We start from the raw sequence: 72,089 nt of genomic DNA, 5'->3' as shown, positions 1-72,089 counted from the left end.
CGCCAATCGTGGTGGTTTCTAAATCAAACGGGAGTCTGTGATTGTGTGGTGATTTTAAAGCCACTGTCAGCGCTCAGAGCCTCATTGACACTTATCCTCTTCCCCGTCCTGAGGAGTTATTTACCAAGCTCGCTGGGGGCCAGTTCTTTTCCAAACTTGACTTATCGGAGGCGTACCATCAGTTGCTGTTGGATGCTTCTTCCAAGGAATTTCTCGTCATCAACACTCCTTGTGGGTTGTAGCAGTACCAGCGGTTACCATTTGGCGTCGCTAGCGCGCCGGCCATTTTTCAGCGGTTTTCGGAGCAGCTCACGGCTTCCGTTCCCAACTGCATAAACTATCTGGATGACATTGTTGTCACGGGGGCCTCCACTGAGGAGCACCTTCGCAATTTGCGTTCACTGTTGCGGGTTTTGCGTTTGGCTGGGTTGAGGTGCAATCTGGACAAGTCACAGTTCTTCCAACCCTCCATTGTGTGTCTTGGTTTCCACTTGTCCTGTGAGGGTATACGTCCTCTACGTCAGCACGTTGCGGCCATTAACGCTCTACCCCGGCCGTCTACGGTCAAAGAACTTCAGGCGTTTCAAGGCAAGATTGCTTATTATCACAAATTCATTCCATCCGCGGCGGCAGTAGCTCATCCTCTGCATCAGCTGTTACGACAAAACGTCCCTTTCTGTTGGTCCGACGAGTGTGAGCAGGCTTTTGTCCGCCTGAAGGCTCAATTGCAGTCGGCGCCTTGTCTTGCCACATTCCGTCTGGGCCAGCACTTGGTTCTGGCGACTGACGCGTCACAGTATGGCCTAGGGGCTGTTCTCGCCCATCGGTATGAGGATGGGTCGGAACGACCCATCGCCTATGCTTCCAAGACCCTCAACGATGCGCAACGGCGTTACTCTCAAATCAAAAACGAAGCGCTCACTATCATTTATGCTCTGAAAATGTTCAGCATTTTTTTTATGGTTCTAAGTTTCACCTCATCACGGACCACAAGCCGCTGGTCTCTCTGTTAAGCCCATTGGCGTCGCTTCCGGGTAAGGCAGCTCACCGCCTGCAACGTTGGGCCTTATACTTGTCTCGTTTTCACTATGAGATTCACTACCGCCCCACGGCCCAGCACGCCAACGCTGACGCATTGTCACGATTGCCGATGGGCCCTGACCCGGTTTTCGATCGCGATGAACTACTCTGTTTCCACATTGATGAGGAAGAACGTCTTGCGGTCGAGGGTTTTACACTTACAGGTTCGCAGGTCGCGTCGGCTACTGCGCAGGACCCGGTCCTGCGTCAGGTGATCGGTGTTGTTCAACGGGGTTGGCCGGACAGGACCCAGGGCCGGGCATCGGATCCCCTTCGCAACTAACATGCCTTGCGCCTTCGTCTGTCTGTTCGTGATGGTGTTATTCTTCTGGCCACGGATGGCGCATCTCCCCGGGTAGTGGTGCCAGCCTCTCTTCGCAAGGATGTTCTCAAACTGTTGCACGAAGGCCATTGGGGGATTTCTCGGACTAAGTCCCTGGCCCGCAGGCACGTTTATTGGCCCGGTATTGATTTGGACTTCGCCCACATGGTTGCTGCGTGTGGTCAGTGTGCTCAACAACTGGCTGCACATCGTCCAATGCCCTCTCAGTGGCCTGATCCGGCGCAGCCACGGGAGCGGGTGCACGCTGACTTTGCCGGCCCCTTCCTCGGTACTTATTGGCTAGGTGATTGACGCTTTCTCTAAGTTTCCGTTTCTTGTTCGATGTCCGTCGCCCACCACTGCGGCGACGACGCTGGCTTTGTCCAAAATCTTTGCGCTAGAAAGTCTTCCATCCACGATCGTCACGGACAAAGGCTCTCAGTTCTCTTCGCAGGCCTTCCGTGATTTTTGTACTGGACAAGGGATTCATCACGTTACAGCACCGCCCTTCCATCCGCAATCGAATGGGGAGGTCGAGCGCCTTGTCCGCACTTTCAAAAGCCAGATGAAAAAAATCCTTAGTGATTTTTCCACTGACGACGCTCTGCCGCAATTTCTGAGTTCTTAACGCTTCACGCCTCTGGGTGATCGCAGCCCTGCTGAACTCTTGCATGGCCGCCAACCGCGCACTCTACTGCACCTGCTTCACCCTGTCAGGCCTTGTGCTGTGTCCCCTAGTGCGGGAAAATACTCGGTGGGCGCCGACGTGTGGGCACGAGGGTACGGATCTCACCCTAAATGGATTCCAGGGGTGGTCAAGGCTCTTCGCGGCCGCCGGCTTTGTGAAATACGTACGGACGACGGCACGGTTGTTCGCTATTACGACCAGATGCGCCCACGAGTGGTGGCCACGCCGGTGCCACCGCCCCTTCCTTCGCCTCCACCAGCCCGAGAAGCCAGTCCTGTCGCTGCTGCCGATCTACCGTACGTGTTGATGCAGCCGACGTCGCTACCGCTTCCGAGTACGCCGGAAACGGCCCCAGTCGCGACGCCGCCTTCTCCGGGACCCATCTCGCTGGAGCACACCCCCAGGTCCACGACACCTATGGATGCTGCTCCGGAGTTTTCACCGATCATCTCGTCCAGGAGGCACGTTCCACGCACGAGCTTCCGTCCTGGACATTTTCGACCACACTCTCGTGTCTCACCGCGGGATCTTCTCGGGGCCTCACAAGAGGCCACGAATGTCTCCGCACTGTCCGTGTCTCCAAGGAAGTGAGTGTTTTTTTTTTCAAGGGTGGGGAAAGTGTTGTGAGAGTGCCACGAGATTTAACAGTGCCGCCACGACAGTACGCGCAAACGACAATAGAGGCGCTCCGCAACTCGGCTGAGCGCGGGAGCGCCACCTAGCTACGAACGGCGCCGGCCGCATGTCACGGCACAGCAGTCGAATGAGACATACTGAGTTGTTATCATGTAACCAGCTATTGTTTCTAAGTGAGTGTGTTTGAATATCCACGCAATTATTGGTGATTAAAGGTTATAACAGGTGTACTGTCCAGTTTGTAAGATATTGAATGCCTTGGCCAGGCTGCTATTGGGAGCATTAGTTTCAGCATCTTATTCGTGAGGTCAGGGTTACCTGCCTTCCTTGCATTGAGGTGGTTGGAGTCGTCACTCTTTCTGCAGTGATTTCTTCAGTGTGGCAGTTTTTGTCATGACTCGCCATGAATATTTGTAGCTGTCCGACTGCTTCTGGAACGTGGTCTGGGTTGGTAGGTTCATGGATCTGGATGAAGTCATTGGTGAAGACTTCTACTAGAGTATCTGCCTTAGCGTCTGCGTCAATTTTGCATTTTTTTTCAGTAGGTGAGGAGTACAGTAGGCTCTTGCAGCTCACATGCCCACCTGCGGACTACCTGATGCCCACAGACTCTGTATGAGTGAAGGCAACCTTCCTGTAGCATACGCGACCATGCTGTCGGGTGTCCAGGTGGCTAACCCATATTTCGAATTCGTGCCTATAGTAACTGCACTTATCTCAGAGTGAGCTAACAGGTGCCCATGTAGCACCAGGAATCTCCAGCAGGAGGACTGCGCAGACTAAACTGCGGAAGTTAAGAAGAGAGAAACAGAATTAACTGTAGAGGATATGCAGATACAGTATGTGATGAAAAGTATCCGGACACCCCCAAACGTTTTTCATCTTAGGTGCACTGTGCTGCCACCTACTGCCAGGTACTCCATATCAGCGTCCTCAGTAGTCATTAGACATCGTCAGAGAGCAGAATAGGGCTCTCCACACAACTCAAGGACTTCGAACATAGTCAGGTGATTGGGTGTCACTTGCGTCATACGTCTGTATGCGAGATTTCCACGCTCCTAAACATCACTAGGTCCACTGTTTTCGATGTGATTGTGAAGTGGAAACGTGGAGGGACGTGTACAGTGCAAAAACGTAGAGGCTGACCTCGTCTGTTGACTGTCAGAGACTGCCGACAGCTGAAGAGAGTCGTAATGTGTAATAGGCAGACATCTATCCAGAACATCACACTGGAATTCCAAACTGCATCAGGATCCACTGCAAGTACTACGACAGTTTGGTGAGAGGTGAGTGAACTTGGATTTCATGGTCGAGCGACTGCTCGTAAGCCACACATCACGCCGGTAAATGCCAAACGATGCATCACTTGGTGTAAGGAGCGTAAACATTGGACGATCGAACAGTGGTAAAACATTGTGTGGAGTGACGAATCATGGTACACACTGTGGCGATTCAATGGCAGGGTGTGGCTATGGCAAATGCCCGGTGAACGTCATCTGACAGCGTGTGTAGTGCCAATAGTGAAACTCAGAGGCGGTGGTGTTAGGGTGTGCTACAGTCGCAGGCTCGAATCCTGCCTCGGGCATGGATGTGTGTGATGTCCGTAGGTTAGTTAGGTTTAAGTAGTTCTAAGTTCTAGGGGACTGATGACCAGGTTAGTTAAGTTTAAGTAGTTCTAAGTTCTAGGGGACTGATGACCACAGATGTTAAGTCCCATAGTGCTCGGAGCCATTTGAACCATTTTTTGTTAGGGTGTGGTCGTGTTTTCAGTGGAGGAAGCTTCCAGCTTTTGTTGTTTTGCGTGGCACTATCACAGCACAACCCTACATTGATGTTTTATGCACCTTCTTGCTTCCCACTGTTGGAGAGCCATTTGGGGATGGCGATTGCATCTTTCAACACGATGGAGCACCTGTTCACAATTCACGGCCTGTGGCGGAGTGGTTACGCGACAATAACATCCCTGTAATGGACTGACCTGCACAGAGTCCTGACCTGAATCCTGTGGAACACATTTGGGATGTTTTGGAATGCCGAGTTCGTGCCAGGCCTCACCAACCGGCGTCAATACCACTCCTCAGTGCAGCACTCCGTGAAGAATGGGCTGCCATTCCCCAAGAAACCTCCCAGCACCTGATTGAACGTATACCATCAAGGCTAAGGGTGGGCCAACACCATATCGAATTCCAGCATTACCGATAGAGGGCGCCACGAACTTGTAAGTCATTTTCAGCCAGGTGTCCGGATACTTTTGATCGCATAGTGTATGTAAATACTGTAAAGTAAGAAGCAAGGGGGAATTACCGCTGTATAATTAGCTGGTACTTCTTTCTGAAGCCCTTATCTAATACAACATACTATCTGCTCACCATTTGGTCTGACTTCTAATGGTTTGGTGGTGTTTGAGACTCCAGATGAGAAATAGGCAGAGTAGATGCCATTTTTATTGATGACACGGGTGTTGGAAGTCGTTTCAAATCACAAAGGTTTAAACTGCATTTAAATTTCAGCTACACTTATGAAATACTTGGTCATAGACTTAACAAGAGACGTTGAACCAGCAACATATTAAACATGTTGGCGTTTGTCACACACTTTTAATTTTGTATGAAACACGTTAGAAAAGCTACATTAATAAACAGAACTTTGTCTAACCTCATGTTATTGCGGAATTTTCACACTTCTGGTGACACTGTCGTAACACGAGGTGCACCTGAAAAGTTCGCTGAATGGTCTCTGAAAATAAAGGAAACAAAAGTTGCTAGCAAAGTTCCTTTACTGGCCTGCAGAGCAATCACCATTAAATACAAGAAACTTCTGACACTGGTTGTAAAACTATTCGAACCTATCAACAAGTGCTTCTTGTGGAATCTGTACGTACAGTGGTCTCACGTTGTTGGTTATTTACGAAGTTTGCGAATATTTGTGAATAAAGTACACACAGCAAAAAATGTTTTGCATCTCCTTATTTCCGAGAGTTCGGGAACCTGTACAGAAAATTGGAATAGGGATCAACATAAACATCATTTCCGCCCTTTTTATTGCTCATGCAAACCACAAATTGCATGTTGTATCACCAACATAGCGAGACCTTCAGAGGTGGTGGTACAGATTGCTGTACACACTGGTACCTCTAATACGCCCTCTTGCATTGATGCATATCTGTATTCGTCGTGGCATACTGTCCACAAGTTCATCAAGGCACTGGTGGTCCAGATTGACAAACTCCGCAATGGAGATTCGGCCTAGATCCCTCAGAGTGGTCGTCCGTAAACAGCCCTTTTCAATCTATCCCAGGCATGTTTGATAGGGTCCATGTCTAGAGAACATGCTGGCCACTCTAATCGACCGATGGTGTTATCCTGAAGGAAGTCGTTCACAAGATGCCCACGATGGGGGCGCGAATTGTCGCCCACGAACACGAATGCCTCGCCAGTATGCTACCAATATGCTTGCACTATCGGTTGGACGATGGCATTCACGTATCGTACAGCTGTTACAGCGCCTTCTCTGACTACCAGCGGCGTATGTCGGCAGCACATAATTCCACCCCGAAACAGCAGGGAACCTCCGCCTTGCTGCACTCACTGGACAGTGTGTCTAAGGCGTTCAGCCTGACAGGGATTCCTCCAAACACGTCTCCGACGATTGTCTGGTTGAAGGCATATGCGACACTCGTCGGTGAATAATGGTCCATTCAGCATGTTGTTGGGCCCATCTGTACCACCCTGCATATTGTCGTGGTTGTAAAGATGGACCTTGCCACAGACGTCCGTGGTGAAGTTACCCATCGTGCAGCCTATTGTGCACAGTTTGTCGTCACAGTACGTCCTGTCTACTCAAAAAGCATTATTCGACATGGTGGCGTCGCGCCAGGGTTCGCCCGAGCCAAAATTCATAGATAGCGGTCATCCATTGCAGTAGTAGCCCTTGGGCGGGCTGAGCGAGATATGTCATCGACAGTTCCAGTCACTCTTTAGCTTCTCCATGTCCAAACACAATCGGTTTAGTTCTCTCCGAGACACCCGGACACTTTCCTTGTTGAGAGCCCTTCCTGGCCCAAAGTAACAATGCGGACGCGATCAAACCGCGGTACTGACCGTCTATGCACAGTTGAACTACAGACGACATGAGCCATGTACCTCCTTCCTGGTGGAATGACTGGAACTGATCGGCTGTCCGACCCCCTCCATCTAATACGTGCTGCTCATGCGTGGTTGTTTACATCTTTCGGCGGGTTTAGTGACAGCTCTGAACAGCCAAAGCGACTGTCTCTGTGGCACAGTATTCAGTCATCATCTATCTTCAGGAGTACTGGGAAATGGGGTGATACAGAATTTTTTTTGATGTGTGTGTTTACTGTCTTAGCTTATTTTCAACTCTTCTGTTCTCATTGTTAAAGTTCGTCGCCGGTCATCCAGAAGCATCCGTCACTCTCCCTTGAGGCTGTTTGGGACTGTCCATGTTGGCTTGAATGCGGATTATCCTCAACACCCTCCTTTCCGTCTCTGAAGCGTTTACACACACACACACACGCACACACACACACACACACACACACACACACACATACCGCCGTTTGAGTCTCATACAGATTCCCGTATGGAGAACATAGTAATAGACATCCCTAGGGTTATGAAACAGCTGAATGGGTTGAAAATAAATAAATCGCCAGGTCCTGATGGGATTCAAATTCGGTTTATCGCGAATCTCTTGTCCCGAGCGACTGGAAAAAGCGCAGGTGACGCCTGTGTATAAGAAGGGTAGAAGGACGGATCCTCAAAATTACAGACCAATATCCTTAACATCGGTTTGTTGCAGGATTCTCGAACATATTCTCAGTTCGGATATAATGAATTCCCTTGAGACAGAAGTTGCTGTCCACGCATCAGCACGGGTTTAGAAAGCATCGCTCCTGCGAAACGCAACTCGCCCTTTTTTCACATAATATCTTGCGAACCATGGATGAAGGGTATCAGACGGATGCCATATTTCTCGACTTCCGGAAAACGTTTGACTCCTAACTAAGGTACGAGCATATGGGATTGGTTCCCAAGTATGTCAGTGGCTCGAAGACTTCTTAAGTAATAGAACCCAGTACATTGTCCTCGATGGTGAGTGTTCATCGGAGGTGAGGGTATCATCTGGAGTGCCCCAGGAAAGTGAGGTAGGTCCGCTGTTTTCTGTCTACATAAATGATCTTTTGGACAGGGTGGATAGCAATGTGTGGCTGTTTGCTGATGATGCTGTGGTGTACGGGAAAGTGTCGTCGTTGAGTGACTGTAGGAGGATACGAGATGACTTGGACAGGATTTGTGATTGGTGTAAAGAATGGTAGCTAACTCTAAATATAGATGAATGTAAATTAATGTAGATGAATGGGAAACAGAATCCCGTAATGTTTGAATACTCCATTAGTAGTGTAGTGCGTGTCACAGTCACGTCGATTAAATATTTGAGCGTAACATTGCAGAACGATATGAAGTGGGACAAGCATGTAATGGCAGTTGTGGGGAAGGCGGATAGTCGTCTTCGGTTCATTGGTAGAATTTGGGGAAGATGTGGTTCATCTGTAAAGGAGACCGCTTATAAAACACTAATATGACCTATTCTCGAGTACTGCTCGAGCGTTTGGGATCCCTATCAGGTCGGATTGAGGGAGAACGCAGAAGCAATTCAGAGGCGGGCTGCTAGATTTGTTACTGGTAGATTTGATCATCACGCGAGTGTTACAGAAATGCTTCAGGAACTCGGGTGGGAGTCTCTAGAGGAAAGGAGGCGTTCTTTTCGTGAATCGCTACTGAGGAAATTTAGAGAACCAGCATATGAGGCTGACTGCAGTACAATTTATTGCCTCCAGCTTATATTTCGCGGAAAGACCACAAAGATGAGAGATTTAGGGCTCGTCCAGAGGCATATAGGTAATCATTTTTCCCTCGTTCTGTTTGGGAGTGGAACAGGAAGAGAAGATGCTAGTTGTGGTGCGAGGTACCCTCTGCCACGCACCGTATGGTGGATTGCGGAGTATGCATGTAGATGTAGATATAGACGTACAGTCGTGGACAAAACGAGCGAGACCCCTCGCCTTTTCGTTACGCTGATCCGCACGGCTTTAAAGTCTGCTACACGGCATAACAGACAAGGCGACGAAGTGCTACCAACATAATAGGCACAGGCGTGAAATTGAAAAACTATCCGAAATTTGTCAGACGGTTTTCAATCATGTGTAAGACTATATTAATACTGATTAGTGTGTTAACCACAACACCTAAATATAAGATATAAATGAAAGAATAAACGCTAATTAGCACGAACTGTACTAACAAAAATGAATTTCAGCTTATCGAGATAACATAACTGTTCTAGTAAGACTAAGTACTCCAGATCGTTACGAATTAGCAAATTATTATGCGCATTCTTTACCGAAATGATCTGTGTCAACGTTCAGACCAGTCATACTGGTTTACCGTTGCTGACCTACCATGAAAGTGTGCAAATTTAGCAATGCGTGAAGATTCATAACGAAATTCAGTTAAAAATCATTCAGTTATTGACAGAAGCGGAAAAAGTAGGCAGTATGAAATTCTACAAGAGTTTCCCATCGATTCCACAGGGCGCCAGTACAGAATAAAGGTAGCAATAAAACCTATTGGTGGCGGGAGAATTTCTTAAAATTCCTTTACTGATAGTCTATCTGCCTCCATCGAATAGAAAACAAACCAGACCTCCCTTGCAGTAGCAAACACCTTTCACTACGCTAGCAGACAACCCAGGCAAACAGCCCTCTATTATTACCCCAGACATGAGTAAGGCGGCAATTTAGCAATGAAAATGGCAAAATGATCTGCATTTTCTGTTGGATGAAGTTTTCTGGACTCAAAAACATGAATCGTCTACCTGTATGTCACCGCTTATGTGACAATCATTCGGCGGGATGTTTATCGAAATAACAAAAAATTGTTATTAGCGAGTAAATTTAGTAAGATAATTCTGCACCACCCCAGGAAATAAACGGCGACGCAGCTGCCAAACGTGTTCTAAAATGTTTCGAATTCTCCATTCTGCCGCAGCCAGAAAACGTTTATTAGCCGACGTGTTCCCTAAGGTAGCTAGTAATGGGAATGCTCGCACATTTAAAACGCGGTTGCATTAATATTGGGATCTGAACTACCACGTGTATAGGCATACTGATTTTATTTGCATTCCTTTATACGTGATTTGGATCCTAGGCGTAGCTACGATTAGTATGCTGATGTATCGACTGCAACTGAAACATTTCGAATAAAGAGTAGGGGAAATTATTATGCGGCCCTCATATTCTGTAACTGTGTTAATTATTTTCGTTGTTAGGATTTCGTCACGTAAATCGGTAAAAACTCGTATCACTTTCTTGACCGTCTGTCTGTCTACCTAACCCTTAAAACACGTTTACCTCGAGTAGGGGTGGACATAATAAGTGGAAATGTATCGCACTTTCTGCTGTATACGGTCCCTTGGTGGTGTAAAAAAGTGAGCTATGTCGACGAAATCTAAAGATACGGCCGTTTATGTAAAGAAAATTTACGCGAAAGGTCAAAAGATGGCTCTAAGAACTATGCCAACAAACTGCTTAGGTCATCAGTCCCCTGGATCTAGAACTACTTCAACCTACCTAACCTAACACTGAAACAAGGCCCCCAGAGTAGACAACATTCCATTAGAACTAGTGACAGCCTTGGGAGAGCCAGTCCTGACAAGACTCTACCATCTGGTGAGCAAGATGTATCAAACAGGCGAAATACCCTCAGACTTCAAGAAGAATATTATAATCCCAATCCCAAAGAAAACAGGTGTTGACAGATGTGAAAATTACCGAACTATCAGTTTAATAAGTCACAGCTGCAAAATACTAACGCGAATTCTGTACAGATGAATGGAAAAACTGATAGAAGCCGACCTCGGGGAAGATCAGTTTGGATTCCGTAGGAATGTTGGAACACGTGAGGCAATACTGACCCTACGACTTATCTTAGAAGAAAGATTAAGGAAAGGCAAAAATTCTGAAGGTGGCAGGAGTAAAATACTGGGAAAGAAAGGCTATTTACAATTTGTACAGAAACAAGATGGCAGTTATAAGAGTCGAGGGGTATGAAAGGGAAGCAGTGGTTGGGAAGGGAGTGAGACAGGGTTGTAGCCTGTCCCCAATGCTATTCAATCTGTATATTGAGCAAGCAGTAAAGGAAACAAAAGAAAAGTTCGGAGTAGGTATTAAAATCCTTGGAGCAGAAATAAAAACTTTGAGGTTCACCGATGACATTGTAATTCTGTCAGAGACAGCAAAGGACTTGGAAGAGTGGTTGAATGGAATGGATAGTGTCTTGAAAGGAGGATATATGATGAACATCAACAAAAGCAAAACGAGGATAATGGAATGTAGTCGAATTAAGTCGGATGATGCTGAGGGAATTAGATTGGGAAATGAGGCACTTAGTAAAGGAGTTTTGCTATTTGGGGAGCAAAATAACTGATGATGATCGAAGTAGGGAGGATATAAAGTGTAGACTGGCAATGGCAAGGAAAGCATTTCTGAAGAAGAAAAATTTGTTAACATCGAGTATAGATTTAAATGTCAGGAAGTCGTTTCTGAAAATATTTGTTTGGAGTGTAGCCATGTATGGAAGTGAAACATGGATGATAAATAGCTTAGACAAGAAGAGAATAGAAGCTTTCGAAATGTGGTGCTACAGAAGAATGATGAAGATTAGATGGGTAGATCACATAAGTAATGAGGAGGTATTGAATACAATTGGGGAGGAGTTTGTGGCACAACTTGACTAGAAGAAGGGATCACCAATTTAGTATTTGAGGGCAGCGTGGAGGGTAAAAATCGTAGAGGGAGACCACGAGATGAATACACTAAGCAGATTCAGAAGGATGTAGGCTGCAGTAGGTACTGGGAGATGAAGCAGCTTGCACAGGATAGAGTAGCATGGAGAGCTGCATCAAACCAGTCTGAGGACTGAAGACAACAACAACAAAAACAACAACCTAACAGATATCCATGCCCGGGGAAGTATTCGAACTGACGGTACAAGGAGCTAGTCGGTCCGCGATATGACGCCGTTGAGCGCACGGCTAACCCGCGCCGGCAAGCTGTTAATGTCATCTCGTGTTACTAAAAAGTTACTCACTTCTGGTGAATGATTTTCTGCGCAGTTCATTTAAAAAAGAATAACTAAAATATATTTGATGTTACGGAAGAGGTTGGACGCTTAATTCATTTCCCCTCGTCTTTATTCATGATGTTAGATTCGCAATCTGAGCATACGTACTATCCATAACCACACTTTAGATACAAGTCATAGTCACATATATGCAAATACAACACGTTGGCTTGTACTTGAGGTATTTCGTTTCGCACGAAGTGGTAGCAGAGGATGCTGTTTCTCCAGTGCTAGCTATCTCAGCAATCAGCTGACACGGAGACGGCACGACCGTGGGGTCGGGGATTTGTCTGAAATTTTGTGTGGTGAAAGAGGAGCCCTAACACCTCGCGTGGTTAAAATATTTGGATGCACTACCCGGAAAAACCCGGGAAAAATCGATCGAAAGTTTCTTAGGTGCCTTACGAACATAAAATGTTAGCCCACTGACCAGCCGCCGTGTGGCCTGGATGTTTAGGGCGCGGAGTGTTATGCCAGAGGTCTCGGGTTCGATTCCTCCTCCAGCACAATTTTTTCTGTTCTGTTTCATTTTCTTTGGTTATTCCACCAATTATGCAGAAAGCTTCCCAAACCTACATTATTTTTAACAAATTAGTTACATTATTGAATAAAAAGTATTTTCTTTTTGTCCAACAACACAATTCATGGCAGTGGGTTTTCCATTTTTCATTGTAAAGTAGATGAGGAGTAACATTGGGTTTTTAATCAGAATAACAAAGTCGATTGGGAAACATTCAATTATTTTTATATATATAATAATTATAAACAAGAACCGCAGTGGTAATTATCGTAAAAACAAACAAAGCAATAATTTTTGCAACATCTTGCGCAGCACATAAAAGCGGATTTTTTACAATCACAGGGCGTTTGCAATAAATCTGTACAAAAACATGCCCCATTAACATTTACGAAAATGTTTTGAGTTTCTGATAATTTTGAGGCAAACTGGGCATATTTAATCATGTCTCGGGATACTGGTGACGATAATTGAGGGTGAATTATAGAATGATTATTTTCAATCTTCCCGGGAATTAATTTCACGATTCTCCTGTAACAATGCGCTGTAATTTTGCAAGCAGCAGAAGAAAAAAAGAAGTACCAGAGGAAGAATCGAACCCGAGACCTCTGGCGTAAGGGTCCGAGCTCTAACCATGTAGGATAGACAGCAGTTTGGCAATGGACTAATATTTTATACTCATAAGGCATCTAAGAAACTTTGGATCGGTTTTTGTCGGGATTTTCCAAGTAGTGGGTCCTACTATTTTAACCACGTGAGATGTTAGGGGTCGTGTTTCACCACACAATTTCGGACAAATCCCCGACCCCACGGTCGTGCCATCTCCTTGTGAGTAAACTTGCATATTATGTTGGTAGCACTTCGTCGCCTTCTCTGTTATGCCGTGTAGCACACATTAAAGCTGTGCGGTTCAGCATAACGAAAAGGCGAGGGGTCTCGCTCGTTTTGTCCACGACTGTACATTTTGCTTCCTGCTTCGATACTGCAGCCCTGCATTGGTATTCGATGAATTTCGGTCGCTTCATTCCCTAATTTGAAGCACAACTTCATGTTAATGCGTGGCTCCATTTTGTGATTTTGACCGCGTATGCCTTTGTCGGCTGTGGTGTGCGTATGAGCACGAGCATATTGACAGCTGTGGCCGGTGCACGGCTTTTGCAGTACCTGGAGATGCGCTTCGGCGTGGCGGCCCGGTTGTGCGCCAGCACTGCCTTCTCGCTGCAGATGGTGCTCTACATGGGCATAGTGCTGTACGCGCCCGCGCTCGCCATCCGCGCCACCACAGGACTTGTAGTGTTTCCTTTTCCTTCGGGGTTCTGCCGTGAAAATATAAAATAGAAAATCTGATTGGGTTTTGAATTTTGGTGGTTTCAGTTACGGATAAGGCGGACTTCGTATTATTGATTGAGATCGTGCTGTAATTTGACCGTGCATGGCAGACCGGGTCGGCAACACTACCAAAAAGCGACTGTACGGAAATAACATCAGAAACTAATTGAAATTTACCTTATAATTTTGTTAAATACGCAGTATTAATTACAATATAGTCTTCATGGCTGTCCTCCTAATTTCTCTTGTAGGACGACCCGTCTTTCACTTTTCTCCGTTTGTTGAAAACTTCTTCAAGTTGTCACTGTCATGATCAATTTACAAATTTGGCGATAACCACCTCGAATCACTATTGAAACAACCTCGCTTTGTAATATAATTTTAATTTCCACCCAAAAGTACATTCAGCACATCGATGAAAAATACACGTGTTTCGTATGAAGACAAGAGAGAGATAGTGTCATCAATTAGTTGTTAAAAACAAAAACCTACGCAAAAAGTAAAGAGACGAACAAAATTATTTATAAAAATCGGTCGCTGGTGCAGCGCTCTTGTGCGTGCGCGATCGTACATTATATCTTTGTATTGGCGGAGGCGCGGTAGTCAAAGTACCATTACAATGCCTCCTCTACTGACACGCTCCGCAAGCGAGCGTGGCAGTATAGAAAATTTACATAGAAACATATATATATGAGAAAATAAGAAATTTACATATTACAAAAAATATTTCTGATCACAATGCTCTTTGCTTATCAGTCTTTATATACAGTCTTTTCGGTGTGTATCTTCTTTAGGAGTCGTAACATGAATGTCTTTGAATTGCAGCGTATTATCGCTGCTTAGCACAGCGTTTGAATTCAGTTCACATGATTCGTGTTTACAATGGATTTAATTCGAACAATAACTGTTTATATTATATTGCTCCAATGTCTTTAAACGTAGTATCGGATTCTGAGTGTCTGTGTTTACTGCCTGGATCTCTTGCGTGTGACTTGAAGAAAATCCAAAGTTTGTGCAATGTGTCAACACGAAATTGTGATCTCCAGCAGTCGAATTTTGGTGGCGTCTACCGGGGTATAAATGGTCAATGAGGGCACAGGAAACACCTCACTGCCTACGACAGGTGATGAGCTTGTCTTTTACACCAATCTGAAGACCTGCCGGCTTCCACTACACCATACACTTCAAGACATATTGGCACTACGTAAATATTTCTTGACCAGTGTTCCATCACGTTGGTTTCTTCTTTGGATTTCCAGTTCCATTTATATGAATCATGTGCTATATTCACAAGTCCTTTGCTGTTCATTAACATCTCCTTAAAATACATTTCTTGATATAGTAAGTACATAAATATTTACAATTAATCATTACATGAGATAGTTACATTGTTGTCATATAGTACATATACAGAATTAAATGATAAATATAGAAATTTTTACGTTACATTCAATATCATTGTGCTGATATGTGAATTACATTACATTCAGATTGAAATATACATTTTATTTGTTAGCTCATTCTTTTTTCTTAAAATTCATCTTGCCTCCTGGAATAAAATTTACACATATTTCAAGCTTCAAGACAGCACTCTGTAGGAGGATAGGTTCATGGGATGGTTGCTAACTACTTCATAAATGCTAGTAAAGTCATCTCCTACAGTGGACTACACAAAATGAAATATGATAAATAAAATACATGTTAACTTAATATAATGTAAAAGTTCCTTTACCTAATACCGTATCTAAGTGTGGTGTTTCCACTATTGCTGTTTCTAAGAGTGGTACTCCTATATTACCGTTTCTAAGAGTGATGCCCCTCTAAATATGTTAGGATCCTACAAGTATGTACATCAGTATGGTAAGTGTTCAAGTCAATCATGTTTTTATAAAGTTTGTGTAGTTCATCTCCTTCCTTTCATGAGTATCAAGCAATATAAATAAATGTTTTACTTAATAAATAAATAAATCTTCTTAGATAATTGCTGCTGTGTTCCATGCTGTATATCCATTCTGTATTTACCTTGTGGTACCTGTAAAATTCTATTCATAAATAAATATGTGTGTATGTCTCTCCATACTGTCAGATAATCACGAATTATATAATGTCAAATATTTCATCATCATGTATAAATTTTTCTAAGGGAGGGATGAGAGTATGAGCCACAACCGAGGACTGATGTTTTGTTTACTCCTTTCTATTTAATGGTGCATTAGTTCAGTACAGTAGATGAGCTTTAATTATGTCATTAGATGACTGCTAAATATGTTCTCTTAAATAATTCTTCCAATCTGAAGTGTCAAGCCTACATAACTCCAAAAATTTCATTACAAGTTCCCATTAGTTTAGTGTTAAAGTGTTATAGATTTAAATCTTCTGGTATATTTCCAACAGTGGCTGCTGTAAATAATTCTTTCCACATAAATCTATACTTTCACCTGTAGTTATAAGAATATAGAAGACATCACATATGTTATTATCTCAGGCATACCAATCTTTCAATAAATAATATTCTTTCCACTACTTGCATTCTGTATTCCATGAGTACATGTGATATAGCGTTCAAATCTAGTTTCTCTCCTCTCAACATATTCTCCATTAGGGTCGACAGAAGCGTCCGATCCCACGCGTCGGCTTTAACCCGTGACGTAAGGGTGTTGTCGTGTGTGACGTCATGACGGCACGGAGTTTGGTTTGTGTGGCGTGTTTGTAGATGTCGTCGTGTTGTGGTTTTTTGTGCTCTCTGGTGGTATGTCCAGGGTTTTCGTTTGTGTGGTGTGATGGGCCAGTTTGCTTTTGCTTATTATCCAGAATTGTTAGTGTCGGCTGTGTTTGTAGTGGAATTCGTTTCAGTGAGTTAACGATTTTGTGTGAAGGTTAATTTAGTGTTGTTCGCCGTACGTCGTGTGGTAATTTTAGTAAAATTAATCGGTTGTTGTTTTTGTTCAGGAATGGATATGACGGATAAAATTAAGAGTGCACAGGTCAAGGGAAGTGTTCGATCCCAATGTGTGGCTGTGTATGTTGGTATTGCTATCGGGAGATGTTTCTGAGCTATATAGGCCAAGGGAAGTGTCCGATTCCAGATGATAGTGTTTAGTGGTATTTGGGGAGTTTTGTGATGTCGGCTTTTTTCGTCGTTTTGTGTGGTTTTGTATGGGGGTGGGTGTCTAAATTTGTTTATATTTAGTTTGCCCCCACCCAAAAACGTAACGACTTTAAATGCGCCATATTGGAATCGTGGTTTATGGTCGTTTCCGCCATATTTGTGACGTCATGGGTCAAAGCAGACGGGCGGGATCGGACGCTTCCGTATTTCCCTCCATTAATCATCCATTATTCATTCTTCACGAAATAACATACTTATTCCTCAGCATGTTATATATATATAAAAAGCGCTGGCAGGTCGATAGACACACAAACACACACACACAAAATTCAAGCTTTCGCAACAAACTGTTGCCTCATCAGGAAAGAGGGAAGGAGAGGGAAAGACGAAAGGATGTGGGTTTTTGGGGAGAGGGTAAGGAGTCATGCCAATCCCAGGAGCGGAATGACTTACCTTGGGGGAAAAAGGACGGGTATACACTCGCACACACACACATATCCATCCAGACATATACTGACACAAGCAGACATCTCACAAGCAGACATATTTAAAGACAAAGAGTTTGGGCAGAGATGTCAGTCGAGGCAGAAGTGACGAGGCAAAGATGATGTTGAATGACAGGTGAGGTATGAGTGGCGGCAACTTGAAATTAGCGGAGATTGAGGCCTGGTGGGTAACGGGAAGAGAGGATATACTGAAGAGCAAGTTCCCATTTTGAGGTTTTGGAGGGAGTGGAGCTGGAAGTGGGACATTGAGTAGATGGGAGAGACTGGGTTTGTGTGCAATGTGAGGAGGTTGAGGTTTGCTGGAAAGGTTGTGAAGGGTTAGTGAGTTGCCTTTCCGGAGGTGGGAAACCAGGAGATTGGATAGTTTTTTGAGGTGGAGGGTGGCATGCTGTTCTAATTTGCGGTTGGCCTGTAGGAGGATGCTCTGAACAGCCGGTGTGGATGTGGGAGAGGAAAGATTAAGGACTTTTATTAAGGATAGGAGTTGACGGGTGTGTTCATTGGCTGAGTTGATGTGTAGGTGAAGGATTAGGTGGGTGAGGGCAATGGATTGTTCATTTTGGAACTGGTATAGGGACTGATGGAAAGAGGGGTTGCAGCCAGAGATGGGAACTTTAAGTGTGAGGCCTTTGGGGGTAATGCCAAATGTCAGACAACTTGCTCTTCAGTATATCCTCTCTTCCCGTTACCCACCAGGCCTCAATCTCCGCTAATTTCAAGTTGCCGCCACTCATACCTCACCTGTCATTCAACATCATCTTTGCCTCGTCACTTCTGCCTCGACTGACATCTCTGCCCAAACTCTTTGTCTTTAAATATGTCTGCTTGTGTCAGTATATGTCTGGATGGATATGTGTGTGTGTGCGAGTGTATACCCGTCCTTTTTTCCCCCCAAGGTAAGTCTTTCCGCTCCCGGGATTGGAATGACTCCTTACCCTCTCCCTTAAAACCCACATCCTTTTGTCTTTCCCTCTCCTTCCCCTCTTTCCTGATGAGGCAACAGTTTGTTGTGAAAGCTTGAATTTTGTGTGTATGTTTGTGCTTGTTTGTGTGTCTGTCGACCTGCCAGCACTTTCATTTGGTAAGTCACATCATCTATATATATATATATATATATATATATATATATATATATATATATATATATATTCCTCTTATTCATCATCATTTACTTTTTTACTTTAATAATAATACCCTTTTCTCATCTTATATTCCATTTACCTCTCTCCATATTACTATTTATCCTCTTATTAAACTAAAATTACATTCACTCATCTCATTCAGTCACTCATATCAACATTACTGTTATCACATGCCTCCTAAAGAAAATAATTCTGTTCAGTTCTCTGCCTCCTCTAATGTGTATATGCCTCAATAGCAACTCCTCTTATAACCAAATATCTAATTAGCTATTGGATGGTTCACATTGCTATCTAGACTTACCTGCATTCATTAGATTGTAAGTATCTGTATAACTTAAATGTGGGCTCATCATAACTGTATGTCATATTAATTATCTTCTTCTCGTTAGCTAACATTTTACTGTATGTATTTTTTCAAATGTCTGTGTGGATGTAGACCTCTGGGTTTATGTGTTAATGGATATTCTAATGAATAACAGCCAGGGTGTGGAATACTTGCAATTCGGTATGGTCCAGAGTATAAGATCTGCCATTTCCTGTTTAAATGTTTCAGTTTTGTGGGTTTAGGATTTGTTCTTAGTAAAACTAACTCATCAACTTGAAATGTTTGTGCTTTCCTGACACCTCTGCCATATTTCTGCTTTCTTTCCTTAGCTTTGTCACATAATGTTGTGTAAGCTTGTCTTACCTTTTCTTCTAAACTAACATGATTTGTTGTTGCTGTAAATTTAGGTAGAGGGTCTGTCCATTCATTTCTTTCTGTTTTATCCATAATTAATTCAGTTGGTGTGTATCCTGTAGAAATGTGAGTTAAATTGTTCACTATTTGTTCAAATGGTGCTAGGTATTCTACCCATTTTGTGTGCTTCTCTGGTGTGTGTGTTCTCATAAACTGTCCAAATTCCCTAAATGTTCTTTCTACCGGGTTTCCTGCCACGTGAAATCTTGAAATTGAAATATGTTTAACATTCTGTTCTTCAATAAAAGTCTTCCATTTTAAACTGGTAAAATATGCTGCATTATCCGTGATCATAACTTCAGGTTTTCCTATTCTTACAAAATAATCTGTTAATAGACGTCTGGTAATAGCAGTGGTAGAAACTGAACGTAAAGCATATAATTTTAAATACTTTGTGGAAACATCTAACACAGCAGGGATGTATTTCATTCCTCCACGTGCTTGTGGATAGGGTCCTGCAATATCTAAAGAAATTAGCTGTAATGGCCTCTTAGGTATGATTGGGTGTGATTCATTTGTGCTTGTGCGATTAGAATATTTGGCTTTCTGACATATGATGCATTTCCTAATATTACTCAATACTCTTCGCCTTAAATTTGGAAAATAGCAATATTGTATAATCTTATCTGTACATTTGGTTACACCATAGTGTCCCCAAGTTCTGTGTGTAAATAAAATAAAATCATCGACATGAGCTTCAGGTAAGCAAACACACCAATGCTGTGATTCAGGGTTTCATCGGTGAAATAATACTTCTTTGTGTAATGTGTAATATTTTTCAAGATGTGGGTCTGTTCCTGCACGTAATTTATTCTTTTTCTGGATCCACATGGGATCATTGTCCTGCAATATGGCTAGCTTCCTGCACATGTTTTTGTAGTAAGGTGCAAATGTACTGTCATACATGAGTAAAATTTTGAAATCTGATGTTTGTTCTGTCACATCTGAAAATTCTTGTAGGCCTTGTGGCAAACGAGATAGAGCATCGGCTATAATGTTGGATTCTCCTTTTATATATATAATATCAAAATCATATTCTTGTAGTGATGCACACCAGCGTACAAGACGTGAATGTAATAACTTGCATGATAGCAGGAAAGAAAGAGCTTGATGATCAGTATAAAGCTTAGTACGTTTTCCCCATAGAAAGTAGCCATACTATGACAAGTGTTTCGCACTCGGTCACTGAATAGGACTTTTCGCATTCAGTGAGCGTGCGGCTAGCAAAACTTATAGGTTTGATGACTGTTTGTTCATTTTCTACATGAATTTGGAATAAAAACGCTCCGAGCCCATAGGAACTTGCGTCTGTTACTAGGCAAAAGTCTGACGTCATGTCAGGATGACATAACAACGGTGCATTAACTAAAGCATTCTTAATCGCTTCAAAATCTGTCTGACAGAACTCTGTCCATTTCCAAATATTATTTCTTTTGAGTAAAGATAGAAGATGTGGACTGTTAAGAAGGTGGTAGGGTACAAATTTCCTAAAGAATGAAGATAGACCAAGAAAGGCTTTGAGTTGTTTACGATTCTGTGGGGATGGAAAATTCTTTATTGCATCAATTTTTCTTGAGTCTGGATAAATGCCTTCAGTTGATATGATGTGACCAAGGAATTTGATTTCTCTCCTCCCTAATTTCGTCTTTGATAAATTGATAGTGACACCTGCGTCAGAAAATTTAGTCAGAAGTTGCTTCAAAAGATTAGCAAGTTCTTCCCAAGTAGTGGTGGCAATGACAATGTTGTCAACATAAACTGTGATTTGCGATAACAATCGTGCTCCAAGAACAGCATCTAAGGCTTCAATAAATACTCCAGCACTCACTCGTAGACCAAAGGGTAGAACACAAAATTGATAACTACGTCCCTCACATAGAAATGCAGTGTATTTACGACTGTTTTTATGGAGGTTCACCTGCCAAAACGATGAGCGGAGGTCGATATTGGTTAAATACTGTACATTATGAAATTTTAAAAGTTGTTCTTCCAAATTGATAGGTTGTGTGTTGATTGGGATTATAACTTTGTCAATTTCTCGTGCGTCCAGCACTAACCTTACACTACCATCCTCTTTATTAACTGCTAGGATCGGACTGCAATATGGTGAATGTGACCTTTCAATGATACCCCAAGCTTGCATTTTTTCAATCTCTTTCGAAACTGCGGGTTTCTTTGACCAAGGAATATTATAATATGTTCTACAGTATGTTTTGTGTGGTTTAACATCCATCTCATAAGTATAGCCTCTAATAATTCGAGGTTTCTCCACAAATACCTCAGCAAATTGCTGCAAAACTTCAAGTAATTCAAGTTGTTGTTCCTTTGTCAGATATTCAGATTCTGTGCATTTTTCAGATAAATCATTAGGTAGAATTCCTTAGCTACAGCTTCATTAAAAGTTTAATCACATATGTTTGTTGCTGGTGGATACACAAAATGTAACTGTTCAAACTTACCTTGTTTACTGTTTAAGTTTGTACCCTGTGTTAACTCTATTGTCAGTTGTTGTTGGTTTACGGTTAAATGACATTTCCCTGTTCCTAAATCTATGATTGCTTGATATTCATTCAAAAAGTCAATTCCTAATATGCAATGCATAACTAATTTGTCTACTACCAGAAAATTGTAATTGAGTGGTTTATTTGAAAATGTGAAGTTAATTAGCACTTGAAATTTCACATTCTTCGATTTGTTACCGGTGGCACTTATAATAAGACAATTCTGTACTGGCAATGTTGTATGTTCATTATTTGTTTGAGTTCATTATATAAGGACATTGAAATGACACTTGCTGCTGCCCCTGTATCTAACATTACTTCCACTTCATAACTACCAATCGTAACTCGTGTTATAGCCTGAATAATCTTCTTTGTTTTACTGGTACTATTAAAATCTACATCCTGATATAATTCTTTTTATATTTTCTTACTGTCATCATATCGGAGAAAACAAATCATCGGTTCCGTTGCGCTCTGCACCCTATCAGCACTTAGCTCGGCCGTCGTTCGTTTTCTGGTAAATTCGGTTGTTGCTGCGGGTTGGGTTCATTGCCCAGCTCAATAATATTTACATTTCTGTCGCGCGTCACCCAAGTATCAGCTGTTTGGTTGTTGACATTAACTCGCGTCGCATTGGGAGTTCCGTTAGGTAGGAATTGAGGGTTGCTGTATTGCATGTGTCGTGGCGGTGGTCCATTGTGATTTCCCCATACATTATTTCGTCCATGACTGTAACTGGTATTGTCATTACTGTTATTCCTGCAATACATGTTTGGATGTTGTTGTACGTTGTTTCTCTGAAAATATCCTGGATGGTACCTGTTATCCTCTCTTCCTTGATCTCTATAATTTCAGTTCCTTCTTCTGTTGTTGTTATTTTGAATATAACTGTTATTGTTCTGATTGTAATTACTGTTCGGATAACCATTATAGTAATAATTACTGTTTCCTTGCCAATGCTGCGAGTTGTTTCTCCTAATATTGAATGGATTTGTCCCAGTGTAGTGCGTATTGTTTCTTTGAGTGTTTTGTTGTGGTGTTGGAGGCAGATTCCAATAGCCTCTGACATTTCTGTTGTGCGTACGCGAATTGCTTGGATGGATCAGATTCAATTGATTGAAATTCCTGATCTCATCTCTGTAAACAACATCTATCTCATCAACATAACTGAAAAAATTCTTTATGTCGTCCTCGGACACTCCTACTAATTTATCACGATAAGGAAATGGTAAGTGGCTTTTAAGTGTTCTAATTACGTCTGGTAAATCTGCTGGTTTTGTCCAATATAATGTTTTGTCTAGGTAGCGTTCAAAGTATTGACGTAAAGTCTCTTTCTTTTGGTTGTAAATTTCTGGATTGTACACTTCTCGTTTTAAACTTTGCTGTTCTGTGATCGACCAGAATTCCTCAAGAAATGCTTGTTCAAACTGTTCAAATGTTAAACATTGTCTTTTAATTGCTGCTCCCCACTTAGCTGCTCTTCCACGTAACAAATTTGTAACATATCGAATTTTATTGGCTTCTAACCAATGTCTCGGGAAAATACCATCAAAAGAGCGGATGAAAACAATCGGATGCACTTTGTCTTTCTCATCACATGAAAATGTCGGAAAGTATCCATGTCGTACTAATGTTTCATCAGCTATTCCCGATGGTATTATGGGTCCTGCATTTTGTGTCAAACTGTGCATAGTATGTGGTGATGTCTGATAGCAATTTTGATCTTGGGGTAGCATTGAAAATGGTTCATTGGGATTTGTATCACTCATTGGTAATTCTATTTTCGGCTGTGTGCTGGGTCTAGCATTATTCGGATTCTCATTTGTGTTTTGGTTGCCTGTTATGGGTTTTGGTATCACTGACAAACTTGGTATTACATTTTCTTTAAGTTTACGTACCTCTTTTTGAATATTATCTGTTTCTCCCTTTACTTGTTCCTTTGTCTTATCTAAAATGATCTGTGTCATTGTCTCAAACTTCTCATCTAAATAATCATCACATAATTTGCATTCATGTACAAGTTTCTCTGCTAGAGTTGTGTCATTCTTCAAAGATGCTACATCTGCTCTGTCTTCAAGTTTTTCTAACTTTTCCTGTAAGGATTTCTGCTCCAATGTTACATCATTTAATCTGTCTGAAAGGTCTGTAATCGTCAGGTCTAAGTGTTCTTGGTTTGTTTTTACGGAATTGTGTGACTATCGTAATTCGTCAACTTGGGTACTGGTTTTCTGTTGTTCAAAAACTACTGTTAACAATTTCTCATTACATCATTGTAAGTCAGTTTTTGTCTCGTCACTGAATTCCACAAATACCTTTTCTTGTCTCGTAACCTTGTCTGATAAGTCAGTAAATTTCCTTTCAAGACTACTGGTGGTTTCTGTCAAGTCGGCAATTTGTCTCGATTGTTATTCAAAATTTTGTTTTATGTCCCGTGTCAGTTCATCAAATTTAGTGTCAAATTTCCCAATGTCACGTTTTAAATTGTCATTTTTCTCTTCTAAAGCGTCAAATCTTTTGTCAAATTTTCTGTTTTGGTCACCAACTAACTTCAGAATCTGGTTGAGCATGTCAGAGTCCTGTGTCTTAGTTTCATCATTTTTTCGTGTCTGATTGCTGTCTGGTTCTGAAGTTGACGTTGTCAATGTCGCGTTTTGTCGCGTAGTACTCACTCTCCATTCGCCTGTATATCTGTTTAAATATAGGGGTTGTTGTCTTAATCGATCCGGTAAAATTATGTCTTGAACATCCTCACAATTAAGTTCAATATTCATTTGACTGTCGGACATGTTTTGCAATGTGTCACTTTCACTAAGCTCGTCCGCGGAAACAATTTCTACGCGTCTAGCGTCCATCTTGCGGTTTTCGTAATTAATTGCAAATAAAATTTTCCAATGGCAAAAAAATTAAAATATGATATGTTGAAATCTGAAATTTCTCTTATGGAAATGGATATTTCGATATGATTTTTAATTAGAAATTGAATTATTATTAAACTGGTACTGAAATTTCCCTGTCACAAATAAATGATTGTGAATATGCTCTTCACTTATCATTTGCAATAATAGTAAATCAATTTTAACTACAATTTGAAAAAATAATTGCGAAATAAATGGATCGGAATAAAGGAAGTACAGGTGGCTGCTTGAAACTGGAAAAAATGTAAATTTCTGTACTCACCAATTTTTTTTTTCCCCTTCAGTCTTATGTTGCAAATGTAGCGTCAAATATACAGTTTTCAATCCCAAATTTTTCTTTCGCATCCGTGCAAATTATTATTATTTTTTTTTTCCAAATTAATTTCCTCAGCATGAAAATGAAAATTAACACGAATTAATAACAGGGAAAACAATATTGTTGTAAATTTCATGCACGTAACATTACAATTGAAATGAATTACACTTAGTCCAAATTCATTTTCTGATGCTATGAAGTGGTTAAAATGAGATCAAATGTCCAAAATTTATAATAATTGCACCTGTATCAAATCCGGAGATTGTAAGTCCTGTCACCAGGACGCCAATTGTAGTGTTTCCTTTTTCTCAGGGTTCTGCCGTGAAAAATATAAAATAGAAAATCTGATTGGGTTTTGAATTTTGGTGGCTTCAGTTACGGATAAGGCGGTCTTCGTATTATTGATTGAAATCGTGCTGTAAATTGACCGTGCATGGCAGACCGGGTCGGCAACACTACCAAAAAGCGACTGTACGGAAATAGCATCAGAAACTAATTGAAATTTACCTTATAATATTGTTAGATACGCAGTATTAATTACAATATAGTCTTCATGGCTGTCGTCCTAATTTCTCTTGTAGGACGACCCGTCTTTCACTTTTCTCCGTCTGTTGAAAACTTCTTCAAGTTGTCACTGTCATGATCAATTTACAAATTTGGCGATAACCACCTCGAATCACTATTGAAACAACCTCGCTTTGTAATATAATTTTAATTTCCACCCAAAAGTACATTCAGCACATCGCCGAAAAATACACGTGTTTCGTATGAAGACAAGAGAGAGAGTGTCATCAATTAGTTGTTGAAAACAAAAACCTACGCAAAAAGTAAAAAGACGAACAAAATTATTTATAAAAATCGGTCGCTGGCGCAGCGCTTTTCTGCGTGCGCGATCGTAAATTATATCTTTGTATTGGCAGAGGCGCGGTAGTCAAAGTACCATTACAAGTACTAGAAGTGGCTAAAGAATGTCTTGGAACAGTAGTGTGTAAAAGTAGGATGAAGCAAACAGCTTGGTGGAATGACACAGTCAAGGCAGCCTGTAAAAGGAAAAAGAAGGCGTATCAGAAATGGCTACATACTAGAACTCAAGTAGACAGAGAAAGTTATGTTGAAGAAAGAAACAAAGCCAAACATATAATTGCAGCATCCAAGAAGAAATCTTGGGAAGACTTTGAAAACAGGTTGGAGACTATGGGTCAAGCTGCTGGAAAACCATTCTGGAATGTAATTAGCAGTCTTCGAAAGGGAGGTAAGAAGGAAATGACAAGTATTTTGGACAGGTCAGGAAAACTGCTGGTGAATCCTGTGGATACCTTGGGCAGATGGAGGGAATATTTTGAAGAGTTGCTCAATGTAGGTGAAAATGCGATCAGTAATGTTTGAGATTTCGTGGTAGAATGGGATAGGAATGATGATGGAAATAGGATCACATTTTAGGAAGTGGAGAAAATGGTCAATAGATTGCAGTGCAATAAAGCAGCTGGGGTGGATGAAATTAAGTCAGTGGCTACACAGGATAACTGAAATGGCCTGGGAGTCGGGACAGGTTCCATCAGACTGGACAAAAGCAGTAATCACACCAATCTTCAAACATAGAAACAGAAAAGGTTGTAACAACTACAGAGGTATCTCTTTAATCAGCGTTGTGGGTAAAATCTTCTCAGGTATTGTTGAAAGGAAAGTGCGAGTATTAGTTGAGGACCAATTGGATGAAAATCAGTGTGGGTTTAGGCCTCTTAGAGGTTGTCAGGACCAGATCTTTAGCTTACGGCAAATAATGGAGAAGTGTTATGAGTGGAACAGGGAATTGTATCTGTGCTTTATAGATCTAGAAAAGGCATATGACTGGGTTCCTAGGAGGAAATTATTGTCTGTTCTATGAGATTATGGAATAGGAGGCAAACTTTTGCAAGCAATTAAAGGTCTTTACATGGATAATCAGGCAGCAGTTAGAGTTAACGGTAAATTGAGTTCATGGTTCAGAGTAGTTTCAGGGGTAAGACAAGGTTGCAACCTGTCTCCACTGTTGTTCATATTATTTATGGATCATATGTTGAAAACAATAGACTGGCTGGGTGAGATTAAGATATGTGAACACAAAATAAGCAGTCTCGCATATGCGGATGACTTAGTTGTGATGGCAGATTCGATTGAAAGTTTGCAAAGTAATATTTCAGAGCTAGATCAGAAATGTAAGGACTATGGTATGAAGATTAGCATCTCCAAAACGAAAGTAATGGCAGTGGGAAAGAAATATAAATGGATTGAGTGCCAAATAGGAGGAATAGAGTTAGAACAGGTGGACGGTTTCAAGTACTTAGGATGCATATTCTCACAGGATGGCAACATAGTGAAAGATCTGGAAGCGAGGTGTAGCAAAGCTAATGCAGTGAGCGCTCAGCTACGATCTTCTCTCTTCTGCAAGAAGGAAGTCAGTACCAAGAGTAAGTTATCTGTGCACCGTTCAATCTTCCGACCAACTTTGTTTTATGGAAGCGAAAGCTCGGTGGATTCAGGTTACCTTATCAATAAGGTTGAGGTTACGGATAGGAAAGTAGCTAGGATGGTTGCAGGTACTAGTAGAATTGAACAGTGGCAGGAGGGTGTCCACAATGAGGAAATCAAAGAAAAACTGGGAATGAACTCTATAGATGTAGCAGTCAGGGCGAACAGGCTTAGATGGTGGGGTCGTCTTACACGCATGGGAGAAGCGAGGTTACCCAAGAGACTCATGGATTCAGCAGTAGAGGGTAGGAGGAGTCGGGGCAGACCAAGGAGAAGGTACCTGGATTTGGTTAAGAATGATTTTGAAGTAATAGGTTTAACATCAGAAGTGGCACCAATGTTAGCACTGAATAGGGGCTCATGGAGGAATTTTATAAGGGGGGCTATGCTCCAGACTGAATGCTGAAAGGTATAATCAGTCTTAAATGATGATGATGATTAATTAATCCAATATATTTTCTGTTCCATGTACTATGTATTAAGAGTATGATTGCAAGAGTTGAAGAAGATTAAGCAGTTCACTCATGATGTCTTAGTCATGAACGCTTGATACACTGATGTGATCTATTCGGCCTGTTGTAGGGGCCCAACTGTACCACGCTGCACGGTGTCGTGGTTGCACAGCTGGATCTTGCCACGGACGTCGGGAGGGAAGTTGCAGTCCGTGCAGCCTATTGGGCACAGTTTGAGTCGAGTCATGACATCCTGCGGTTGCACAAAAATCATTATTCAACATCGTGGCATTGCTGACAGAGTTCCTCTGAGCCATAGTCTATAGGTAGCGGTCATCCACTGCAGTAGTAGCCCTTGGACGGCCTGATTGAAGCATGTCATCAACAGTTTCTGTATCTCCTCCATGTCCGAACAACATCGCTTTGGTTCACACTGAGACGCCTGGACACTTCCTTTGTTGAGAGCCTTCCTGGCACAAAGTTACAATGCAGACATGATCAAACTGCAGTATTAACTGTCTAGGCATGGTTGAACTATAGACAACATGAGCCGTGTACCTCCTTCGTGGTGGAATCACTGGAACTGATTGGCTGTCAGTCCCCTCGATCTAATAGGTGCTGCTCATGCATGGTTGTTTACATCTTTGGGCACTTGTAGTGGAGCTCTGAACAGTCAAAGGGACTGTGTCTATGATACAATATTACAATATCCACAGACAATATCTGTCTTCAGGAGTTCTGGGAACCGGGGTGATGCAAAGGTTTTTTTGATGTGTGTATATGATTTAATATACAGTTTGGAAGTTAGGAGATGAGGTACTGGCAGAAGTAAAGCTTTGAGGACGGGGCGTGAGTCGTGCTTGGGTAGCCCAGTTGGTAGAGCTTGGTAGAGCACTTGCCCACGAAAGGCAAAGATCCTGAGTTCGAGTCTCAGTCCGGCATACAGTTTTAATCTGCCAGGAAGTTTCATATCAGCGCACACTCCGCTGCAGAGTGAAAATCTCATTCTGGAAACATATATTACCTGCCATATCATCCTACTACAAATATCTTTAAAAACAGTAGTTTTGAGTGCATTTTTGAATGGATATTTTAAATATGTATTTTTATAATGTATTTTGAAAGATATTTTGATTTTTACAGATTTACTTGTATGTTCCTCTCGTGCTGTCATATCTATGTCATCATTTACTGCTGTACTTTAAACACAGTTTAAACACAAGTTTAAGTACTATAGTAGAGCCACATTAATCTTTAGGCCTGTCAGCCAACTTTAAACATAAATCACCATACTGGAAGGAGAATATGTACTTCATGTGATGTCAGTGTAAGTTTCCTGTATTGCCTCAATTTTTATCTTTTACAGTGTATATTCTGATGATGCTCTTGTTAGTCTGAAGAGTGAAACTAGTCAATACAACAAAAGTGTGATTTGTAGCTGTTTCCAAAAATTTAATTTGGATATTGCATAATTAGAAAATCTGCCCAAATGGAAAGTCAATATGAGGCCTCTGCAGGTGCTGATAACGCTTCTCAGATGATTATGCAGCTTCTCTGTCTCCTTCACAGTGACCACTTAATGTCCTAATCTGTTCATGCCTTTTTAATATTGTACCAGACCTGGTAACAACACAAAACATAAAAAACAGTAATGCACTCTTATGGCCATTCTACCCGTTGCAGGTGTGTGTGTGTGTGTGTGTGTGTGTGTGTGTGTGTGTTTGTGTGTGTGTGTGTGTGTGTGTGCGCATGCTCTGTTACATTAACATCTGATCAGTCTTCAGAGTGCTTCACTTTCTTGGCCAGGCAGTGTATATAATTATTGCTCTTGACTCCAGTAAAACTTACAGCAATATCATAAACTTTCTTTCCAATTTTTCACAGTAAATAGGTATCTAAGTATCTAATTAAATTAGATGCTTTATTTCAGTAACAAATTTGGTTCTTGTTACATAATTTATAAGGTAATTTGAGATAATTTTGTGATAGAGCAAGGAGTACTGGTAGTCTTGTGTGAAGTTTGAAAAGTACTGGAGAGGCACTGGCAATAGTCAGACTGTGAGGACGGGGTGCCAACTGTACCAGGGTAGTTCAGCCAGGAAGAGCATTCCACTGAATGGTGACATTTCAGGTTTGAATCCTGGTCCGAACCAAGTTTTAGTCTGCTAGGAAGTTCCAAATTACAATGCAGTTGTGGTAACTGAACTGAGAGGTATTTGACAAGATATCAGGCAGATGTCGGTCCATCCTGTGTTTACCCGAGTCAGCGCTGTCACGGTCTCCTGTGCCGGATGTAATGCAGCTACCCTCGGAATGACACGAGCACTTCATTTGCGGCTGATGCCGTTGTATGTGGTGGACACAATGAGCGGCATGCCGGGCTTGCCGGGCCTCTTCGTCGCTGGCATCTTCAGTGGTTCCCTGAGCACCGTCTCGTCGGCCGTCAACTCGCTGGCTGCCGTCACATTGGAGGATTACTTTAAGGTGAGGCCTACTGCAGCTGCGATGAGAGGAATATGTGGGCTATGGGTGGATGGGTGTCATATGTCCCTGTATTAAAAACAGCTGATGTATGGTGTTTGTGCACCAATATGTGTGTGTGTGTGTGTTTTTAAATGCATCAACTGGATGGGCCTACTTTCTTATTTGTTTTGAATTGTAGATCATTTTTGTTGTCTGGAGCCTGGTTTGCACAGGAGAAGGTACAGGAGAATGAGCATCTGCCAAGAAATGTTCTGTCTTTTGTAAATGGTACGTAAGTGAACAGCCTTTGATTACATTTGGTTCACAGTTACTTACACTCACACTTGTTCCACTGGTTGAATTGGAGTGAGTGATGGAGTGGTCTGGAAATAAAAAAAACAAGTAATATTGGTGATACAGCACTATATGTATCATATATGCTTCTGGGAGCCAAGTGATCCACACAACAAATGCGAAACAAAAAGAAATATGATAAGTAGATAGTTGCCAAAGAACTTACAGGTCCAGCTGGGGATGTGAGAATGATGATAAATCCATTACATGCTTCTATCAGGTGAGAACGGAGCCAATAAGTACAAGCTTTCTTGTTTCTTCTTGTTAAAAAGGAAAAGCATAACATAATTCTGCAAAAGTAAACAAGTATGAATGTGTGTCTATTGTGCTGACTAAACTAAAAATGTACAAAATATTTTATCATTCTCTCTGCTTAAGAGCATGGTAGCTGTAATTAAATTGATGATGCCTGTCATTTTAGAGGTTTTTAATGTTAGACCTGAATAAATAAAAATCTTTTTCATTGATTATGCAATCTCTCTTCTAACTCATTTGACACGTTTACATACATTTGATGCTTCATTAATCATACTTTCACATTATAATCATTATAAGTAGTAGCACGCATGATAATGGGATGTTCGTGCTAGAACACTTGTCTCATTAAATTTAATTTCATGATTCCCATCTCGAAAAACATGCTCAGCTACGGCCGATTTTTTGATGTGTCCTAAGCGACAGTTTCTTTTATGTTCAGCTAAGCGTGTATTTACACTTCTTTTCGTTGTTCCAATATATACTTGTCCGCAACTGCATGGAATTTTGTATACCCCAGGTGTTGCTAGGGGATGTCGGGCGTCTTTTGCAGTTCTTAAATATTCCTTAATCTTCTTGGTGGGTCTGAAGATTGTTTCGATCCCATACTTGGCCAGAACTTTCCCGACACGGTCCGTAACCTTATTAATAAATGGTAGGAAAACTTTTCCAGTAGGTGACCGTTGTTGCTCTGGACATAGCAGATTTTGTTGGCTCTGGCCACCAAGGTTTTAATGACACCTCTTTTTTGCCTAGGATGATGGCTAGATTCCTTGTGGAGGTATCAATCCGTGTGAGTGTTCTTTCTATATATCTTGTGGCCCAGCGTCCCATCCACCCGTTTAATTACCGACACATCCAGGAAATTGAGTTGACCATTGCTCTTTTTCTCCATCGTAAACTGTATCTTCGGATTAATGCTGTTCAGGTGCACCAAGAAGACACCCAACTCTTCTTCACCATGAGTCCACACTACAAATGTGTCATCAACATAGCGGTACCATTTAGCAGGCTTTTTACTGGCAGTCTGCAGCACTGGCTGTTCGAAGATCTCCATAAATAAATTGGCAACAGCTGGGTTGAGAGGGCTTCCCATAGCCACCCTGTCGATCTGTTCGTAAAACTAGTTATACTGGAAATAAGTTGTCGTCAGGCAGTGTTTAAATAAAGCCACTATGTCAGTCGTAAAAATATCTGCTATATATGAAATAGCTTCGTTTACAGGCACAGTGGTAAACACTACATCGAAGCTCACAAGAATATCACTTGGGCTGATGTTAGTCTCCCTCAGTTTTTCAATAAAATGCGCCGAGTTGTTAATGTAACTGTCCGTTCTGCCGATGTGTGGTTGCAGCAAGCAGGTGAGATATCTGGCCACCTCTTGTGTTGGAGATCCTATGGCACTCACAATTGGTCTCAACGGGACCTGTGGTTTATGCACTTTTGGGAGTCCAAAAAGTCTGGATGGATAAGCTTCGTTTTGCAGAGTTGTTTTCTATCATCCAAAGAAAGAGAACATTGTTTCACCAGTCGATTGGTATTTCTCAATATTTTGGTTGTAGGATCCTTCTGAAGCTTTTTGTACATAGTCGGATCCAAAAGGTCACTAATCTTCTTGTGATAATCTTCGGTGTTCAGCAAAACCGTAGCATTTCCTTTATCAGCTGCAAGTACAATAATGCTCTTACGCGCATTGATCTCCCTCAGTGCCCTCCTTTCCGATTGAGACAAATTACTGGTAGGTGGTTTCGCTTGGCGTAATATTCTGGCTGTTTCAGTCCCGATTTCATCCGCGGAGTGCGATGGTAACAAACGGCTTCCTGCCTCCACATTCGCTATAATGTCCTCCGCAGGAACCTCTTTTCGACAGAACTGAATGCTCCTCTTTTGTTAATTCTCTCCCAGACATGTTAATTACAGTTCGAGAGTTGCCAGCGACTGATGTTTCACCTCTGCCTTTCTGTAGGTCATGGAATTTCCTCTTTTGCCTATTAGTTGCCATTTCTGCACTGAGCTCCACGGTCCTGAATGTTAGACAGTCCACCTTATTCCAGTCATAACACTGCATTATGTTACTGATATAAAAATGGAGATGTAAGAGCTTACCGCTAGTTTCCGCTAGTTCACGCCACGTATGGTGAAGTCGTTCAGATATCGCTAAGACTGCCATCCGTGCCTCTTCACAGAGCAGGCGAGCCACCGACCTCCACACTCTGTTAACTGGCACATACATTAAACGCCTTGTCACCGACTTTAGATTCCACCACCCTTCGACCACTGTCCGTAGATGCTAATGATGGTAGTACGCCAAAATCCAATGATCTGTGCAGTTTCCACAGCGCTCGTATCCACTTGTTCTCACATCAGATACCTACAGTGCACCAGGCTGCACTGAAGCTGGCAATAGGCAGCGGCCTCTCAATTTTGGCCTATCGGTGTAAACACGGATTACTGTCACGATACCGTGAGCAGACTGCCGAGAGACCACCGCCGGAACATTGCGGAGACAGGTATCGGTTCCCGTGTTAGTGCAGGGGCTCTGCGTATGTGGTCGCTAGCCAGCTGTGCGATTACCGTTCGTGACGAAACAGTGACGCAGTTTTGCGGTGTTCGGCAGCCACTGTGCGTGCGGTACCAGGGCCACCCGCTGGGGGAGTCGCGGTCGCCGCTTGTGGGGAAGCTGCTGGCACTGGTGTTCGGACTGCTGTTTCTGGGACTGGCTTTCATGGCGCAGTTCCTCGGTGGCGTGCTGCAGGCCAGCCTCACGATATTTGGCGCCGTCGGCGGACCCGTGCTCGGCTTCTTCTCGCTCGGCATGTTCCTGCCCCACGCCAACGAGCCGGTACGTACTCCTCGTCCTGCTGCCTCGCCAGAGATTCTGCTAGAGAGGTCTGGTGTGTAGAACTGGGATGCCGAGGTATACCGGTAGTGAACTCGCTTATCTATTGTTATTGGCACTGTGATGAAATAACTGAAGTAAAGCAGATGAGACATAGCAAGCCTGACAAACTCCCACAGTGATCTGTTTGTACCATTACCCCTTAGTGTTCTCAGAAGTAAATACAAGAGACGACATGAGACCTGTTTTTCTGTCAGTGTTGAAATAAATGATTTTGTTTTATCTGCCATTCAGTGTTAATTCATTATCAGGGTTTGTTGTGGCTTGCACAAGGCATCTACAGATGCGGAAGAGATTTTAGGGTTCAAATTTCATTGTGTGTACTATATTAAAAGATCTGTAACAGGCAGGTTACTTCTTTTCTCCACATTTCATTCAATCTTTACTGATAATTTACATCTATATTTCTACCATACACATCACTGTGAAGTGCGTAACATATGGTATGTCCCACTGTACCAGTTATTAGGATTTCTTCCCATTGCATTCATGTACGGAGTGCAGGAAGAATGATTTTTGAATGCCTCTGTTCATGCAGTAATTATTCTAATCTTACCCTCACAATCCCTATCTGAATTGTCGCATCCTGTACAACACAATGCACCTTGCCTTTATGCTACACGGAAACTTACTTCCAAAACATGTCAGACTGTAACTGGTGCTGCTCGCCAAGGGTCAGCGGGTCCAAAACATCCAAAGATATTGCTTGCTGTAAGTATCAATCACATCGTAAATATAAGCAACTTTGTGCATATTTCATTTATAATTAATTTTTAATTTTTGTAGTTCAGTATCCAATATTAATGCCAACAGTAGTAGTAATTGTGGTGATGCTGAGGAGGAGGAGGGGAAGAATGTTTCTAGTTACATGAATGCACTAAATATGCATGACAGTTTTAAAATTACATTATTTGTGGGAAAATAATTTTCCTTATATAAATTTTTGTTAGTTTGTGTGTGAATGTTACACTAATTTTTTAATGTTGTAATCCAAAAAAATTGTGGAAGATATCTTGTTGCACCATAAAGGAAATTAGGAGTCTATCACATACTTCACTGATACTATTGAGCTGTTCCATTACATACTGAACATCACCAACAAACTGGTTACATACAGCTCTCCCCAAACACGTCATGTCTAAGCTGCATAATGACTGCAACCTTCATTACTTGAACCTGCTTGCTGTGTTTGAGCCTCGGTCTCCCTCTGCAATTTCTGTCCCCCACACTTCCCGTCCGTTACCAAACTGATGATTCTTTGATGCCTCCAGATGTGTACCACTCATCTGATCTTTTTTTGTTCAGGTGTGCCACAATTATTTTCTCTCCAATTTGATTTGGTACCTCTTCCGTAATTATCCCAACTACCCACATGTCTCTTAGCATTCTTCTGTAGCACCCATTTTGAAAACGTTCTATTTTCTTTTTGTCTGTAGTGTTTATTGTTTTTGTCTAACTTCCATATAATGACACATTCCAAACAAATTCTTCCAGAAAAAACTTAACTTAAATATCTGTTAGAAATTAAGGTATTTCTCTTTTTCAGAAAAGTTTCCCTTTCCCTCCTTCATCCTCTCTGCCCTCATTGTCACAATCAGTGGCTCCTTTTCATTCTGGTGTCCAGGTGAGGTACCCCTCCTTCTAACATTCCCCACTCTATCCATCTCTGTTCCCTGAGAAAGGAACTAATAGTGCCATAGTGCCAACTGCAATGATTAGCCCTTTTGCTTTAGATCGGTCTATAAAATAATTGTCAATTAGGATGAGCAGTACTCTGATAGATCCTTAAGTGTGAATAAATGAAAGATAAAAGGAGGGAACCTGATAGCACTCAGTTAAAAAATGGGTGATAGCTTGTGTAGGCTTTTATATCACCTGTCCGAAGATAATACTAAGAATGATTATAAAACGAAATCTCAAAACCAGTTGTAGCAAAAGTTCTGAAAAACCAGGACTTGGGAGGGTCCTGAGAATATGCAATACATGTGTGAAGGGAAGGAAGAAAGGAAGGAAAAATTAGTACTTAATCCAGTCGACATTGAAATCAATAGAGATGGAGCAGAAGCTCAGGATGTTCAAGGATGTGGAAAAAAATTGGCTATGCCCTTCCAAAGGCATCATCCTGGAGTTTGGCTGGATGGATTTTGAGAAATCATGGAAAACCTAAACGTGGATGACCAGACACAGATTTGAACTGTGGCCCTCCCAGGTAGGAGTCCAGCGTGCTAACCAACGCACCAGCTCGCTTTGTATCTGTAAAGGAATTGACACAAGAGACACCAGTTTTAGCAATGCGAGACTGCTATTCCAGTGTTAAGGTCAACTTACTGACCTGACTGCAGCCATCCGTGAAACTGAGACAGACATTGCGAGAATTGTAACAGCTCAGTATATGTCATATAACAGTTTTAGCTTACCGAACTTGCACATAAACATCTGCACCTTCTGCTGCTTGATAGTTGAATGTGGTGCACTGTTATTAAATGATATCCCAACACTGTGGAACAATGTGTTCGTTTCTCTTCACATTTATTAACACACAGCTCAGTTGATGGTCAGCTTTGTGAACTATAGAATGTCCGTATCTTTGCCGACATCATTAAGCGGCAGCAATCAGTAAAAAGTCCGCCAACACAAATGACACTGTTTTGCACTATTCCATTGTTGTTTCACAGTTGTGGGGCTATACCAATTCCTTCATTTTTGCATCAGCTAGGTTGGTGATTGACATATGTCCAAGTGATTAGCAGTAACATAAAATAAACAGCGAGTTACGTAACAAAAAAAATTCATGGGCCACGCACGAAAGTGACACAGATGGTGAGCTAGCAGCAAAACCCCCTAATGAAGCTGTTCCCTACGAGTTAATTAGTAATCAAATAATTGGTTGGTTGGGGTCCGATGCAGCTGTATACCGTGGGTCATTACCGAGAAGTAACACCTATCCGTGGCAACAGAATGACGTAATGAAAGTTTATTTCATTATAGTTTAGTTAAGCAACGCTTTAGCAAGGGTATGTAAGTTTATTTTACGGTTGTGTAATCAAACTAAGATTAAACAATGATTTTGCTCACACATCTTAATCTCGGTATCATAAAGACCACTACTCTTTACAAGTGTACAAAGTATACCGTATGCCGGCTTGTGTTACAAAAAATGGTGAACCCACTGGACGGTTAAGTTCGTTTCCCGTTGCTTCACTTTTAAGGGTAGTAATCAGTGACATTTTTCCTCGTTACTTTTCTTAACAATCGACATGAATTTCCCAAATACTTTGGTATCAGAAATGGCAGTATTAGTCTTGCCCAGATTGCGTAAATATCTACAGATGCCCACGAGGCTTTCTCGTCCTTCAGTTCTTTCTGCTCACCGCCAACTGAAAGAGCGACGTGAACTTTTCTCAGATCCCTGCAGACTCTTTTGACTATTTTTCATCCCCTCTTCCCACTGAACGCCTACTGCTACGTGACTGTGTTGCAGGGAGCCATAACGGGCCTTGGTCACGGGGCTCGCCTTCTCCATGTGGGTCGGCTTCGGCGTCCCCCGACCGGACGCAGTAATGCTGCCCACCAGGACGGACGGCTGCGACTTCAACGTTACGGCCACACCGCCGCCGCCCACCCAGGACCCCAGGTCGGCCGCAGCGTCTCCTCAAACATTTCCGCAGCGTCATAAATTAACACTGTACTTTTGGGTGCTCAGCAGAGTTGTCAGTTCCATTATTCCACACGATACTTCGGTGACTGACCCAGTCATCTTCTTCAGTTGATGTGAGATGTATTGTTAAGTGTACCTGCTGCCTGGACTCTCACAAAATTCAATTTTTTCCCTTTTTTCACACATTATATCACCTTTGCTATCCCTTGCATGAAAGTAAAATATTTAGTTCATAAGCTTGAAGGCACACTTTCTTTTGATCCCTTTGGCAGAAGGTTTGGGTCATAAGTTGTTAGTTCCACACCTCACGGGTTCCATGCTACAGATGAAAAACTTTGCTTATTGATATGTAATTTTTAATAGCACATTGAACCTGTTTTGGGGTCTAGATTCTTCTTCATAAATCTCATTTCTTAGTAACAGTATTGTGAAAAGGATAGTTGCTACTCACCATATAGCAGAGATACTGAGTTGCAGACAGGCACCAGAAAACAGAAAATGAGTGTTTGGCCAACAAGACCTCATTGGGTGCGCACCACACACACACACACACACACACACACACACACACACACACACACACACACAAATGGGGCTCACTCATACGTGACAGCAGTCCCTGTCTGATGAGGCTACAAACCAAGTTTGGTCTCAGTAGCCAGAGACTGCAATTATCTTTTTCATAGTGTTATTACATTCCACCCTGGATTTTCATTTTTTTTTTTTTTTTTTTTGGAAATCGTATGAGGGCTATTCAGAAAGTAAGGTCCAATCACTTGCAAAAAAGGAAACCACAGTGGAAGCCTGATGAAGTTTTGCTCAGATGGGTAGGTCAGTGTCTCTAGTACACCTGTCGATCGCGCATCACATCCCTCTTTACAGTTATCAGTTCTGAGTGCACAGTGAGCGAGTAAAGATGCCCCAATTTGGAAGAGAGGGGGGGGGGGGTGCACAGAGATCCCCCAGAGACTCCACCTAATGACTTATTTTGTACTAATTGGTCTATTTTGCTGATCTCATAGAATATGACTTTGTTTTTGACTTGGAAATACCTTTTTGTAAAGAATGATGTTAAAATTTGTGTCACACCACTATTTATAGCTGAGTTTGACTCCTAGCTCCTGCTGCACTGCTTCACATGTTTGTTTTACTGATATGACACGATTTTTTCTGAAATAAACATTCTCTTGGTGTTCCAGATATTTTGCTAGCTGGTATGTAGTGGGTGTTCTAAAGCCACCGTGTCCTGCTGTATGATTAAAATATGTTTGAATAACTGTTGCAATAAAAAGTCACACGTCTGTCTGTGGACACGATATGTAGAGTTGACAAAGAAATTGCAGGGCTCAGGTGCTAGAAATATTTCATTAACATAGTGAACAATAAATAGTTAAGAATAACACTCATCTTAAGTACATTGTTGTACTTGTTGTTCTTGCTTGCTGTCTGGAAAAACAAATGGGGTATGATTTTACCAAAAGGGTGTCTGGATCTTGAAAACGTTTCAGAACAATATATCCTTCTCCTTCTTGGTCTCAGTATACTAGCACAATTCATTCATCCAATAAAATAGTCAACAATGCATTTCTGCCATGTTCTCAGAATTATCTAATCAGGTATAAATGAAATTCATAAAAATAAATAAATAAATAAATAAAAAGGTCAGGTTTTCAGATTTGTTAACACATAATGTGTTTCACATGGGTGCAATGGAGAGAAGTTGCAGTTTTGCCTCCACATGTCTGATCATCAACACAGTTACAAAGCGGGTTCCTTTCTCCACAGCTCACTGCCAACTACCTCCAGCTAGAGAAACATAAACCAAAGATACAAGATGGATTGTAGAGTATCACTCATATCGGTATTTGTTCACAAATGGAATGTGTATAATACTTTAATCAAATAGTAATTGAAGTTTTATTAAGCTTGAATAATCAATTAGTGTTAGATGCAATAAATTTAAAATGGGGTTTTAACAGTTTTAAATATTGTTAAAACAAAAATTCTCTGCTGATAATTGATAAGTGGGAACATAATTTTTCACACATGGTTATCAGTATTTCATCCTGGAAACTCAAAATACAAAGGCATAGGCTTTTAGAAATAAAGGAAAATAATTAAATGTGACATGAGAAACATGGGTCCCCAAACATCAAAATAAATCAATAAATTAAAACTAAGGAAATACACTTTGCTAGTGTTACAAAATATTATAATAACAAAAGATATATTACTTTATACATTAGTTCCAGCTGAATCACTATCCGATGTACTCCAGAACTACACAGGTGTAGGCTCATTGTACTGTACCATTATTACGAACTATGGGCATTGCAGAAGTGTATTGAAATAGAGGTTAGTTGGATCGGTACACTGAGTGGGCTTTGTAATCAACTCCTGAGATACAGGGTGGGGGGGGTGGGGGAGGGGAAGTTACATACAAATAATTACTCAATATCTACTGAAATCAGTAGGCCTGTATGGAAAATGGCATCCACAGTATTTCACTCATGTCAACAAAGATAAGCAATGTGGCTTGCAATGTTAGAGATGATGTGCTTCTCAGAAGGTCAAGTGTATGTAGCATATCTTACATGGGGCAGACTAGTAGAACAGTTGAGGACAGGTTCACTGACACACCCAACTAAAACAGCTTAGCAAATCAGCTGTCACTGAGCACTGCTTCTGATATAATCTCGAGATGAAATGCTGTAAGGCCAGTGTCCTCGTGTAAACACATAGTTTCTGGGACACTGTAATTAAGGATTCTAGCAATACAAAGAAGTCCAAAAGTTGTAGTAAACTGGGATGGAGATATCAGTTTAAATAAGGCTGGGCACCTTGCCCACCAGGGGTGGCAAACACTGAAGGCATTTGCATTTCACGGAATATCAGTGCGGTCTCCGAAAAACAAAAGAGGATCACAGTGTGTAACTGGCACTAGGAATTAGTCTCAGCTATGAATAACTGTGTGACGTAGACAGTGTTTCGGTCCAGTTGTAGGCCAGGCAGCAAGTATGCTTAGTGACCCAGCTAGCAGCTCACAAAGGTGACGACTGTGTCTGATGTTGAAATATTTATTTATTTATTTATTGTTCCATGGGACCAAATTAAGGAGAAGTCACCATGGTCATGGAACGAGTCAATACATGAAATTATAACACGATATTAGAAACAGATAAAAAAAACATATTCAGGTGACAAGTCGTAAGTTTAAATAAAGAAAATCAACACTGTAACACTGGAATTTGCTTAATTTTTTAGCTCTTCCTGGAGCTCCTCCACAGAATAGAAGGAGTGAGCCATGAGGAAACTCTTCAGTTTAGACTTGAAAAGAGTTTGGGCTACTGCTAAGATTTTTGGGTTCTTGTGGTAGGTTATTGAAAATGGGTGCAGCAGAATACTGCACTCCTTTCTGCACAAGAGTCAAAGAAGTGCATTCCACATGCAGATTTGATTTCTTCCTAGTATTAACTGAATGAAAGCTGCTAACTCTTGGGAATAGGCTAATATTGCTAACAACAAACGACATTAAAGAAAATATATACTGTGAGGGCAATGTCAGAATTCCCAGACTATTGAATAGGGGTCGGCAAGAGGTTCTCGAACTTACACCACATATAGCTCGAACAGCCCATTTTTGAGTCAAAAATACCCTTCTTGAATCAGAAGAATTACCCCAAAAAATAATACCATACGACATAAGTGTATGAAAATATGCAAAGTAGACTACTTTTCGTGTTGAAGTGTCACTTATTTCAGATACTGTTCCAATGGTAAATAAAGCAGCATTTAGTTTCTGAACAAGATCCTGGACATGGGCTTACTATCTATCTGAATGCCTAGGAACTTGACTGTTCTGTCTCACTTATAATATGCCCATTCTGTCTGATCAAAATATCGGTTCTTGTTGAATTGTGAGTTAGAAACTGTAAAAACCGAGTCTTACTGTGATTTAGCATCAAATTATTTTCCGCAAGCCACGAACTTATTTCATGAACTACATTATTTGTTACTGTTTCAATATTACACACAAGATTCTTCACAATCAAGCTGGTGTCATCAGCAAACAGAAATATTTTTGAATCACCTGTAATACTAGAAGGCATATCATTTATATAAATAAGAAACAGCAGTGGCCCCAGCACCGACCCTTGGGGAACGCCCCATTGGGACTGAACATCACTACCACTCTCAATATTGCGGAGAATTACCTTCTGCTTTCTGTTCTTAAAGTAAGAGGCGAACCAATTGTAAGCTACTCCCCTTACTCCATAGTGGTCCAACTTCTGCAGTAATATTTTGTGGTCAACACAGTCAAAAGCCTTCGTTAAATCAAAGAAACCACCTAGCATTCATGACCTTTTATTTAATCCCTCCAAAACCTAACAGAGAAAAGAGAATATAGCATTTTCAGTTGTTAAACCATTTCTAAAACCAAACTGAACATTTGACAGCAAATTATGTGAATCAAATTATGTGAATTTAAATGCTCCAGTAACCTTGTATATTCAACCTTCTCGATAACTTTGGTAAACACCGATGGCATAGAAATAGGTCTAAAATTGTCAACATTATCAATGTCTCCCTTTTTATAAAGTGGTTTCACTACCGAGTACTTTAATCGGTCAGGAAACCGACCACTCCTAAAGGAAAAGTTACAGATATGGCTAAGTACTGGGCTAACATACATAGAACAATACTTCAGTATTCTGCTAGATACCCCGTCATATCCATTAGAGTTCTTGGTCCTTAGTGATGTAATTATTAACTCAATCTCCCTCTTGTCAGTATCATGGAGGAGCATTTCAGGTAACAGTCTCGGAACACTTTTTTCTAAGAGCGCTATATGATTCCTTGTTGGGACTAGGTTTCTATTTAGTTCATACAGGAACCTGCATTTCACAACTCAGCTGATCACCTGGAAGCACAGTGTCAAGAGCTTCACTGTGGACGGTGGTGTCGGCCTGCAGTAGTAGTGGGGCAGTGAGCTATTGAAACACTGTGCATCTTCCACTTACAAGCAACTATTAATGAAATGTAATGTCTCATAAAATGAGATTAACATAAAATCAGCAATGAATATACAGAAAACAATCAAATATGGCTCATAATAGTGGAATGAAGCATCACCTGAGAATAAAAGGATGGAAGTATGAAAAAATGCACAGTGTATGGGGTAGTTTAGTAAACGGAAAGAGTAGCGTTCAATTACAATTCCGTATTGGCAGTAGAAATGTTGGAACATGTGAGGCTATGCTGACCCTATGTCTTATCTTAGAGAATAGATTAAGGAAAGGCAAGCCTGTGTTTGACAAAGTTGATTGGAATACTCTCTTCCAAATTCTGAAGGTGGCAGGAGTAAAATACAGGGAGAGAAAGGCTATTTACAATTTGTACAGAAACCAGATTGCAGTTATAAGACTCAAGGGGCATGAAAGGGAAGCAGTGGTTGGGAAGGGACTGTGACAGGGTTGTAGCCTATCCCCAATGTTATTCAATCTGTATATTGAGCAAGCAGTAAAGGAAGCAAAAGAAAAATTTGGAGTAGGTATTAAAATCCATGGAGGAGAAATAAAAACTTTGAGGTTTGCTGATGACATTGTAATTCTGTCAGAGACAGCAAAGGACCTGGAAGAGCAGCTGAACGGAATGGACAGTGTCTTGAAAGGATGATATAAGATGAACATCAACAAAAGCAAAATGAGGATAATGGAATGTAGTCGAATTAAATCGGGTGATGCTGATGGAATTATATTAAGAAATGAGATGCTTAAAGTAGTAAATGAGTTTTGCTATTTGGGGAGCAAAATAACTCACAATGGTCTAATTAGAGAGGATACAAAATGTAGACTGGCAATGGCAAGAAAAGCGTATCTGAAGAAGAGAAATTTGTTAACATCGAGTATAGATTTAAGTGTCAGGAAGTCATTTCTGAAAGTATTTGTATGGAGTGTGGCCATGTATGGAAGTGGAACATGGACGATAACTAGTTTGGACAAGAAAAGAATAGAAGCTTTCGAAATGTGGTGCTACAGAAGAATGCTGAAGATTAGATGGGTACATCACATAACTAATGAGGAGGCATTGAACAGAATTGGGGAGGAGAGGAGTTTGTGGCACAACTTGACTAGAAGAAGGGATCGATTGGTAGGACATGTTCTGAGGCAACAAGGGATCACCAATTTAGTATTGGAGGGCAGCATGGAGGGTAAAAATCATAGCGGGAGACTAAGAGATGAATACACTAAACAGATTCAGAAGGATGCAGGTTGGAGTAGGTACTGGGAGATGACGAAGCTTGCACAGGATAGAGTAGCACAGAGAGTTGCATCAAACCAGCCTCTGGACTGAAGACCACAACAACAACATTGGCAGTTATATCGTGATGTCACACGCACCCCACACCTGGGATCCACATGTTACACGTATGTACAATATATATTATCCCCCACATTGCAGCGAGTACTTCTACCTGTACCGTGTGTCGTACCTGTGGGTCGTCGTGCTGGGATTCCTGCTGACACTCGTCGTGGGCGCCGTCGCGTCGTGGGTGGCGGGCGTCACCTGCAAGGGGGACCTCAGCGTGCCGCCGCCAGACCCCGACCTCTTCGTGCCGCCAGTCCGGAGGGCGCTGCTCGCGAGGAGAGGGCGCAGGGTGAGTGGCAGTGGTAACAGTGGCAGCACTGTCTCCAGCTGAGCGATGTCCTGACAAGTGACTAGGCAGTCAATTTCAGATATAATCTGTTTGGAGACACATTTACTGTTGAATTAAAAGCTGTTTTAGTGGTGGAGTTAATTATGAAGTGTTTCTGAAATAAACCTCTTTCACTTGTATATGAACTATTATGGGAACACAAAAACTTTTGCGATTTCAAATCACATCTTCAGGTGTACAAGATAGGAAATGTACAATGAATATTATGAAAAACAGATAGCTATCCTAATAACCTATGCTGACGACAACCAATATGAGCTACTCACACATCAGTGACATGTTTAAACCCAGATACAAAAAGGAGTGGGAGTCGACATCTCTTAGTAATGTACTGTTACCCACAACAAGTGGGATGTTGTAATTCAAATTGACAGGTTGAAAAACTGAAATGTTAAAAGTGCATCTAGCTACAGTGAAAAGAGCAAAATAACAAAAGAAGAAAAGGTAAAAGCCCCAGCTAGCTACATTGAACGCCCCTGGTTATGAAACCTCACTTCTTACTGGGAAGCTGCAGACAGCAATGCTTCAGCCTGCTCAGTGTGCCAGTGTGTTCATGTGTATCACGGAGGGCACTAGCATCACCGTGCACATAGCAGGGAAAGCTACAAACATTTTTATTCAATCCAAATATCTTGTGAATGTTTGAGGCCTCTGTTACACAGCATAATCATATAAATTATAAAATATGTCAGCATAAAAATTCTAAACCCAAATAGACCAGATGTAGGAACATATAACAACAAGCCCAGGATCAATAACCAAGCAAATATCACACTACATCTTTGAAAGGTGATCAAAGTTAGACAGTATATTGTAACGTCTTAAGTCCAGCTGATTGTTAAGGGTATGTTTGGGGTATAGCTTTAGACTCTTCCACAACGTTTAAGATCTGGTCCTTCACTTCTCTGTCTAAGACTTTTGAATTATTGACTACACCTGTTATGGAGTGGCCAGAATCACGTAAGTTGCTACTTAAAGTAGACTTTGAATTTCTCAGACTGTCGTGTTCTCGAAACATAATAGCAGACCCTCTGCCAGTCTGCCACACATACCTGGCAGGACAATTGTCACAACTGATGCAATATATACCTACAGTGTCGTACTTTTCACAGGCCACATACTATTTATTTACAAGTGTTTGACCAAGATTCTGTGGGGGAAAGAACACTAGCTTTATCTCTTTTGTCCTTAACTTTATTATTAAACTTAATTTATTTAATTTTATTATTAAATTATAAAGTGTCTTTCTTGACTGCAGAATCTATTTAGTCTAGTGGCCTAAATGGCTCTCAAGAGACTAATCTTGGCACTTAGTTTTAAAAAAAGTCACATGAGCCATTCTGCTATGACCCCACTGGGGCCGATGTGACAACTCAGCTTCTGTGATGAAGCTACACAACATGCTCTGTGACTTAATGGACACTGAGAGTCAGACGAATGGCTCCACTATATATGCCGACCATTTGTCAATGGTCGTCTTGCTCACCAGAGAGATTGAGCTTACAGGAAATGCCGTGTGTCATGTTGGATCGCATATAGCGGTGTCGGGGTGACCAAAAAGCTCAATATTCCTGCAAACAAGGCAACTAAAGGTAAAAGGAGAACTACCAAGAAACTGATAATAAAATGGGGAGAAAGTAAAAGCCTGACATATTATATTTAGACATGGCAGAATGTAGTGAGGTACAGTTACTCCACTTACTGTGATGTCACCCATTACATATACAGGGTATTATAGAAAATTGTTACATATACCTATAGGAGCTAATATTGGTCAAAAATGGAATAAAAGATGTGTCCGGAAACCAGTATCTGTTGAGATATGGCTCAATGTGTCCTCTCATTCCCATCTGTGTGTTACATAGAAGTATATACTACAGGCATGCGCTTACCATGCATTCTGATACATCCTTCAGTGCTACTTCACAGTGAATACGCATTCTTTCAGATATACGGAGCACCATTTGGATTGTGTTTTGTGCATTGGTCACGTGCTACCGCAACATCTGGACATTGTTGATGGGTCGGGCACACATCAATGTTGTTAAATATCCCCAGAGCCAGAAATCCAACGGATTCAGATTTGGTCAATGAGGGGACCATGGTACTGGACCTCCCCAGTCAATCCATTACCCATAAACATTGCAATGAGATACTGTTACACAATCAGTAGAAAATTGGGTGGTAACCTGTCATGCATAAAACAGTCATCATTCTGTAATGGTAATGTTCTCCATTAGTGCTAATAATTTATTGTACAGAAAACTGATATGCGGAACCTGTTTAACTGTATGGTAAAGTCTACGGCCCTAAGAACCTTTCACTGACAATTCCCACCCATACATTCATTGTGAAGTGATCCTGATGCTTTATCACTGTGATTGCTCAAGTATTGCATTGGTCCATACATGCATACTGTAGTAATTTACTATGGCATCTCTTGTGAATTCTGCCTCATCTATAAATAAAATACAGTCTGAGAACTGCGTATTTTCAACAGCTCATGTCATAACAGGTATTGATTTTTGGACATATTAAAATAAGTACTTTCCTTCTATTATTCACCAATACTAACTCATATAGGAATATATGACACTATATTTAAACACCCTGTATATAATGTATAGGTTGTTTGTTTTGGTATAGAACAACTGAATAGCTCCAAAAAATGTGAATTGTATGAAAAAATGTTCCAGATAGAAAGTTAATATTTTCAAAGGGGACATATATCTGTGCTACCCACTAACTTCTCTTCCCACAATGCAGTGTTCAATTTTTTTATTTTCAAATGGAAATCTTCATTTTATCGCAGATTTGGAGTCTATGCCAAAAAATACCTAGGGTTTACCTGAAACTTTCTTTTCATTTGTGGTAGGTGGGGCAGTAATGAACAGATTTCAGATTCTCTGGCTGTTGCAATTAAGAACTGACTCATTTCATTCTACATTGCATTTGTGATAAAAGTGTAAACTTTCCTCTTCTGAACAGTTGTGCTTGTGTTCAAAACTTGATTGCACAGTAAAATTTTTTTGTTTAGACCTTTGAAAATGTGGAAAAGAAGCTACTTTCACTACAACATGGTGTTCTGTTCCCTACAGCACCAGGATGATGGATTTTAGTGAGTCCCCTCAAATCTCAATGTGTTCTTCCACACGATTCTAGTACATACTTAAAATTTTGATCATAAAACTAGAACCAGCTACATGTGCTGTTTTTTGTGCATTCAGATAGTTGTTAATCAAAATAACTTAATTGCTTAATGTATATATGTTTTCTCTACTTTCCTGTCTTTTATGTTACTGTTGAAATTCAACAACTGCATAATTTATTAAAATTAAAATTTAAAACAGTCTTGATTTTAACTACTTTTAAGATCACTGACCATGTTTTCAAGAATCTTATACATAATTTATTGTTCTGTAAAGACAGATTTATATGCAACTGTAAACAGCTGCTGCTACAGAGCAGAGGGCAGTTCGTGCACAACTGTGTACAGTCACCAGACTGGTCAGTCAGTATAAAGTCACTTCTGCAAATTCCCAGTTGCACAATTACTTACAATAGACAAAATATTATTGCTACTTATTAATTTTTTTAAACTCCTTCTGAAAAGCCATTGGCACTGAAATGTGAATTTGTCTCTTTTTTTTATAAAGTGGTTTCACTGTTGAGTTCTTTAATCATTCAGGAAACTAAACATTCCTAAAAGAAGAATTACAAATTTGGCCAACTACTGGACCAACATAGGCAGCACAGTGCTTTAGTATTCCGCTATATAATCCATCGTGTACCTGAGAGTTCTTAGCCTTCACTTATTTACTCAGTGACTGAATCTCTACCTTTCCAGTATCATAGAGGTGTATTTCAGATACCAGGCTTTGAAAGCTGTTACCTAAGAGAATTAGATAATTCCCTGGAGAAACTAAGTTTTTATTTAACTTACCCACTATATTCAGAAAGTTAGTAGTAGTAGTAGTAGTAGAAGAAGAAGAAGAAGAAGAAGAAGAAGAAGATTTCAGAGTAACCAAACTAACAGGACTGTAAACTTAAAGAAAGGCAAAACTACACTGTCCACAAACAGGCTTCAGTGATAGGCCTTGGGTGTAGCTTTTCTGGCCTGCTGTGAAGGTATTGTGATGTGGTTGTGCTGCAAATGTCTGCATATCATAGACATTTGCAACCCAACATTTACAGTATGCACTGTGCGTCTTGTTTGGAATCAAACTTGCTCCATTTGCTCACGATTCTTGCTGCCAACATCAGTAATGTCCAGTTTAATCTTTCCCCTCAAGCTGGATTGTCAAACAGCTCAGTACTTTCTCAGGTTTCTTTTCTGGCAGTGTTAGCTGTATGTTAACAGTGGTGCAGAGTAGTATGGGTCGAGCTGGCCAATACATCCAGTGTGAAGGTTCACTGAATGCAGTGGAAGGAACAATACAGTGGTGCTATAGTGAAATGTTCTCACATGGATGGCAAACCATATCATAATATCTTCATACCACATCAGAAAAGCTACAACCAGTGAACAGTGGAATTCTGTGTCTCTGTAAGTTCAATTTCCTGTAATTAGGTTGCTCTGTAATCATCATCTCCATGTAAAGTCAATTGCGGGGAGTTATAAGTGAAGTCCAAATATTTTTCCATGACAATACAATATACAGTATTTAACAATTAGGTCCCGTATATAGCAGCTGAGTCAAATAAAAGCTTAGTTTGCAGCCCAATCCAGATACGAAAAAAAAAAAAATTGTGTTAAGAGTCAAACTAGAAGCAGTTATTCTGTAAAAAGCCACTGGATAGCATGGATTTCTCATACCAATACGCCCAGAAATAGAGATTCTTGAGCAATATATCACGTTTTATTTAGGCCAAATACTGATCCTTGTGGATCTCTATAGTTAGTGCTTTTCTCACTGTGAATTTGGTTTTATTCCTGTATTATAATTTGTTAATGTGATCTGTTTTCTGTAGCTGAGACAAGACTCTATTCACAATGCAACATTTTATAGTTTCTCTTGTAGAATTAAAAGATCTGTGCATCTGAAGGCCTTGGAAAAGTTCCATAAAATATTGACAGTTCAAAGTTTTTCCTATTTGGCTCTAGCACAGACAGTGGGTGCAGCTAGTATGTATGTGTGTGCAGGGCTCCAACCCGGTGCAGCTGACACGTGTGGCCGGTGACCTGTCCAATGGTGTGGGACCAGCTGCAGACACGAAGAGCCAGGAGGAGCCGCTCAATGGCATACATGGCCACCACATCACCCCAATGTGATGTCGACAGAGTACAGTGGGGACTGCTGTGAGCTGAAAGGTGGATCCACATGGCATGTGACCGTGAATGTTTGTCCCTGTACTTGAGCGATCATCATAATTTGACCCAAGATAAACAACAGACCTGGTACTGATACTTATGGGACCCACATTTGATGTTATACAATTGTCAAGTTTGTTTCGTTCTTGTGTCTAAGTGCACCAGTGTGACCCTCTACTTTCTATTCTGAAGGTTAGATGCCATTTGAGGAAGGCATGATGTCACAGATTGTAGCAAGGTCACAGAGTATACTGACTGGATAATTTTTCTTGTTTACCTGTGCCGGAACTTAATTTGTGAGGTCATGCTCAGCTATATGTGTGTTAGTCCTTTCATCACCGCCACCTGGTGCCAAATTATACAGGGTATTAGAAAAAGGTACGACCAAACTTTCAGGAAACATTCTTCACACACAAATAAAGAAAACATGTTATGTGGACATGTGTCCGGAAATGCTTAATTTCGATGTTAGAGCTCATTTTAGTTTCGCCAGTGTGTACTGTACTTCCTCGATTCATCGCCAGTTGCCCCAATTGAAGGAAGGTAATCTTGACTTAGGTGCTCGTGTTGACATGCGACTCATTGCTCTACAGTACTGGCATCGAGCACATCAGTACATAGCATCGACAGATTAGTGTTCATCACGAACGTGCTTTTGCAGTCAGTGCAATGTTTACAAATGCGGAGTTGACAGATGCCCATTTGATGTACGGATTAGCACGGGGCAGTAGCCGTGGCGCGGTACGTTTGTATCAACACAGATTTCCAGAACAAAGGTGTCCCGACAGGAAGACGTTTGAAGCAATTGATTGGCGTCTTAGGGAGCACGGAACATTCCAGCCCACGACTCGCGACTTGGGAAGACCTAGAACGACGAGGACACCTGCAATGGATGAGGCAATTCTTCGTGCAGTTGACGATAACCCTAATGTCAGCGTCAGAGAAGTTGCTGCTGTACAAGGTAACGTTGACCACGTCACTGTATGGAGAGTGCTACGGGAGAACCAGTTGTTTCCGTACCGTGTACAGCGTGTGCAGGCACTATCAGCAGCCGATTGGCCTCCAGAGGTACACTTTTGCGAATGGTTCATCCGACAATGTGTCGATCCTCATTTCAGTGCAAATGTTCTCTTTACGGATGAGGTTTCATTCCGACGTGATCAAATTGTACATTTTCACAATCGACATGTGTGGGCTGACGAGAATCCGCACGCAGTTGTGCAATCACGTCATCAACACAGATTTTCTGTGAATGTTTGGTCAGGCATTGTTGGTGATGTCTCGATTGGGCCCCATGTTCTTCCACCTACGCTCGATGGAGCACGTTATCATGATTTCATACGGGATACTCTACCTGTGGTGCTAGAACATGTGCCTTTACAAGTACGACTCAACGTGTGGTTCGTGCATGATGGAGCACCTGCACATTTCAGTTGAAGTGTTTGTATGCTTCTCGACAACAGAATCAGTGACCGATGGATTGGTAGAGGTGTACCAATTCCGTGGCCTCCACGCTCTCCTGACCTCAACTGTCTTGACTTTCATTTATGGGGGCATTTGAAAGCTCTTGTCTGCGCAACCCTGGTACTAAATGTAGAGACTCTTAGTGCTCGTATTGTGGACGGCTGTGATACAATACGCCAATCTCCAGGGCTGCATCAGCGCATCTGGGATTCCGTGCGACGAAGGGTGGATGGATGTATCCTCACTAACGGAGGACATTTTGAACATTTCCTGTAACAAAGTGTTTGAAGTCACGCTGGTACGTTCTGTTGCTGTGTGTTTCCATTCCATGATTAATGTGATTTGAAGAGAAGTAATAAAATGAGCTCTAACATGGAAAGTAAGCGTTCCCGGACACATGGCCACATAACATATTTTCTTTCTTTTTGTGTGAGGAATGTTTCCTGAAAGTTTGGCCGTACCTTTTTGTAACACCCTGTATAAATATTTTTGTGGATTTGTGGATGTCAGAGCAACACACTTTCTTAAGCAAGCAGCAGATTTCCAACTTTAATAGACAGTTATCCAGTGAAGAATCACAATACTACAATGTAAAAGTCCATGCAAGAAAAATATCAGAGCTATAGGACCTCATGGAAGACCTCATGGAAGAATTACAAAATGTGTGAAAAGAAATATATTTACTCTTATATAAATGGTATGCAAATAAATGAATACTTGCTTTCCAAATAGTAATCAGTCAGTCACACCACTTAATCTCTCAATATTATGAACATTTGTTGCCTGCTTTCATAGAAGGAGCATACACCAAAATTCCAGAGTTTATTCCTCGAGTCATTACTCTTTCCATTCACTGCAGTATTTTCAAAAATGGCATTCCTGTGATGCAACTTCCTTGGGGGTGACAATCTCCCACCCCCTTGCATCAGTAATTACATAAAGATATCATGCATTGGACAAACCAATAATACCACTTTTTATCCACTGAAATAACGCCTTTCCAGCATTTCCATAGTTTTGATATAATCACGCTGTAGGAATGTCATTTTTAAAATGGATTATTTCTATGTGTGTAACTATCTCCCTTACCTCACAAAAAAGACTTTGCATTTCAGACATCATACAGACAGAATTGTATGAGGTAATGGAGCAGGATGAAATGTAAATATGTGGTACAGTGGGCTGTGTCTTCTGCTGTGCACTTCATAATGAACTTCAGAATTAGCTGAAATGTGTAATAAGTGTAATCAGTAGAGATGAAATCAGTGAAGGTAGGAGGGAGGTCTCGAAAGTTCTCTGCCTCGTACTGAAAAACGTGCATTTATGTTTCCAGAATGTTTTTCAACATAATCTTCTTTAACATTAACATATTTCATCCAGTGAAATTTCGTCTTTGTAGTGTACCATTGGAAGGGCTGCAAGGCACTCTTCCACAGCTGGAGTTGCACGGTGAAAAATGCTGATGAACAAGAGCAACTTTGAATTTTAAGAGGAAATGGAAGTCTGAGTGAAATATGCCAGGGGAATAGGCTGAACTTCCATCCAACACTTCACAGTGCATATCTAAAAGTAAATTATGTCAAGGTTGTCTATTTACTGCCATTAGGGAAACTCCATGATAAACTGTCACTGCAAAGAAACTTCTAAACAAACAAAGATTACTGCATAAGAGGTGTAAAACAAATAGTAGGGCTATAGATAGATGCTGAATGAAATGCATTTGGCTGTCAAGAGATCAATTATTGATGCCTTCAATGACTACCATAGCAGAATATTGTGAAAATGACATTTCACAAAAACCAAAGAAATTCTGTTCCTATGTAAAGGCTGTTAATGCACAAAGTTAGCATCCAGCCCTAGTGAATGAGACAGGAACTGAAATTGAGGGTAGCAGAGCAAAAGCTGAAATGCTTAACTACATTTTCAAATTTCCTTTGCAAAGGAAAACCCAGGAGAATTGCTCAACTTTAGTCCTTGTACCACTGAAAAGATGAATGAAAGAAGTATTAGTGTCAGTGGTGTTAAGAAATAGCTGAGATTGTTAAAACTGAACAAAGCTCCAGGCCCGATTGAATCCCTGTCAGATTCTATACTGAATTTGTGGCTGAGTCAGCCCATCTTCTAACTGTAATCTATCGTAGATCCCTCAAACAAAAAACTGTGCCCAGTTCTTCGAGAAAGGTATAGGTTACACCTATCTACAAGAAAGGTAGTAGAAGTGATCCACAAAGCTGTCGTCTAATATCCTTGACATCAATTTGTTGTAGAATCTTAGAACATTTTCTGAGCTCAAACATAATGATGTACATTGAATAGAATGACCTCCTCAATGCCAGCCAGCATGATTTTCAAACCAAACTTTCACTTTTCTCCCATGACATATTGAAAGCTTTGGATCAAGGCAACCAGGTGGATGTTGTGTTTCTTGTTTTCTGAAAAGGATTTGACTTAGTACCACAGCTTTGCTTATTGTCAAAAGTATGATCATATGAGGTATCAAGTGATATTTGTGTCTGGATTGAGGACTTTTTGGTAAGAAGGATGCAGCATGCTATCTTGGATGGAGAGTCATTGTCAGATGCAGAAGTCATTTTAGCTGTTGTGACGCAAGTAGTGTTCTTGTTGCATGTTAATGACATTGCAGATAGTATTAATAGTAAAATCAGGATGTTCACAGATGATGCAGTTATCTATAATGAAGTACTATCTGAAAGAAAGTGGGATAAATATTTTATAAGTATTCAGTTAGATCTTGATAAGATTTCAGTGTGGTGCAGAGATTGGCAACTTTCTCTAAATGTTCAAAAATGTAAAATTTTGCACACGACAAAATGAAAAAAACTCATTATCCTATTACTATAATATCAATGAGCCACAATTCAGATTGTCCAGCTCATACAAATACCTGGTTGTAACGATTTGTAGGGATATGTAATGGAATGTTCATACAGGCTCATTTGTGGATAAAGCAGCTGTTAGACTTTGCTTCATTGGTAGAATACTGTGGAAGTGCATTCAGTCTACAAAGGAGATTGCTTACAAATCACTTGTGCGGCTCGTTCAAGAATATTGCTCAAGTGTGGGACCCATACCAGACAGGACTAACAGGAGATATTGAACGTACATTCTGACGGCTATTGAACTATATGAAATAAAATCATCATCAAATTCTGAATGGCTTGCGTTAGGATGTTCAAACTACATGGTTGGCTGCAGGGCATGATGGGAATTGGTATGTGAATTCACACATGCCTTTCACCATTTGCATGCGAAAATGTCACAGCACAGTGTGCCTGAGTGTATAGCGCTTGTAAAGGCCTACCATACGAGCAATAGCACCCCAACTGTGGTCCGAAGGAAATAGTTCAAGCTGAAGACAACTGGTCCAAGTGTGCTAACAATCAACAATTTGATTTGCAAGTTTGAGAGAATGGGTAGTGTTGTGAGGACAGTGTCGGCAATATTGGTCATCCAAAAAGGCCGAAAACTTCAAGAATATGCATGCTGTGTTTCAAACCGGCCACAGCAAATTGATCAGATGAGCTGCACAACAGGTGGGAACCAACCGTACAAAATTCAAACCCATCAGCCATTAAGCCCCAAGGGTATGGCACAGTGGTTGTGTTTCATCAGCACTATTGTCCACAGAATTGACAAACAGGACTTTGATCTGAATATTGTTCGGTTTAACGGAAAAGTGCATTTTCATTTAGACGAGTCCGTCAATAAGCAAAACTGGTGCATTTGGGGGGACTGAGAATCTGCATTTCATTATCGAGAAGTCTCTTCACCTTCAGTGGATGTCTGTGTGGTGTGCAATGTCCAGTTGTGGAACAATCGGTTCCGTATCTCTTGCTGGCACAGTAACTACCTAACAGTATGTGAATGTTTTGTAAGACGATTTTGTCCCCATTATCTAAAATGATCCCTATTTTGACAAGAGGTGGTTCATGCATGACAGAACTTAACCCCACAGAAGCAGGAGTGTGTTTGATGCCCTGGAGGAGCACTTTGGGGACCCCATTCTGGCTCTGGAGTACCCAGAGGCCACTGGCACAGGCTACATTCCCCTCATCCAGATTCTCTGGATCTGAAAACATGTGACTGCATTTTGTGGGGCTATATTAAAGACAAGGTGTACACAATAACCCCAAAACCATTGCTGAGCTGGAAAACGCCATTTCGGAGGTCATCGACAGCATCAATGTACAGACAATTCAACAAGTCGTGTACAATTTCGCTATTCATCTGTGTCACATCATTGCCAATGTTGGCAGATATATCAAACCTGTCATAACCTAAATCCAAATATCTGTAGTGACATTTACATGTTGAATAAAGTGTATGCATGCCATAGTTTGTAACTAATGTAACTTTTTTTCATATAGTTCAATAGTTGTCACCCTGTATACAGAGCAGGGCAGCTCAAATAATCACAGGTTTGTTTAATCCGTGGAAGATTGTCAGAGAGATACTGAAGGACCTGAACTGGAAGACTCTCAAAGACAGATGTAAAGTTTCCCCAGAAAGTCTACTGACAGAGTTTCAAGAAGCAGCTTTAAATGATTACTCTAGGGATATACTACAATCCCAAATGTATAACTCACACAGGGACTGTTGAGGATAAGATTAGAATAATTACTGCATGCTCAGAGGCATTCAATCATTCTTCCCGCACTCCATACATGAACGGAATAGGAAGAAAGCCTAATAACTGGTACAATACAATGTATCCTCTGCAACGCACCTCACAGTGGATTGCAGAATATGGATGTAGATGTAGATATGAATTTCAATTATGTATGACTCAATATAGTGAAAATAGTATAAAATATGCAACATATCTTCTCATTGTAAAAGAGACTGAGATTACGCTGTTATCAGCCTTATTTCTGCCGCAAAGCTCTACAATTCCCCCCCCCCCCCTCCCTGCAGACACTCCCCTCCAACAATTCATTGCTGCCTCAGGATTTAAGTCCTCTCAGTCAAACTACTCTTTCTGTCAAGTTGTGCAATAAATTTCTTTTTTTTTCCATAATTTGGTTCTGTACCTCCACATTAGTCTAGCACCATGTCTCTTCCCAGAAGTCGATATCATTGACATTAAACTTCTATACAGGGCGGAACTTAAGAGAGATACTTTCAGAACAGACTGACGTAACACTTAAATTTGTATTTGATGTTAATAAATTTCTCTTTTTTGGGAAAACTTATCATCCTATTTACATTTTACATCGTCTCTGCTTTGGTTATTTTGCTGCCCAAATAGCAAAACTCATCTGTAGCTTTCAGTGTCTCATTTCCTAATAAAATATTCCTGGCCCCTTTTGTTGGTGTTCACCTTGTAACCTCTTCTGAAGGCATTATCCACTCCATTCGACTGATTCTCCTAGTCCTTTGCTGTCTCTGATACAATTATGATGTTATCAATAAACTTCGATTTTTTGTCTGCTCCCTAAATTTTAATTCCCTGTCCAAAATTGTCTGGTTTCGTTTTCTGTTGCTCAATGTACAAACTGAGTAACTTGGGAGATAGCCTACAACCTGGTCTCATTCCCTTTGTGTCCTTTAGTTCTTGTAACTGCAGTCTGGATTGCTGCAACCCTGACTCATTCCTCTCACACCTTTTAATTCCTATAACTATACTCTGGTATCTTTACAGAGTGTAATCTTATGCATCCTGAAGTTTATTCCTGCTGTCTTAGCAACTTCAAAGAGAATATTCTCCTCCAATTTGGCTTGTATGATTCTTTACATTCTTCTATAAATAATTTGCCAGTAGTTTGCAGTCATGAATTTTTAAACTTATGGTTCAGTATTATCACACCTGTCATTTGCCTTCAAACCTGTCGCTTGCCTTTTTTGAAATAGCAGTTATAAAATTTTTCTTGATGTTTGTGGGTATTTCACCTGTATCATATGTCTTGAACACCAGGCAGCATAGTTTTGTCATGGCTGACTCTTCCAAGGAGCTCAGTATTTCTGCGGGAATTTCATCTATTTCCAAGTGCCTTGGTTTCACTTACATCTTTCAATGCTCTGTCAGACTCTTCTCACAATGTCATATCTCCCATATCATGTTCATCTACTGCCTCTGTATATTTCTTCCACATTTCAGCCTTCCTTTCTTTGCTAAATAAGAGTTTGCCCTCTGAGCTTTTCCAAAGGTTTCTTTAATTTCCCTTTACACAGCATGTATGTTTCCCACAACCACGTAAACTGAATGTTTGAAATCCAGTATGTGTGACTGCTGTTTTTCCTGTTATTGTGTTGCAGGTGCTGATCTGTGGGTTCCATGCCTGAGACATTCCAGCCTTCTCTACAGAGGCTGCAAAAATTTGGTCTATTTATTTTCTAGTTTTGTAAAAAAGGAAAAAAAAATTATAAACACTCAGTATTCCTCAGTTTGTAATAGCTTTGCTTTTTATTCTCAGTTCTCTTCTGTTCAGCTGAATTGCTGCAAATAATGAAGCGCTGCAAAATCAGTTTTATAGGTGCATGAAGTCTCGACAGATGCAGCCAAAGAGAGTGGGAGAGATTATATGAGGCAGAAAAATGTTGCTATAGTTAACTGGGGATGCAATACTGCGCAGTGTAGAAACTTTTACAAATGTAACATTTCAGTGGACTTATTAAATATGGGCAATTGCTTACCTGGTAAACTGTGAGCAAAAGTATGACAATAATTATTACAATATTGGAAAAAGTTCTGACCAGGAAATCAGTAATCGTGTGATGAAGAACAATACTACAGGAGGGTGGAGGCATTGAATGGTGTAAAGATGGCTGAATAATATTGTTGAATGGCATAGAAAAGATGCTTCCAAAATAAAACTAGTTGCCTATAAAAGGTCACAGATACAAACCAATCACAAAATTTGCACATGTAAATTTTCCATCATATTTGCTGCACTGTAATTATTTTTCTAGAGCACATTACACTTTAAAATAATCTGTCTTGTCTTGTGTGTATGGGTTCCTTGCCAAAGTAATTTTTTTTAAGGTTAAAACCATTTTGCCATATCAGCTTTAAATTTTTTTTAAATATGCATGTTTCTTTATTTCATCATTCACTCACCCACTGTCAGCTGATTTTTGGCTCCTATGTTAAATTGAGTAATTCAAAATCAAGCTGCATCTGTACTTCACTCTTTTGAATAATGCATCAGTTTAAATAGAACTGCATTGCTATCTGCACCACTTCCGTCACGGCTGAACTTATACAAACACATATTGCATAAATGGCAAAGAAATCAACAAATATGGTATTTCTAAAGTGGGTTCAACTTGTACAGCGTAAAAAGAATTTAGTGGTAAACATGTTTTTCATCCATTCATTCACACATTTTGTTCTGGTTCCACATTAGGGGTATGGAGTGAGTTAAAGTATTCATTAAAAGGTGTGGGTAGAGACATGAAATTTGTCGAACATTGGCTGTTGTGTTATCCCTGCTTTTTTAGTCATCTTTACTGTCATGACAAGTTCCATTGTCTGTATTCTGGCTTTACTGCTGGTTTTTTAGAGCTCCACAACTTACCTGGTTGACTCCATTCTTTTAATATCCCATAGAAGTTTAGTGCATATTTTTACATGTGAAGAAATACTGATCTTATTTAGAATCTCCTTGTTTGCTCCTTCACCCATCCTTTTTTTAACAAAATAATTTGTGATTACTTTCTTCTCTTCTATATTTCCTCAGTGCCTCTTTGCCCATTTTAAATACTTTGTCAGTGGGCTACATCCATACTGTTTTCAAAACTAGTTCCTAGAACAATTTATCCAAATATTTGACTCGAGAAACACTTAATTGTTTTGTATTCAGTTTCTAGAATTTTGTTTGGCAGAATGTAGTTGGACATTAGCAACACTATTATTTTTTAAAGGAAATTACTGATCTTCTTATCATACTACTAGCTGATGTTTTTATCTAATAGTTTTGTGTAAATTTGCACAGAACAGTGTCAGCTGCCTACAGAACATTAAAGTTAAAGCACAGTTTAACATATACGGTCATGATATTCATTGCTGTGGGAACTGTTACCGTCTGCAAGCTGGAACAACACTAGTGCACATTGCAGCGAGAAAGCCTGCAGGATTATTGCTTTTGACATTTTATTGTAATGTCTGTGTGGTTTCACCTTCAGCTGCATCTGTGGAGGCATATGTAGTACATTAAATAATGCAGGTATTGCGTTCCAAACAGCTTCCCTACATTACATATTCTCTGATCTGATTGGAACTGTAATGAAAAGAGTTAACATCGTTGAGTAGATACTCAACATGGGTGTCTTTCTGCAAAAAGTCAGTTCTTCTGCTGTTTACTAGTACTTTTTGTTCTTAAGACCTTAACCCAAAACATCTCTCAAGTATGTAACAAGAAACATGTCTCCTAAAGCTTGTAATCTTGTTATCACATATCCCCACATTAGCTGACAAAAATTAAGTGAATAGTCAACTGTTTCATATTATGAGTAGATGCAATACTATTGAGAACTTACAGTATTCAAAATGAATACAAAACATGTGTGCCGTCATTTAGTAAGAATCTTGAAATGATTTAATATCGTGACATCAATCACGATGTTCATGAGTATAAATGAAAGATTGCAGAAAATGCAAACAAAAGCAATTCAGAGAACTTTTTCGCACTCAATGCACATCTTCCTATTGCATTCCATGAATGTTGGCTGAGCACGATTGATGCACTTCTGAGACCACCAGTTCTTTTTTTTATGCTGGGTACATTATACACATCTTCTTCTTTTCCCTTCTATCATTTGGTATGCCTCTAAGGTGTCATCAAATAAATTCTCCTGTGTCTGAGATTTAATAGGCATTTGCACCAGAATTCGATTTTTGCTTTTAGCAGAATCATTCTTCTTTCCAAAATATTATGCTGAGCTGTTTATCTTGCTGTAACAGACCGAATGTTTCTACTTGAAATTATCTTTGCCATAAAATTACTGTGTTTGCTGTGAGTAATTAGCTGTGGTACAATTCACAAGAGGCTCCCCTTCCAGTAAAGCATTGATTGTCTTCACCAGTATCACTCCTGTATCATGGTGACCATCAGCTACTGAAGTCAGAATCGGCATTAGAATCATCAAAAATGTTATCATTTTTCCCATTTTCCTCTTTGTCTTCTTTGGTTCAACTGCATAAATCTTATTCTTCTTAGAAAGTTGCTGCATGCTGAAGCTAAAAATAGCATAAATTCACACATACAGTAAAATGCTATAAAGTAAGAATATCCAAAATATCAACTGAAAGCAAAATATGTAGTAACTAGAAACATGCAGTGTATTGGACCTACCTAATTATTACACATAATGTGATACGTGGTCACACAGGCACTCAATTTTGCACTAACTTCTAAATAATATATCTTATTGCTAGGCTGACAAAGTCAAGCTCATTGTTGAATGTTGCTTTACACGCTACATGTTTTAGAATGAATGTTTAAAATGAATGATGGGTCTGAGAGACTATTTTTTTGGGTTAAGGGTTAAAGAAAAAAAACATGCTTCAGCAAATATCTGTAGGCTATAAGGGAACTATAAACAAACTATTCTGTAACGGACTGTTTTATACCTCCCAAGGCCCTTAGGAAACTAAAGAAAGACAAATGTGGTCTCGCCCACTCTTCCTTCTTTTCTTTCTTAGTTAGTGCTTATTTTTGCGGCAGTACATGAAGTTCCCTATTGTAAAAACTGTTAGAAATCAACATAAATGATACTGTTTGCACTAGTCTGATACCATATTTGTAAACGTAGCTTTCTGTTGGCTTGGAACGCTGCTGTTGCAATATATAACAAAAATGAGTCGGAATGTCATGACTGTATGTGTTAGACCATAGTTAAACCTGACTAATTATCAGTGTTAGGGCATTTAAAACTCCATTGTTCTGATAACCTGAAAGTGTGATGGTACCACTGCACCTTAGTTTTGAATATTTGGAGATTTCCAGTTCTCTACCTGATGGCTGTTGGCAACCTTCCAAAATCATTTTCACCAGAACATAAAACTCAGTTCCAAACCCCAGTCAGGATTCATAGTCTACATGAAAAGCATTTTTACTTCTAGTATTTTGGCTGTTTGTCCTAAATTCATTATTATTTACCTCAGATAAGACAAAAGAGTGAACATATGTTTATCTGTTGATGTTGGTTTTCCACTTTACTCAGTATTCTCACTATAGACTAAGTACTTTTTTGGCCTCTGCTACTCTGCGATAGAGCCTCAATTGGTAGTGAGTGTGCTTTGTGGATGTTTCCTAGAGTGGCTGCTTCTGCCTGGTGATCCGTGACTCATATCAGCGCGCATTGCTGCAGGCTCTCCACTATGATGGGATTTACCGTACACAGTATGTGAATTAATGAATGAGTGAAGATTATGCCACAGGCCAACACTGAGTTAAAATGTGCGAGGTACACTGTTACCAACCACTCAAATTCCACAGACTGTGTTCATTTTTTACTGCAAAACACAGTAAGTTTTGGACACAAATAGTGTTCAAAGAATTCTGGCTGTGATGAAAAACAGTGACAACATTGCATTGCAGACTTAAGTACAGAGCTGCAAAAATTAGCCACAATGTTTACTACTTTACCTGTATGTGCATCCACTGCCTAAAACCTCTTCTGAATCCTATGTGGTTTTATTTTTGTATTCCACTAGTTATATAATCCATCCAAAACTGTCATCACTTCATATTTTGGAAAATGTGGCAAAGGGACCAACAGCATCCAAATAAATGTCAGGCCGATTTATTTTTTAATGTAAAGTATTACATCATCCTCCACAATTTGGCACCACCGCCATCACATTCCGCATGTCGTTATCCCTTGGCCGGACATCTTTCAATATATAGCCCCTCTGTCTTTCATTAAAGTTGCATCCTGTCTCTAAGTCTCTGGTAATCTGTCCACTAGTTAACACTGTCTTCAGTTCCCACTGAGTGGCTATAGGATTTGCAGGGGGTACACTGATTGCACCAACACTGAAATAGGTGTGGGTTACAAAACTATCCCCCATCAAAAATAGTTTTTCAAGACAGTGGCAAAACCTGCTCAGCACACAGTTAATGCTTTCATGGGCAGTTGTCATAGTTGCTAACGAATCTTCCAACTTGTGTGGTTAACATTTTAGGTCTCGCATTTTGTCCAGAGCTGTGTTTTGACATCTTCAGAGATGCTCCTGGTGCCACTTTCTTTTGCCGAATGAAGAGTTAGGCATTGGAAAGAAATATAAATACAAATATTTCACATACAGTGATGAAATGTTGTCCACAGCCATATAGAGAAGCCATTGGAGTACATAAATACGTGGATGATTTTAACAGAAAAGAAGCCATGAGACTTAGTGGTTTGTGGATTGATAAAAATATTTAATAATCAACATACAGCACTGGAATTGTTAAAGATAATAGCCCTCTAGACAACACAACTATGCAGCATAGTTACCATGCATTTATACACATTTGCACCATCATTGAACCCAGGCATCAAAACAAATTTGGGGGCAAAAAAAAAAAAACAAAAAAAAAATCACACTTTTGCTTCTTAACCTATTTTTGTCACCATGTCTGTCACTGTGAATCACTTCAACAACACATCCTCTATTGACATCTGTGACATATGTTGGCACAGCAGTATATGTTTCTCTGTAACCCGACTCTTTCACGCAATACCACACACAGCCGATGTTGACTGCAGCATTACCACACGCTTGGTTCATGGATGACATAAAATCAGCTTTAAAATGGTGGGTCAAGAAGCAAAATACTGAATTATTCCAAACTGGCTTTGATGCATGTTTTAAACAATGGCATAGATGCATTGTCACAATTTTAAATACCAATGTTATGCAGGGACACTTTGGTCAATGATCTGAACTAATTCTGCTGTTGTTTGTACACTATTAATTTCTTGATGAACAGTAGCTCCAAAGAATCAATAGTTAAGTTTCATCTTTGATGGTGATTATGCCTGTCAATCACATTAAAACACATACCATGCCCCCTTTTCACAATATTCGTGTCACATGTCTGACCTGACTCTCAGAAAGACATGGCAGAATCAGAAGCAGCTGTGGAGATATCTGACTCTGCTCTATATGACGTGTCAGGGCCGAAAACATTTGTGGACCACGAAAGTGCAACCCCAAAGATTTGCCAGCAACTAAAATCTTCTCAATCTTACTGTCTGCTGTCTCGTCTCCATTACATTTTGTATGTTACTTCCTAATCCTACTAGCAATGTGCCTTTGGCATCTCAAGTAATGTAATTTGTGTCCTAACAAAAATAAATATTCTAATAAAATACAGTCCTCAGTGATGAGTGTCTCTTATCAGAAAATAACACTTGGAACATATCAAGTTCCTAGCAAAACAAAAATTACATTAGAAATGCAGAAAACTCTGCCATTTATGTCGCCTCCCAACTAGTGTTGTCAGACTCACTCACTATCAACTTTGGTCGACTTGCTGCTTGTCCCAGAGCTTAAAAATGAACATAAACAGTCTCGACTGCAAAAAACTTTATTTTTGTTGTTACCGGTTTCTGTCAGTTACTGACCACCTTCAGACAACATATAATGCTGACAGGTGTTGGCAGAGAACAGAGCAGGCATTACAAACTGCATTAATGTTAACTGCGGAGTTTTGTGGAGTCCATACCACCTACCATCAGATAGTAACGGAAGGAAACTAGCAACCACAAAAATAATGGTTCTTGTGGTCGAGTCTGTTTATGTACATTTTAAAGTACTAAGGAAAACTACTGTTCAAGAAAATTGTTCTCAAAAATTACTGTCCCTAAGCTATCACTGTGTTGAAGTTTTGGGTTGAGAAAGGAGAGATGAATTTGAGGTGGGCTTCTGACTTAATAATTTCAACCTCTTTCTGGTAAACTGTTGAAGAGATTTCATTTTCTTCCAGAGTGCAATAGATCTCGAAGATATGCCTAGCAGTTTTGGCACATACTGTAGCTGCATACATTCTCAATATTTTGTGGTTGTCATGTTTTTTCACCGGGCACGTGAAAGGCTGAGCAACAGCTTCCTCCCACACGGAGGACTACTCTATATTACAGACACTGAAGGGTACCGGATATTGTATAGAGGAAGTAATGACTGTATCCTAGTCATTTGGTAGTATGACAACTAGATTCTTCGCAAAGGAAATTAATGAGAAATCCTGATTTGGGGGAAAAATGGCCTCTGTTGGGTTGAAGGTAAGCTATGATGGTCAGGTAGTGAAACAATGAGTGACTTTGAGCTCATGCTAGCTTTCTCACGAAAATAACATGTGTCAGATGACAGAAACTCTTTCTGCCATAAACTTTTTGGAGACAGGATTTTTTTAACCACTCTGTGGATTAGAGATGTAACAGGGTGATGAAAATTTTGGGTTTCAGCCGTGGCTACTGTGATACTGGTTTTCTCAGATGTACTTAAGGTGGGTCATCTTCAGGGATCTTAGGGACACATTTAAACATGAAAACCCTTCTTTTAATGGCAGAAAATGAGATGAGTCCCTGCTTGAGTGTACTGTGCATGTAGTTTGTTTCGAATTAATTAATTCTAAAGGAAAAAATTAAAAAAATGGAATATTAAGTTTCATGAATATGGTCACAAATACTGGCAACTTAACCGCTTTTAGCAGTTATTTAAGACTGTCATTACTCTCCGCCATTGCCCCTGACCATCAGTCCTCACTTTCATTCTCCATCACCATCCATTTGACATCCACTTCTAAATAAAAGCTGCCTCTTCACTTTGCCACACCTTACAAATTTTCACCCACATCCATTCCTACTGCTGCTGCTTGTCATTTTCTTATGTCATCTACTTATTTGTGTTGCTACATGTCTCACCCACCTCCATTTAATTTTGTTGTCATAAACAAGTTTCCCATTTCCCTCTGTTCCCTGACCCATATGTTGGCTTCCATGTGTCTCCCACTAATTCCCAGTTTGCTTGCTGAGGTTCCTCCCAACATTTGAACAGAATTCTCTTTAAAACTGCAGATTTCACTCCAGCTCCATCTACCAACCTATTATACTACGCTCAGTCTAAAACAGAAATGCAGTTACCTCAGGTGTATCTTTGCCTGGAACTGTTAGCTGTTATGTAGTGCTGTTACCAAACCGGGCGGTCTTGTGTTGCCATACTTGTGTTTATGTGAGTTCCGTTGAAATGTGAGGACACAAGTGGCTACAACTCACGAGAAAGATCCACTACTTTGTACTCGAAGTCCTAATTATTACAGTAGGCCAATTTGTTGGAAGCTCACTGATTACACTTATGTGGCTAGGAGTTGGGAGGTATTGTGTAATGCTGAACTCTTTGTTGAAAATGTTTGTTGCAATAGTAAAACAATCAAAAGCATATCATTTCATAAAGATGACTTGTGCAGATTAAGGGAAGTTGTGTGAGGCCAAGAACTTGCCAATACAAGTGGAATCTTTTGGATAAGTGTTAAAATAAGAAGAAAAAAATTGGGTAACATAAATTGTGAGGAATTAATATATGAAAGCTGTACTTTGCTCCATTGGCATATTTGGCAAAAACTTTCTATTGTATCCAATTAATCTTCTCGTATTCCTCTGACGCTGGGTGATCCATGTCATAAGAACTGAGGGCAGCCTTCTTCTGTAACCTTTGAACCAAATGTTGGTTCTCTTGGATTATCTCATGTTCTGTGCCATATGTTTCATTTCTGTATTGGGTTGATGGTGTAGACGTTCCTTGATCTGTGTACAACATTCTTGGTACTGATCTGACATCCTAACAGGCTTCAGGACATTGTAATATGGTTCATAACACACCTCCATCAATTATAGGACCAATGCAGGAGTAGTGGCATGTCGTAATGGTGTTTGAAGGGTGTATCCTGTTGGTGGAATACCCTGGCTGCTCTTGACAGGCAGTGGTACCTCTGCCATCTAAAGACGGCTCCGTATATCTAACATGTCTGTCCTTTGCTCTCCTACTTCTCCACTAGCTGTTCATCTTTCATATCTGTAAAAGACACATCACACTCAAAACTCATAGTAAATCATTCCCAAAGGTAAATACTTGTGGTGAAGCCCCTTCTTTTTTGAAAGCTTTCCTTTATCAGATTATTCCACATGATATTTCTTGCAGGCTGCTATTTATCGTGATAGCGTGGCAACCAAAATCACAGATAAATAAATAAAAAATGAAAAATAAATAGTAAATAGTAAAAAAACTCTCATCAAGTATTACATTGAGGTTTTTGAATATCCATTGGTTGGGGAAAGAACACTGATGAGCTCTATAGGGATGTATCAAACAGAAAGGAGTAAGAGCCACTTAAGGAAAAACTTGATTTAAATCATTCCTGATGTAGTTTGGTGATTATTGGCTATGTCTTGTTGTTAAGTTATCCGCACATAAAAGTGTAATGTGATAGTGTATGACTGTCTTATTGTAGTGGCACATGGCAACTGGTAATGGAAAATACTTTCACATGCTGGTGCATCCTTAGGTTCCTAATACCGTGTGTGTGTGTTTTGTGGTTCTGCAGGAATGTATGCGCAGTGTTTTTTGTACTTATAATTAAAAGAAATGTGCTAGAAATATTGTTGTTTTAAGAAGATAAATGTGTTTCCACTTCCGAAATGACTGAGAAGCTAACTTTCCAGGTCAGAACTTTGTAATCAGTTTGTATTGGCGTGTGTGTGTGTATGAATTCTTCTGCACATGGGTTTCCATTATTGTTATTGCAATGCGTGTTTGGCAATTGCCAACACACACACACACACACACACACACACACACACACACACACACACAGAGAGAGAGAGAGAGAGAGAGAGAGAGACGAGAGAGAGAGAGAGAGAGGGGGGGGGGGGGGGGAGAGAGAGAGAGAGAGAGAGAGAGACACACAATATCATATGTAGAAAATGCACTTCTCCATTGAGCTGTTGGTAAGTGCCTTTTTTCTGTCATTGTTAATTTTGCAGTTCATTGCAGTAGGTTACTTGTTAAATGTCTAATTTGCACAAAAAGCTTGTACTCTTTCCAAATGTCTTCCAGCAACAAGAAGTGATGATGAGAATGTGTGTTCAGCGAAAAAAAATTATATTAGTGTATAAGTGAGAGCATTTAGCAGTATTATAGTGACAACTGTGGTATACAGAATGTGTTAGTGATGTGGGAAAAGAATAATAAACTTTTTGAGATAATAACTTATAACCTGTGCTGTAAATCTGCAGACCACTTCAACAATAGACTCCTACTCCATTCTTCCTTCCTCATGTTTTTATTATTGTTATTGGTTAATATAACTTAATTTGTTACACAAAAGGTGTCCACTAAACTGCATTTAATGGTCATCACACGGGCTGTATTTTCAAATCACTGAAATGTCCAAAGAAGATGGAAGCAGCAGTTGCAATCTGAAAACAGTGGAAAGATGGCAGGAAGTAGTCTCCATATACTGAAGGTTCAATGTGGTACATCAGGACCAAAGCTTCCTAGAGCTACTGTTCAATGCTGAATACAGTGCTTGATAAGGAAATTATAGAAACATACTACATTGGGATGAACTGTTAGTAAACATTTTAATATGCTCTGTGATTATGCCCACTAAATGAAATATAGTGAATCAGCAGGAATGCTGCCATTTTTAACAATGCTGCTACTGACTCAATTGTACCAGATATTCAATGTTTATCTTGTATTGGTAGCTTAATGTTTACTTGAGTGGATTTCTGTGTTTTGCAGAAAATACTTCCCTACACCTGTATCAAAGTTGTTGTTATGTTGTATCACCACTTGTGAATTTTTATAGCCAATACTGTTACTTGTCAGTAGCTGACAGTAACATTTAAACCTTGAATGTAGGTAGTTAGGTCAGTTGTGGAGGAAGTGCATTCATTTAATTTTTTGTTTAACTGGTGGCAATTTGCAGTGTCATGTTTTGTGTTAGGTGGAAGCTAATCCACTGAAATAAATACAGGAGGTACATAAAGTCCGGGAACACTTTCAATTATTTATTGCACAAAAACCAAACACTGTTAGATATCATACATATGTCATTTTGAAGAGAAACCCTGAAAGTTTTTTTTTTTTTTTTTTTTTTTCTTTCTTCACTTATACCGCCACAGTGTAGTTTGGTAATTTGCCGATAGTCAGCGCCAGTCGCAAACATGGCGAGTTCAGGTGCGGAGCAAGCTTTCTGTGTGTTGAGTTCTAAATGACCTCCCAGATCCCCAGATGTCACTCTGTGTGACTTCTTTCTGTGGGGACATATTAAAGATCTGGTGCATGTACCGCCTCTACCACGTGATGTAGGAGAGCTCCGGGAGAGAATACGGGAAGCGACTGCCATGCCACAGTCGACAATGCAATGCTCAGACGGGTATGGCAGGAATTTGATTACCGTATTGACATCTGCCAGCTCACTCATGGTTCACACACCGAATGTTTGGGGGAAAAAAAAAAAAAAAAACACACTTTCAGATTTCCTCTTCAAAATGCCATATGTATGACATCTCTACAATATTTAGTTCTTGTGCAATAAATAATTCAACATGTTCCCAAACTTTATGTACATCCTGTATTTTATTCCTTTAAAGAATTTTCCCAGTCAACATACTATTAGTCTGTAGAAATGTCATTGCTCGAACAGCATAATTTCTCTGGATGTAACATACCCCTTTACTTTACTATAAATACTTTGCATTTTAAACACAGTACAAACAGATTTATACAAGCTAATGGAATTGGAAGACTTATCAATACCTATTACAACAGGAAGTACTTTGTGCCATGCACTTCACACTGACTGCAGAATACGATGTAGCTGTGAAAGTATCACGTTTTTTCCCATAATCAGTAGCTTTTACATATATACATTATTTTAAAACACTCCTTCTGTCAAAAAAGTTTCAGGGCAGTTTTTTCTTTCTTTGTTTGTAAAAATGAAAAATGTTATTTTTACGTTATGTGGTATGTGTATGTCCTTCAAATAAACTTGGACAGGTTGCCATACAAAATCACTAAGTGAAAGGACTGTGCTTAGCAACACACTGTTTGGGTTATAGTTATGGTCACACAACAAATACCCATTGCGAACAATGAATTAACATTACGTTCTGCTTTACGCTCGGGAAAACCCCTTGTGAAATTTGGACAATGATTAAAAAAGTATACGTAGGCAAGGCACCTTAAAAACAAGTCATGCTTTTGAGTGGCACAAAAGGTTCTGTGAAGTCAGAGAACCAGTGCAAGACGATCCCAGAGCTTGTCACCCATCTGCAGCACGTACCAGAGCAATCGTGGAGTGGTTGCGGTACTTGTTGCAAGAAGACTATCACATAACTGTGCGTGTGATATCAGAACAATTTAATTTGTGCCATAAGATTTTACGTGAGGAGCTAGGGAAACTTAATGCAACACTCGTCCCTCACACAGTAACAGATGGGCAGAAAGGGGAAGGACTAAGAATTTCTGCTGAACTACTGGATAGAGCCAGATGTGATCCCTCATTTCTGTCAACGGTGATTACTGACTACGAAAGTTGGTGCTACCAGTATAGCCCTCACACCAAGTCTCAAAGTGCTGAATGGTGGAGACCTGGATTACCAGCCTCAAAAAAAGCCAAATTACCAGCCTCAAAAAAAGCCAAATGGCAAACTTTGAGAATATAGGAAATGTTGACCGCATTCTTTGATAGTTAAGGATTATTCGCCACGAGTAAACTCCTACAGTTCAAACAGTAAACCAAACTCTTTACACTGAAGTCTTGAAACATTTACGACAAGTCATTTGATATCACCGCCCTGATTTGTGACATTCTCAGTACTGGTTTTCACCGCATGACAATGCAATACCCCAAAACTGGGCAGACATTCTGTTATTGCCATCCCACATCCACCATATTCACCTGACCTTTCGCCTCACAGTTTTTTGTTTTTTTCCTTGTTTGAGTGAAAGGGTGACTCAAAGGAAAGCTCCATCAGGATATTGCAGGCATCCAACGGGCTGTGAGAAATGACCTTACAGCAATTGCAGTTGATAATTTTCCTGCTTGCTTCCAAGACCTCCAGAAACGTTGGCCACTGTGTACAGAGAGCCAAGGGGACTAATTTCGATAGGAGCTAGGATAATTACTTGGTAAGTGTAACTTTCTATTTTTTTAAATACCTGCCCTGGAACTTTCCTGGCAAAGGGAGTAAATTCACACCAGAAACCAATGAACTCTAAAGCAACATACTGAAGAGATTTGCAAATTATGTGGCAACAAATTCAAATTATGGCAGTTTGTTTCAAAAATACTTTCATAAGCTCACCAGACCCAGAACAATGTGACGTGATAAATCTCAAATTTTTGAACCACTCTTTGTATGGTAAACTTTATCATTGCAGGCAGAATAACTTTTACTGGATGCTGCATTACACTTCCAAGTGACACAGATATGTGGCACTATTTTTTTCAAAACAGTTGCCAAGTCTCTGTAAACAATGGTCAGAACATTGATCAGTTGTTCAGTTCCCTCAACAATAGAAATCTGCTCCTAGGCCATGGAACCATGCTGTATGAATGTTGACATTATGGAAAATCTCCCCCCCCCCCCCCCCCCCCCCCCCCTTGCTGAAACTTGCACAGTGGAAGACCTGAAGTTACCAACCCAACCAGCATTGCCCAGGTCTGTTCGACCTCATTCAAATTGTTGGCACAATTTCACTGTGGATGGACGTGACATAGCATTTGGTCCATACACCAAAAGGCATTCACAGACATTCAGTGCACTGCCACTTATACATGAACTTACAGTAAATTTCCAGTCGGTACTGTAACACACCTGTATGTGCTGGAAACCTGCAATGTGTACCCTTTTCTGACAATGCGTCAATCTCCTTGGACAGTGATCTTTGCATGGGATGATATGTGTAACTTGTTTTCCTAGGTCCCTTCATGCTTAGCACACCAGAATCCTGACCACATGTTGACATTTGCATGGCACTGCCCATGAAGTTTCTATACAGTAGTGTTTTCCATTGCAGATTTAGTCAGAGCCACTGTTAGACTCTGGACTTCAACTACTTTCTTACCTTAAATTTTCTATACCATCAGATGTACAGCATTGATGAACCAACATACTGATTATTTCAAGTAATCCATTTCAATTTGCACTTTTTCTCATTCATATAGAAGACAAGGCTCACAATGCAGAAGAAAAATAATGTTCATTATTGTAAATTTTTAGCCAGCAAAGTTGTATGTAATTCAGAATTCTGTTGATTCTTTAGGCCATAAAAAACTAAATTCCAGTCAAGCCATATTTCATTGCATTATGTTCTTCTCTAAATAATAATTCATTCTTACCTACATCTATAAGTAGTTCGACATCACCCAGAAAAGCCAGTCCACAGTTTGAAAGTGAATGGGCAACTACTATGTTGGAGGTGCCAGCATTTCAAGTTACTGTCAACAGGTTCATTTCATTTCTCTAGACAGCAAATAATGTCTTTTTTTCCCTCACTGTCTTTGTGGGTGTTCTACCTTAAGTACTGAATAATATAAATAGTAATCCATAAAGATCACTGACTTTTTTTTGTAACCATTTTACAAAAATCCTGTGCCTCACCTCTTCTTCGGAGGTCTTCTGCGAACTTAATAACAGCAGACAACTAGGAATGAAACTTTCTGAAGTTCCAGTGTGCTCTACAATTATTTTACTTCTCTATGTCAGTTTGAGCAGCCATACTACTGCTGATGGTATCATATTTACAACCTTTTCCAAAGCTGTGTCCCGCTTTTACCCAGGTTTCATTAAGCCAAATGATTTTTTAAAAATTCGTCCCTACTGATTCACTCAGGAAACGGCAGCGCCAGGCTGTAGTATCTTGGTGCTGCATTAATAACATCCAGCCACAAACAGGTATGTAATAGAATCCTAACTTTCTTACAAATTGAGGCAAGAATGATTAACTACCCTGAAACAGGTCTGCTGCCATAAGAGAAGCAGA

The 72,089-nt window shown here is 40.4% G+C and overlaps 1 protein-coding gene across 2 annotated transcripts; it reads left to right on the top strand.

The window, feature by feature from the left end:
- The first annotated feature begins 14,644 nt into the window (after positions 1 to 14,644).
- On the top strand, positions 14,645 to 58,015 carry LOC126213502 (sodium-coupled monocarboxylate transporter 1-like). Of its 2 annotated transcripts, XM_049941338.1 has the most exons (7): positions 14,645 to 15,116; positions 29,953 to 30,447; positions 33,653 to 33,877; positions 37,416 to 37,568; positions 44,055 to 44,250; positions 49,454 to 49,708; positions 57,362 to 58,015. In XM_049941338.1, the coding sequence occupies exons 2-6, from the start codon at positions 30,199 to 30,201 to the stop codon at positions 49,489 to 49,491; spliced, it is 861 nt and encodes a 286-aa protein (XP_049797295.1). In that variant the 5' UTR covers positions 14,645 to 15,116; positions 29,953 to 30,198; the 3' UTR covers positions 49,492 to 49,708; positions 57,362 to 58,015. The 2 variants fall into 2 exon arrangements, with proteins under 2 accessions (XP_049797295.1, XP_049797296.1); XM_049941339.1 differs by lacking the exon at positions 14,645 to 15,116 and having other exon boundaries at positions 29,454 to 30,447.
- The last annotated feature ends 14,074 nt before the right edge of the window (positions 58,016 to 72,089 follow it).

Source organism: Schistocerca nitens, chromosome 11 (assembly GCF_023898315.1).
Source record: "Schistocerca nitens isolate TAMUIC-IGC-003100 chromosome 11, iqSchNite1.1, whole genome shotgun sequence".
Lineage (NCBI taxonomy): Eukaryota > Metazoa > Arthropoda > Insecta > Orthoptera > Acrididae > Schistocerca > Schistocerca nitens.
Note: the sequence above shows the minus strand (reverse complement) of the source record. Positions and strands in the feature narration are given on the sequence as shown.

Coding starts and splice junctions, on each gene's coding strand:
- LOC126213502 (XM_049941338.1), top strand. CDS start 30,199: ATGTCGGTCCATCCTGTGTTTACCCGAGTCAGCGCTGTCACGGTCTCC. Junction 33,878..37,415: donor TGCCCCACGCCAACGAGCCG/GTACGTACTCCT, acceptor ACTGTGTTGCAG/GGAGCCATAACGGGCCTTGG. Junction 44,251..49,453: donor TCGCGAGGAGAGGGCGCAGG/GTGAGTGGCAGT, acceptor ATGTGTGTGCAG/GGCTCCAACCCGGTGCAGCT.